The 72,089-nt window shown below is 37.2% G+C and overlaps 1 protein-coding gene across 3 annotated transcripts; it reads left to right on the forward strand.

Moving 5' to 3' along the window:
* The first annotated feature begins 10,100 nt into the window (after positions 1-10,100).
* EHF (ETS homologous factor) lies at positions 10,101-44,027 on the forward strand. Of its 3 annotated transcripts, none has more exons than XM_063289623.1 (9): positions 10,101-10,224; positions 28,173-28,272; positions 30,006-30,254; positions 31,687-31,746; positions 34,721-34,789; positions 34,884-34,952; positions 40,063-40,128; positions 42,055-42,250; positions 43,173-44,027. In XM_063289623.1, exons 2-9 carry the CDS (start codon positions 28,176-28,178, stop codon positions 43,270-43,272), a joined length of 906 nt encoding a protein of 301 aa, XP_063145693.1. In that variant the 5' UTR covers positions 10,101-10,224; positions 28,173-28,175; the 3' UTR covers positions 43,273-44,027. The 3 variants fall into 3 exon arrangements, with proteins under 3 accessions (XP_063145693.1, XP_063145694.1, XP_063145692.1); XM_063289624.1 differs by having other exon boundaries at positions 30,009-30,254; XM_063289622.1 differs by having other exon boundaries at positions 10,209-10,224; positions 30,140-30,254.
* Positions 44,028-72,089: the final 28,062 nt, after the last annotated feature.

Consider the following 72,089-nt stretch of genomic DNA (forward strand, 5'->3'; position numbering starts at 1 on the left):
TCCTCTCCCTCTGCGGGAAGGACAGCTTCATGCTCTGGATCTGTCTGCTGACCTTCATCAGTTGACATGGTGTCACTGTATAAGGCAGCTATGTTGAGACTGATCTTTCTGTAATGAACTGAGTCGCAGTTATTAATCCAAACACTTATAGCCACTCACCAACAGGTGAGGTAAATAAGCCCTTTATTAATACAGATATGCACTCTAATTCAATTCAAAGATCAGTCTGAGAAAAAGCATGTGCAAAAGCTAAATTATAATCTTCCTTTCAGTCCTCGCCCCTCCCAAAGCCTGCAAACATCTCCATACATGAAACAGCAGGAAAAAAAAAAAACCTTTCCTGCTTAACTAACAGTAAAATTCCATTCTATCTTCGGCTCGTTCTCCCCCTTTTTTTCACATTCCACACTGACAAGCACTGATAACTTCACACACCTGACTTTGCAGATGCTCAGGCCCTCTCCACCCCCCTGCAAATACCCAGCCCTATTTGTGATGAGTGGAACACTCAACTTCCCATTAAATTTGACTCATAAGCAATTACTTAGAATTCTCTTTAATGGTGTGTAGCATTCAGTACAAAGGAAAAAGTTGTGAATGGAAAAGCCCACATTTTTCCCCCATTAAACATCTTCAATGAATTCAAATTCCTCTCCCACTCCCCATCTCAGGTATGCACCCCTCCCTCTCATGCCAGTTAGTGTAAGCATCTGCAGCTGTCTTCAATGGCTCTTCACAAATGACCTTGGCATTACAAGATAGTCCAAACAACATGATTTCACACTCCAATGATGTTCCCCATCCTGTGCCTTTGACTTGCAAGAAGAATACACATGTTGACTGAAACATGCATGTGAATCCAATCAATTGTTCTGAGAACGTTTGATCTGGGAGCGTAACACCATTGCTACTAATACAATTACTACAAATCCCATTTCAAAATCTCTAACCCTTAAAATGTCACATCCTGACAGATATATTTGACTGAAGTCTAAAAATCTTTCATTCTATATTCCACAAAAGATATGAATGGAAATTGTGAATTCATAATATTTTATATGATTCCTTGATTTCTGCATTTGTTACCTACACAGTATTTGTTCATGGTATCTAAAATTTTAGAAATATTTCCAATGTACTTACCCACCTTTCTCTGTGGTCTGTATGATAGTAGCAGTATAGATTAGAGTTGATTACTGTTGAAATACTGATTTTCCTGAAATACTCATAGCACATAGTTATTTTGGCAACAGTACGGAAGTAGTTTGCCATTTTCTTCTTCCAATGGTTGTCCAGATTTTTGCAACCTACATAGTCCTTTTTTTCTGTAGATTTTTTTTCCTGGCTTTCCACTTTAGTCTACAGCCCTGGTATTCTTTGAATATTTCCATTCAAGTGCTAACCAGGGCCAATCATGCTTAGCCCAGAGAAGCCTTGCTTGATGCTGCTGTATAGTGGCTTCTCTTAGATCTGGAAATTATACCTCAAATTAACAACCAAAGATTCCTGCTCTGGTTGCTATATCAAAATGTGCTTCTAATCCTGCTGTACTTCATTTATCCTCCTAGCCTCTTGACTTGTCTGTGGTGGTGTTTCATAGCAATCAGAGAAAATATGCTTCATAGTCATCTTACTGGCCACTTGTTTGAAAGGAAGAACTTTGTGTCTAAAAGGGAAAACAAAAGAGATTTCTTTTGAAGAATGCTACCACTACCTTTGCTTACAGGAAAAAAGTATAAATGCTTTATAAATGCTTTATGTGTGTTCCCCTTCCTATATTACAGGCCCCCTTTATTTTGCCAGTATTGACTGGTGGATATGCAGAGCAGCAGAAATTTTTGTTGTTGTTTTCTGTTGTTACTATAGGAAATAACTACTATTGTAGCCAGCATGTGCTGACTGTGGTTTGTGTTCATCATGTTAATTCTGGCCACTGCCAGATGAAAAAAAATGGAGCTCCTGAGAGGAGTGCAATTATTAAGAAGCTGTAGCTACCAATGTGGATGATCATTAGGGATGATGATGATATTTTGCTATAAAATATAGCATGCAATTTTTGGATCTGTATTTCAGAAAAAGTCCCATGTTTAAAGGAGTGTATTGATTTTTTTTTCTTCCTGAGATTACAAACTGTGGTTCTGAAATGTAACCTGCCTAAAATTTAGATGAAACTGCTAGATTATGGTGTTATATTCTCATTTCAGAGCAGATCTGACATAACTGAACAGACATGGTCCTAGAAATAACTTTTTAGTTTATTTAAAACAAATCAAGAAGTAAGAATTGGGGAATCACAGAAACAGTTTTATTTTGTTAAGTCTGGAAGCAAATCTGAATAATGGTCTGGACTAGAAGATTTCAGCACAGTATTTGACAAAGTATCCTTTGACATTCTGATTAGCAAGCAAGTTAAGCATGGGCTATATAAAATGCAATTAATGAAAATGTAGCCAGCCTAAAAAAATTATACTAAAATGCTCAACAGTTGATCCTTGTCTGACTGAAGAGAGGTATCAAGTGGGATGCCACAAAGTTTAGCCCTGGACTCTCTACTTTCAGTATTTTTATTAATGACTTGACAGAAAAGATGGAGGGAATGCTTCAGATTTGAAGTTGACATAATATAAAATTGGACAGCTAATGTCCTAGACAAATGAAATAAAATTCAGAATGATCTTGATAGTTTAGAAAAATAAGCTGGAAATACAAATGTGAAATTCAACAAGGTAAAGGTAAAGGTTTCCCTTGACGTAAAGTCCAGTCGTGTCCGACTCTAGGGGCGGTGCTCATCTCCGTTTCTAAGCCTTAGAGCCGGCGTTGTCATAGACACTTCCGGGTCATGTGGCCAGCATGACGACTCGGAACGCCGTTACCTTCCCGCCGAAGCGGTACCTATTGATCTACTCACATTTGCATGTTTTCGAACTGCTAGGTGAGCAGGAGCTGGGACGAGCAACGGGAGCTCACCCCGCCGCGCGGTTTCGAACCGCCGACCTTCCGATCAACAGCTCAGCGGTTTAACCCGCAGCGCCACCGCGTCCCTCCAAAAAATTCAACAAAGACAAGTGAAAAAATTATTCACATAGGAAATAAAATTCAAATATGCAGGATACCTGGTGTGGTAATATATTTGAGCAAAAGATCTTGGAATAGTAGCTGATTGTAAACTGAATATGACTCAGAAATGTGAGGCAAACATATTTTTAGGCTGCATTCAACTGAAGCACGGTCTCCAAATCGCAGGAGATTTCACTTGTCTTGCTTTGGACAGACCCTATATCTAGTTGAAGGACCTATCTTTAAGAAAGAATAAGAATAAAAAAAACACACAAAAAGGTTCAGAAAAGGGCAACAAGGATGCTCAAGAGAAAGGAAATAAAATTTTATGAAGAGAGATTCAAGAAGCTGGGTATAATTAACCTTTAGAAGAGGAGATTAAGGAATGCTATCATATCAATCAAAATTCTGAAAGGATGTCACATATCATTACCTGTTCTGAGAATGGAGAACTTGGAATAATGGATTTAAGATACAGAACACAGATTCTGATTGAACGCTAGAAAAATATCCTGACAGTGAAAAAAAATTGACAGAAAAAGCAATTACCCAGAGTGATGGTAGTCTCATCTTCATTGGATATGTTCTAATAGAGACTAGAAACTATCTGTCAAGGATACTTTAATTTGAATCTCTGCATTATGCAGAACTGAACTCTCAGTTGAGATGTAAGACATTGTGTGTTTAGAAGAGAAGACTTAGAAGGAATATAATAGCACCTTATTCAAATACCTGAAGGGATGTCACTCAAATGAAGGTCAAGACCTCTTTCAGAGTACAGGACAATCTGGATTTAAGTTCCAGAAAGGCAGATTCCGACTCAATGTTAGAAAAATATTTTTAACTTTAAGAGCACTTTGACAACCAAATATCCAGAAAGGTGCTGGGCCTCCTTATCATATGTGTACCAGAGGAGATTAGACAATCATTTGTTGGGGATACTTTAATTTAGATTGCTGCATTGAGCCAGATCTGGACTCCTCAGCTTAAATGATCTTTTCCAAATCCATAATTTCTAATTTGTAGCCCAATTCATGCCAAGATGGGGTTCTGTTTCCAGCTTCATATGTAGATGGATGGTCAGTGATAGGAAGATTGTGCTCAGTCTTTGTGTAACAATTGGATTTCTTGTGCAACAAATCCCATGTTTCTAGATGTAGCAAGGAGAACATAGATGCAAGTCAGTGCCTAGCATCCGTATCTGAATGCAAGTGACCCCAAACCAAGGTCCATAGTTACATACTACAATCGCCTTTTTTCACACACTGTCAAGAGCAAAGGTCTTAAACTCAGGGCTGGTGGGCTGTAGGCAATCCTTCAAGTCATTCTCTGAAGTTCACATAAATTCAAACTTGCCTACAGGGGGCAAAGTCCAGTGAAGTGGTGCCAGACAAGGCCTATGGGCTCACCAGCTTCTGTCCCATCTGTTGGTATCTGGTGAGCAATGAGGATTGTTCTGCTGACATCAAGTTTGTTCAGTCCATTTCCCAACTCTGAATTCCATAAATGAAGTTGAACTGAAATCTTTCAAAGAGATTAAAGATAGCATTTGTAAATTACAGAATCAGTTTGTTATATAAAATAAATGAGTTTAAGATCCCTGAACAACAGTTTCAGCTTCTTTCTGCACCATTTAATACAGAACCTGACAGGTAGAAATACAGAAAATACAGGTGGAGTTAGGGCAGGTTCATTGTGACATCATTTTGAAGCAGAAAAGAAATAGTAAAAAAGGCTTTCTCATTTAATAAATGTATGTTCCTGGCATATTCTTCATTTTCTTTATTCTTGACTTAGTAGAGACTTTTGTATTAATGGATTAAAAAGCTTCAGTGTTGTGGCCCTCAACTTAACGAATTAGTCCTCATGAAGCACTAGGAACAATTTGGGTTTGAGACCCCAGCCAAAACCAAGTTAAACAGGTAAACAATTCAAAGGCCTGCCCTAATAATAACCAGCTCGGCTTGCCCATTTATATTTTATTTATTTATTTATCAAATTTTTTATTACCACCCATCTCCCCCCAAAAAGAGGGACTCTGGGCAGTTTACAAAAACAGAATTAAAATACAGTATCAATATAAATATCACAATAAATATGCAATAAGAATAAAATATAATAAAATATAGTAAAATCCCAATAATATAAACTGCTGTCCCTGCTGTTCAGGTAACAGTACTGTCATGTTCTTACTTTTGGTCCAGGAGGGTTTTCGACACAAGTAACAAGCTAAGGTGTTGTTGTTTATTCGTTTAGTCGCTTCTGACTCTTCGTGACTTCATGGACCAGCCCACACCAGAACTTCCTGTCGGTTGTCAACACCCCCAGCTCCCCCAGGGACAAGTCCGTCACCTCTAGAATATCATCCATCCATCTTGCCCTTGATCGGCCCCTCTTCCTTTTGCCCCAAACCTCCTTTAAAAAAATCTAAAGGGCTTCACAGCCCTTGTAGTGTATGTCCAGGAAGGCTAGTGTGAGTGATAGGGAGTGACCTCACCAGTCTGCCTATTAAAAATCAGATATTTTGCCATGCTGAAAACATGCTTCAGAATTCCAAATGCACCTAATGCCCCTCAAAGATGAAATACTATAGGTCTAAACAAAAGCAGCTTTTAATTACCTTGTTTTTCACTATGATGATTATGAGATAATTGACAACTGTCCACCTTTGCATTAACTGATTTGCTAAGTTACTGAATGATTCATATGATGTCTTTAAGTAGAGCATAATGGATGGACCTTTAGCCAGCCTTCAAAAACTAAAGCATAATATGACAATTGCTTCACCTTACTCACATCATTCTTTGTTGTTTATTCGTTTAGTCGCTTCCGACTCTTCGTGACTTCATGGACCAGCACACACCAGAGCTTCCTGTCGGTAGTCAACACCCCCAGCTCCTCCAGGGACGAGTCCATCACCTCTAGAATATTATCCATCCACCTTGCCCTTGGTCAGCCCCTCTTCCTTTTGCCCTCCACTCTCCCTAGCATCAGCATCTTCTCCAGGGTGTCCTGTCTTCTCATTGTGTGGCCAAAGTATTTCAGTTTTGCCTTGAATATCATTCCCTCAAGTGAGCAGTCTGGCTTTATTTCCTGGAGGATGGACTGGTTTGATCTTCTGGCAGTCCAAGACACTCTCAGAATTTTCCTCCAACACCACAGTTCAAAAGGATCTATCTTCCTTCTATCAGCCTTCCTTATGGTCCAGCTCTCGCAGCCATATGTTACTACAGGGAACACCATTGCTTTAACTATGCGGACCTTTGTTGTCAGTGTGATGTCTCTGCTCTTAACTGTTTTATCAAGATTTGTCATTGCTCTTCTCCCAAGGATTAAGCGTCTTCTGATTTCCTGACTGCAGTCAGCATCTGCAGTAATCTTCACACCTAGAAATACAAAGTCTTTCACTGCTTCTACATTTTCTCCCTCTATTTGCCAGTTATCAATCAAGCTGGTTGCCATAATCTTGGTTTTTTTGAGGTTTAGCTGCAAACCAGCTTTTGCACTTTCTTCTTTCACCTTCATCATAAGGCTCCTCAGTTCCCCTTCGCTTTCAGCCATCAAAGTGGTATCATCTGCATATCTGAGATTGTTAATGTTTCTTCCAGCCATTTTAACTCCAGCCTTGGATTCCTCAAGCCCAGCATGTTGCATGATGTGTTCTGTGTACAAGTTGAATAGGTAGGGTGAAAGTATACAGCCCTGCCGTACTCCTTTCCCAATTTTAAACCAGTCCGTTGTTCCATGGTCTGTTCTTACTGTTGCTACTTGGTCATTATACAGATTCTTCAGGAGGCAGACAAGATGACTTGGTATTCCCATACCGCTAAGAACTTGCCACAATTTGTTATGGTCCACACAGTCAAAGGCTTTAGAATAGTCAATACAACAGAAATAGATCTTTTTCTGAAACTCCCTGGCTTTTTCCATTATCCAGCGGATATTGGCAATTTGGTCCCTAGTTCCTCTGCCTTTTCTAAACCCAGCTTGTACATCTGGCAATTCTCGCTCCATGAACTGCTGAAGTCTACCTTGCAGGATCTTGAGCATTACCTTACTGGCATGTGAAATGAGTGCCACTGTTCGATAGTTTGAACATTCTTTAGTGTTTCCCTCTTTTGGTATGGGGATATAAGTTGATTTTTTCCAGTCTGATGGCCATTCTTGTGTTTTCCAAATTTGCTGGCATATAGCATGCATTACCTTGACAGCATCATCTCACAAGATTTTGAACAGTTCAGCTGGGATGCTGTCGTCTCCTGCTGCCTTGTTATTAGCAATGCTTCTTAAGGCCCATTCAACCTCACTCTTCAGGATGTCTGGCTCTAGCTCACTGACCACACCGTCAAAGCTATCCCCGATATTGTTATCCTTCCTATACAGATCTTCCGTATATTCTTGCCACCTTTTCTTGATCTCTTCTTCTTCTGTTAGGTCCTTGCCATCTTTGTTTTTGATCATGCCCATTTTTGCCTGGAATTTACCTCCGATGTTTCTAATTTTCTGGAAGAGGTCTCTTGTCCTTCCTTTTCTATTGTCTTCTTCCACTTCCACACATTGTTTGTTTAAAAATCATTCCTTATCTCTTCTGGCTAATCTCTGGAATTTTGCATGTAATTGGGCATATCTCCCCCTATCGCTGTTGCCTTTTGCTTTCGTTCTTTCTTGGGCTACTTCTAGTGTCTCAGCAGACAGCTATTTTGCCTTCTTGGTTTTCTCTTTCTTTGGGATGTATTTTGTTGCCACCTCCTGAACAATGTCGCAAACTTCTGTCCAGAGTTCTTCCGGGACCCTATCTACTAAGTCCAGTCCCGTAAATCTGTTCTTCACCTCCACTGCATATTCCTTAGGAATATTAGTGAGCTCATATCGAGCTGATCTGTGGGTCTTCCCTAATCTCTTTAGTCTGATCCTAAATTTGATCGGAACTACAGTCAGCTCCAGGTCTTGTTTTTACTGACTGTATAGATGTCCGCCACCTTTGTCTGCAAAGGATGTAGTCAATCTGATTTTGTTGTTGTCCATCTGGTGAATTCCATGTATAAAGCCATCTCTTAGGTTGTTGGAAGAGAGTGTTTGTTATGCAGAGTGAGTTGTCTTGGCAAAATTCTATCAGCCTATGTCCTGCTTCGTTTTGTTCTCCCAGGCCACGCTTACCTGTAGTTCCAGGTGTCATTTGACTGCCCACCTTAGCATTCCAGTCTCCTGTGATGAAAATAACATCTCTTTTAGGCGTGTTGTCTAGTAGGTGCTGCAGATCCTCATAGAACTGCTCTACTTCAGCTTCTTCAGCATCTGTGGTTGGGGCGTATATTTGGATCACTGTCATGTTAAATGGCTTGCCCTGAATTCGAATTGAGATCGTTCTATCGTTTTTTGGATTGTATCCAAGCACTGCTTTAGCCACTTTACTATTAATTATGAAGGCTACTCCATTTCTTCTGTGGTCCTCTTGTCCACAGTAGTAGATCTGGTGGTCATCTGATGTGCAGTGGCCCATTGCAGTCCATTTCAGTTCACTGATGCCCAGAATGTCTATCTTTAATCTTACATCTCACCAATAACCACATCCAATTTGCCCTGGCTCATAGATCTTACATTCCAGCTTCCAATGGTATGTTGATCCTTAGAACATCGGATTCGCCGTTCACCACCAGCACCGTCGGCCGCTAGCCATCCTTTCGTCTTTGAGCTAGGTGCGTCATCATGTCTGGGGCTAGTTGAACTCATCCTCTGTTCCTCCCCAGTAGCATTTTGACCATCTTCCGACCTGGGGGTCTCATCTTCCGATGGTATACCAACATATCTCTGGTTGTACTGATCCATTTAGTTTTCACGGCAAGAATACTGGGGTGGGTTGCCATTATCTTCCCCAGGGATCGCATTTAGTCTGACCTCTCTGTCATGACCTTCCCGTCTTGGGTGGCCCTTCACGGTTTAGCTCATGGCATCATTAAGATGCTCAAGCTCCAGCAGCACGACAAGGTAGCGATCCTTTGCTGAAGAACAAGCTAAGGTACAGTTGGTTTTCTCCACCTGTACTTAGTAAAACAAGAGTCAGCATTATTTATTTCCTCTTCTCTATGCTGCTAAAAGCAGTTGGGGTGTTAAACATAGATGAAGGGCACAATTCACGTGCAGTTCCTTCTGGACTGTATATTATGGCCATAATTCAACAAACCTCAAGTGTCTTCTTGTTATTCCCCTATCTGCACAAATTACCTTGTAAGTATCCTGGATAAATAGCACTTATTTATTCCTAGAATATGAAAGGCAACCTGGATATTGAACAGAACGAAGCACATACATTCTCGTTGTCCCCTTTGATACCGATTGCCACATCTATGGTCACACCTTATGCAGGTATGCTGCTTTCAGTTTGTGCCAAGTTTTCATATTGTTTTGTGTGTGTGTGCAGGAATAATATTTGGAAAGGATAGTTTTAGAGTCTCATTAGTCTCATATACTGACTTATTGTGGGTAAATGAATACTAGGGAGGAGCCAGACAATCTTCCAGGGCTGGAACATTTGCTTAAACTTGCTGCCAATGCAAATGTCCATATAGTTCACTTAGTGTTTTAACCTTTTTTCCCTGCCTGTGGATTTTAAATGATCTGAACTTACAAATACATTTCTGAAACGTAATTTCCTTCCTTCTAATTGCTTGCATTAACTCTCTGAAATAACCTGTCTTGTGGGGGTGGTGGGTGGTGGGGATAGATTGGTCTGTTAAAGAAAAGCACAGGCACGCACACACACTCACTCAATTACTCAGTCGCTCGGAAACCAATGTCTCATCCATTAAAAAGACTCTCTTTTGTTCTCAGGACCCAAATGTAACCTGGTTAGACTTGTTTTGTTTGTGCGTGAAGGTGTGAGTTGGCCGGCTGTATGCAAATATTTGCAAGCACTGTTTTTTTTAAAGTTTAATTTTAGAAGATCCAATCAGAATAACAGGAAGTGACCTAAAGGATTCCACAATTGGACAGCTAAGCATTCTAAAACATGTTTTAAAATTAATATCACATCCATTTATCTTCACTGCTACGAGGTTATGTGAAGTGATAGCCTGCCACCTATGTTTACTTAATACCTGGCATACCCTGACCATTCTTTTTACTGCTCTATCTAAAGGATTTCCCCAACAGAACCAGCAGCTAAATGAGGTAAGGGCTTTTTAACTGGGTCTCTCCTTCAGTTCTTTTTTTTAAAAAAAACAACAGCCACTAGGGTTAAATAGAAAATTGCTTAAGTACTTGCGCAGTTTAGGTACGATGATAAACCTTCTACTTCGAAAATGCAGGTGGAATCCTTTGATCAAAAGCTGTTGAACTGGTTAAAGAGTTTGGCTGCCATTCTGGTCTCTGGCAGCTTGAAACTCAGTGAAATCAGTGAATTTCAAGTGTCATAACTATGTGCAAGCTGCAGCGATTTACTCAGCCGCTAGAAAAGTAGAGCACATTTTGTGTAAAAATGCCAATAATAATAATAATAATAATAATATCATTTATTTATCATGATTTTTGTGCATTCAGCTCTGATATACTAACCAGCCTGAAGTAAGATAATCAGACAGAGGGGGGGGGAAATGATAATTTCTTGCACAACTTTGTTTCTGAGCCTTCTGAAATATATTACTTGCTAGTTCTAGTAACTTAAGAAGCTTAGATAACTATGAATCAGCACCAAACTGTAGGTCTGCTCCCGCAATGAAGTGTTTGGCAAGGTAGTTTACTACTAGCACCCTCAAACCAGGAATTACTAATAGCTGTGCATCATGAAATTGTACCAAAATGTTTCTTATGCTTGTCTGATCTCAGCCAGCGAAAAGGTTCCTGATAGTCTTGCCCAGACTCCAGCGAACTATCTCTGGCTGCTTTCCCCTCATCTCTTAATTATTTCTATAGCTTAATATACTTCAGGTTTAGGAACTTTAGCAGAATGAAATAAAAGCAGAGTAGAGACTAGGAGTCTTAATTTTGGTATAAAATGTGCCCATTTCCAATGGCTTTCACTGCTATTTTGCTCGAGTAACTCCAAAACATTAAAGATGGTTTAAATTAACTTGGCAGTGTGTTGTAATATTTTAATTTTAAGATCACACCATGCATATCCACTAGTCAATATAGTGGATATGCCATGGCATTTGTTTAATATCAGCTTGTATAAGTAATTTTATTTTTTACTTTTGTTCTTGGGTAATTTATGAAAGGTTGAATGTACATCCTGTCTGTGTGTCCAACCTGGATATATGGTATAACAGGCAATGTTTAACACTTTCATTTGAAGTTAGTATTAATAGTTAGTATTAACAGCTCATTTGAAGTTAGCATTAACAGTTCAAAGTCTGATCATTTTTATTTATAGTTAGGAAGTAATTTCTATCAAAGACATAGCAGACTGAATGTTGCTTTTAATGCTATATAAATTCAGGATAGATAAATGTCTTCGGCAGCAATATCAAACTGAGGGTGATATATTTATTTTCTGAATAAAAAAATTATACACCTTATTATGATAAAAAAGGAAAACTGAATCAGCAAACAGTTCTTTTTTTCTTGTGCTAAAAATTCTTATTTTGTCTTTCCCATCTACTTTGGCCCAGATCCTATGTGCACTGAGTTGGGAGTTAATCCACTCAGCACAATTAGATTCACTTCAGAGCCAAATTAAAAGAAAAACATTGGAATAAATTGCTATTTGCTTATTAAATTTTTAAATATAATGTATATATAAGTTGTTGCTATTTCTTCCTTCTATACTTTCTACAATTCCCTTTTTAAATTGTTCACTGAATTTTTAGGGAAAAAAAGGTAAACATTTCACATTATGAAATGCCTACATTAGATAAGTGCTCAACACAAATGCACATGATGTGCTTCTGTTATATTTTATATATTGCCAAAAGTAGTGTTTAAATATTAAAATACTCCACTTTGCTACCGTCATCACAAAGGATGGCTGGTACTACACTGAGATAAAAGTATAACATTGTTTACAAACATGAATTCCTGTCATGTAGAAATGTGGCTAAAAATACATACTCCTTAGAAGCATAATTTTCCTTGTGTGGCCAGTGATCTTGTACAGCTGGAGTATATGATTAAAAGTATATGCTTAAGAAAACTGGATTTTTCTAATAGGATATATGCAAATGGAAAATTATGGATAGCTAAAGCATATAGTTTTCCCCAACAAAAGAAACCCTATTATGATTTTTTTAGCTTTTTTCAACAACAGTAACTCTCTCTATATATATATATGTATATACATATACTGTATGTGTGTGTGTGTATGTATGTGTGTGTGTGTGTGTGTGTATGTATGTATGTATGTATGTATATATATGTATGTATGTGTGTGTGTGTATATATATATATATATTCTCTCTCTTTCTCTCTCTCTCTCTCTATATATATATATATCCCCCACAATATAAAAATATATGCTCCTTCAGGCAGAAGGATAAATATATTATTATTAAATTCTTACTATGTTGTCTTGTGTTCTCCATGATCAGTTTTACGGGTCACTAGATTTTGATTCTGGAGTTGTAATCCCATGCTGGGGAATTTTAGAACTACTGGAGCAGATATAGTTTTGCTTGTCTTTTCCAACATAATTACAAAAGCTGGATAAAGGGAGCTGAAAAGATGGTGATGGTCTACCTAATTTCTTTGCCCATGTGTTGCAATTTTCATACACAGAAAGTGGCAGTATAAGATCGTGACATGAGAAAGCCATTTCTATTCCATAAGATGCATAATGATGCAACTGAGGACATGTAGTGAGGTTTCCTATTTTGCAATTTACTTCATCCAAGGGATTATATAAATCTAAAAAAAGGCCACTAATATGTACCAGTAAATAGACAGACAGACAGACAGACAAACTGTAGTTCTTGCACAAATTCATTTTTCCTTCAAAGAGTTCTAGAGAGAGTCTGCGAATCACTTGACAGTACTCTAATTTGAGACCTTCTACGTGAACAAGAGTTTGAGTTTTCCATATACAAATGTAAACTTTTATCTATTAATCTATTAGAATTTATTCAACTGACTGAGCACAGGGTAAATGAAAAGAACTTGGGTTTCAACCAAAGAATTAAGCCCCACTGTAGGTTTTTCTTTTGAATAATCATTTCTAGGGTTGCTCTGAAAAACAATATTCTTAATTCTTATTGAAACAAATGTGACTAAACTGATTTGTAATGTTGAGTCTTAATGATATCTGTGGATCTCAACAGTCTTACAAATGCACAGAAACTTGGTAAAATTAGTTGCCTTATTCTTTATAATTGATGGTGAACACCACCTGAATTTTCTTTTCACAAAGAGTTGCCTTCTCTGTCTAAATTCAGGGAATCCACATAGGGCACTGGATCATAGAAGACATAATTATTGGAAGATGAATTATATCTCTACTTCCCAGCAAGCATAGCTTTTTCTAAGTAGTCAATTTGTGTAGTCAGCATTTAAAGGCACAAAGTAAACAACATTAAATTAGATGTAGAAGTTGACATCATACAACAACAGATGTTAACTATGCTAATAATAGCTTCATTGCTAAATAAAATTCTTTTAAGATGAAAGCACTTGCCTATATGAATACAACAAATTTATTAAAACTCCTTATTTTATCCTATTTTTTGTGTTGAATTCTGTCATCCTGGGATATAAAACAGTTTAGTAACAATTAATATGGATTGGGGGTTTTTTTCACCTCCAAACTTCCAGTCCAGCATAAAGTCGATGTATCTCACTCTTTAGGCAAAGCTCTCTCTTTTGATTTAATCTATGAAAAGAACACAATCACTATTCTGTAAGGGTATTATAAACATGTTTTCATGCCTGGGGATGTCTGTATTTTTGCTGTCTGGTGTTTCCTGATCAAGAGGATGGTAATATTTGAATACCTGAAGGCTGCAATAATGAGATATATCATAGCCACACCTCTGTCATGAGGGTGGGCGGAGGGGGATCCATCACAGCATGCCTTCATATACAGAAAAAGGATATATAATGTAACAACCTTTTGATCTGGACTGGATGCTTAGGACCTCATTTCTGAACCAGAGTATGCTGTTAAACTAGCAATCCTATGGATAGTTATGCCAACACAAAACTTCTTAAGTGAGATATATTGAAAAGAATATTCAATTACCCTATCTTTCTATGAACAGATTTTAATTTAAAAGGCACTTGCTTTTTAAAAAAAATTAAATTATTAAAATCATTTCAATAGGGATAGCCTTACTTAACAGTAGACTCTATTTTGCATACAAAGAATATCTGGTTCAGTCTAAGGGACTTCCAGCAGGGAGCATGGACATTTCTTAGACAGCTGCTGTTATAAACCTTTCCAGACTCTGGGCACTATAAAATAAAACTGATTAATAAATTAAAACATGGAAAACATCTTCCAAGTTCACTGAATCTTATGTTATAATCTTAGGAGATTTCATGGGAGAACACTGAAATTTCACAGGATTTTATGTGAATATCAAAAACCTGTGGGATTTTGCGATCCATGATTTATTGGCCATTCAATAACTTATAAATTTAATTCTTGGATTCTACTGATACTGTGGAAAAGCATCTGTCTGATGTAGAGTACAATGCACTACATGGGTGGTATCCTATAATAATATCCTATTATTAATTAATAATATCCTATAATTAATATCCTATAATGTCATAAAGACAGAGCCATTTTCATAGATAACTTCATAGCTATTTAATGTGTTATTTAGGGACTGTTTATGAGTTGCATCCCAAATTATGCAAGTACCAAGTTTCTAAATCATATGCAACAGGACTCCTCTTTGGCTCTGCACAGTATCTAGATCTGTCCTAGGGTACATGGGGTTGAAGGACAAAAGAAAAATCTGTTCCATTGGTGAATACCATTCTACTAAGGGAATGACACCACTGGTTATAGCCTTACTGTATACATTTTTAAAGGTGTTTTTAATATGAGCATAGATGTACTGCAAAAAATAATGTTTTTAATTTATGTGTGGTCCCTAGCTGCATGAAGGTTTCCTTCATCTGAATGATAAAATAAAAATGTTAGAAGCAAGAACTTTCAAGCCCATGTTATCAATAATTCTATGTGTCCCAATCTAATAGCAGAAGGTTATCATAACATACATGCAATTAAAGTTAGATCTCTCTGTTTAGGACAATTAAGTGCATGAAAGCTGCTGATAACATGAGAAAATGCACAGGCACAAACCCTGTTAACTAGAAAGAAACATTTAAATTGCAAGATGTTTGTAAGAGGTAAGACAATGATAATAGCAAAGTAAACAAAATATATGATACAGTTTAGGATTAATACTGTAGGCCTACAGTATTAATTATAAGGTAGAAAAACCAGGTTCTACAATCACCCTTCTACAATAAACAAGAAGACATTCACAAATTCTGTTCTAGCTGGAGAATAAGAGAGACAAAGTATAATACTGTCTCCGGGTCTAACATTTTGGTCCTGTTTAACATTTTAATGAGAAATTATTTTAGATACTAGGGAAACATCATTACTCATGATAGGATTCTATTATTGAATTAGCCTAGTTTGTAAACAAGCAAAGAGACCAGGGAGTTTGAGTAAATGATGATATATGAGATTTCTTCCCCAGCAGAGAAATCAAGTTGTAGATACTTATGTCGCCATCTATCAACTGGTTTTTGTTTTCTTATGTTTTTAGCAAATTCTCATCAGTTTAATCCAATCATTCTTTTCTGTTAGGCTTTCATTTAAATGGCCTTTGAGGGAGTAACTAATTTATAATACTGTATATTACTCTTTCGTGTAATGGAAAATTCAGCCAAGATGTTGTGGTTAGAAAAGCCTGTGCATAATTATCTCCAAATCTGTCTTAATGGTTTTGACCAAATATATTATTATTATTACACACCACCTGTGGTGCAATCAGAAAGCTTCATTAATAGAAGCAGGCAGCCAGATAGACATATAGTACTGCCTAATTGGTATTTTAATACTCTCTCTCTCAACTTTTCTTTGTAATGATAATCTTTTAATGATGTTAAAAATAACTGTTATTTGGCATAGCTGCAATTTAAAGTGTATAGCATATAAAAATATTTGAGGAACAGCATCTGGAGATAAATTTAGGTTCTGAGGTTCTCTCATCTTGACTTTGTGGTGTCCTGTTGTGCAATCTTTGAAAGATTTACTTATTCTTTGTCCCTCTGAGTGTATTTTCTGCTGCTGTTTAATCTCATGTATAATTATTATACTGGGAATGTGGTGGGTTTTGTTATAATTAGCATCATTCTGGATTATAGAATCTTATCATCAGTGCAAGGATGTAGCTGCAGTCATAGTCTGTTTCAGATACTGACTTCCTGTCAAATGAATTCTATGCAAGGGATGCTATAATGGGCAGGTCCCCTTTATATGCAGCAGTATCTGAAGCAAGAATGGATAGCTGAAAGGAAGACCACTCCTTGCCCAAGCATATTTATTCTGTGTATGGCAACTGCTTGTACAGAGTTCAAATCTTGTGCCTAAATTGTATTCCAACACTGATCAAGGTGAGGCATTTGCTGGATTTCCTATGGCAATGGCCTTGAATCCGTAATTGTTGCTGTTTCCTTTCTTGTGCTCATGCATGCTTTCTTATCTCTCACATAACAAAGGAATCTTTGGCTTGATCCATAGATTTACTGGATTTGGTTTGTTAATGGTATAGTTAGGGTTTGAACCTATACAACTAGTGATACCAGAATGTTGGTATTTAAGCTCACAGGTGTTGTTTGGTAGTAACAACTTTAGCCCTGGAAGTTTCTTCTTCATGCTGTGGTTGTGCAGCTGTCCTTTTGATTCCTTATTTATATAGTTTAGAGACAATAAGGACTAAGAGTTGCTTCCAGTTCCTTCTCTATGATATTTCCTATTGATGCATTTTCATGCAGAGATGTGTAAGATGAGAACATCAAGAAGGCTGATGTTTGAAAATATGTAAGTGAATGTGCTTAAGTGGAAATTTATTATTTATTCTAACTTAATATGAATTCATGAGAGCCTGTTAGACTGTTATGTATCAGCAGCCAGGAGGCAGGCTGATGTGTTGAAGGATAAATAACATGACTCCATGTCCCTATGGCCTATTACTAGTGGGAACTTAATAATTATTCTCACACTGAGTCATAAAGGAGACCAACAAATGCAAAACAGAAGTAAGTCCCACTAGTTTTAACCCAGCTTACTCCTGAGTCAGTGGGTATTTGGTTGTATTCCTAAGATCTGAATTCAGATCTTGGGATAGACCTTGTGAATTCTAACCTGAAAGTGAAACTCCTTTATTTCCTTCTGTTCTGTTGTATTCCTTTTTCAGTACCAATACTCACTGTTAAAGATCTATAGACACAACTATTTAAGTCGTTACTTGCAAACCATTCATGTAGCTTGACTTGAATCACAGTGAGTTTGGGAGGTTATTTACTGTGCCACAATTAACTTCCACTGTCATCACTTTCATCATGGTCCTTCCTAATAATTCTGGCATTCAAATGTTGTACAGCAAAGTTAAAATTGTAAACAAAATTTGCTTACACTTATTTCTCAGTACAATCTCTCTTTGTGGCGATTGAGTAATGCATTTGTGGCATCATAAGCTGCTGCTTCATTTTTGGCTGCATGGCAAAGTACATCAAAACTATTTCACAGAGCCCCTCATCTTCCAACACCAATGAGATTTTGCTACTTACATAAAAAACCACATTCCCACGAAAATTTATTGGAAAAACACTGTCAACAGAATGAGTACAGTTTTAGAGGTGCATCCTTTTCTTTGCTTTTTGACTTTCAAATAATCCAGCTAGTCAAAAGTGGGCCTAAGCTCAACTCTGATAAGACAAATATATCAAATTTAAACAGCAGGTGCAATAATTATGCTGATAATAATAATAATAATAAAGATAATGTTGCCAACTCAAACAAAATTACTTGGAAGATATTGACAAGGTAACAGAAAGTCATGCCAACAATCAAATTAACAGTTCTGTTTATGGTACGTTTTACCTTGACGACCTGTTTCCAGTCTTTTGATATACAAATGCTCTATTGTATTGCTGAATCCAGCCTACTTTGCTAAGTCTGCCAACAGCCTTACACAATAGGCAGGGGAGCTATTTTCTGCTGAAAAGCAATTTAGTTTGGGAAATGTTGCTTTCTACAGCTGATGAAGCAATCAATTTTTCCTTGGTTGTTAAGAGGAACATGCATTCACTTAAGTCCTACTGATTTCCTAACTTCCTTTGGATCAAACCTGTGGATTTGAGGCTCTTTTTCTTTAGGATGGCATTTCCCTGACCATTCAGATGAGAACAAGTGAATAAAGATTACTCCGTGCTGTTTTAACTATCACATACCTGAAAAGCACTGCATTTATTTTTCTCAGAAATTTTATTCCATTTACTCTTTTATGTTTGTTTGTTTAGCATATTTCCAATACACATTGTTCTTTAGCAGTAACTGAAGAACATCATGCACCAACACCATTCCATGATTAAAATGGGATGATAGGTTTTTCTTGTGCCTGCACTGTTTTGTATGAGTTAGGTCATCACATAACAAAAGAAAGCCATAAACAGCATATTGCAACTGCACTTTTCTTTTTTAAAATATTGGAATGCTATTTTAAAAAGCATTATATTTCTTCCTGAGTTCTATATAATATTTGTGGGAGGCAGGGAAAAACACTGCCACTGTCTTCAAGTCTCCTAACCCTCTGAAATAAACAATTCACAGTTTGGTTTCAGAGTTCTTTGGTGGATAACCAGTTAAGAAGGAAAGGACAGGAGCTGCATTTAATACCACAGAAATCAGCACCATTAATTTCTATGGCTCTTCTTCCTTGTTCAAATGGTTTCAGAATATATCAAGGCAGCACTGCAACATCCGTAATAAAGACGAACAAAATAGAGGTTGATTCTACCAAAATCATGAATTTAAATAAAATGCTATTTGAATTGGAAGGAAGCCTCCCCACGGGACAAAGGAAATTTTGATGCCAAGAGCAGGCAAGTGTATATCATTCTGTAGTTGTGATCTGGATCAGAGTCTCAATAGCTGAAGCTCCCCTACCACCTTGGCCCTAGTCCACATCAGGATTCCTATGACTTGTTTTTCCTTAGAAAATAATGCAGGTCTCAAGACTTCTCTCACTTGTGGCTTGCAACTCGCTCTCTCCCTTAAATTTCTCCAACTTGACTATCCAATCTTCATCCAGCATTTCAATAGAAATCCCAATCTCACTTTTAGAAGTGACATTTCTGTCAGTTAAATTCCTCAGTTTCATCCATGACATTCCCAACCAGATGACATATTTTAGACCTCATATTTTCCACAATGTCCTGAATGCCTTTCATAAAAACTTAATAGGAATCAGAAAGAATCTGTTTAAAATCTTGGTGGAAGTAAGAGAAAGTCTGTTTAAAATCCTCCATGTCTCACACAGTAGATTATGGCACCCCCTAGGAGCTTAACTAGCGAAAGTCGAAGATATGAAAGAATTCCTGAATGTATTTACATAAGTGAAAGTGAGATATGCAGACAATTCTCCAGGGAAAGTAGAAGCAGAAAACTGAAAGTTCAAAACAGCTGATTCAACATGTAGGAAAATGCTAATATCTTCAAATTAGGTACAAAAATAATAACAGGGAGACAATTATTTACTCTCAATCCTCCTTAATATTTGGATGGAAAACAAAGTCCAAAACTTAAAAATAATTTTTTAAAAAAAATTAATCCCCAAAATAACAGTAAGCACCAAGAAAGTCTGCTTCTCCTTGCTGTAGAAAGCTTATCTTAGGATACGCGTACTTAAAAGAAATATAAATTGGGTGATTTAGAAATGGGGTGGCCAGTCTTAGGGTCCCTTTAAGGCTACAGTGCAGCTTGGAAAGTGGTAACATCCCAGCCTCCCAGCTAGCTCTTACCAGTGAAACATGAACACCGTTTGTGATCTTCTGGCTACAAGCAGCTGTTCGGAGGACAGATGGGGTGATTCCAGGTGTTTTCCTTTTTCTGGAAAAACACTCCTGGGCTTCAGGAAAAACCTGCCTGAGCCTGAAAAAACTGTCACATTGTCAGGTCTGCCCGCTGAGCCTGCGGGCACAGCTGTTCAGTCCTCCATGTCCCCACCAGACAACTCCCAAAATTCTCCAGTCAGCATGGGGGAATTCTGGGAGCTGAAGTCCACACATCTTGAAGTTGCCAAGGTCGCGAAACACTGATTTAATGTGACAAAATCCTTCCACATGCTTTGTCTCTATTGGCTATCAGTTAAATAAAATGGATGATCACAAATAGGTTTTAACAGAAAGAGTAACTACTTTCCTTTTGCTATCCCCATCACTTCAAAATCTCCATACAGGTGCCTGAACCACCTTGTTTTTGAAACAAAAGTTGCTAAGAGATATAAGGTGGGAACTCCCTAAATTTATAAACAGGCATTATGAACTAAACTATGTAATGGTCTTTGTTTTCCTGACAATTATTAACAAAGGGCAAGGTCCTTTCCACTCATTCTTGGGGGATTCACTGGCTTTCACTAATTCCTACTTCCTGCTGCAGCTTCCCATCTATGCCACAGTGTCTGCCCTTCTGGAGTGACATAGGGATGGGTGGGGCAGCTCACAGAAATTAAGATCTGTCCCATCAAATGTTATAATTAAATTTATAGGATTTCAACATAATTAAAAATTAAAAGATGCAAATTACCACTGCTATAGAAGACAGCAATATTTTCAGGATGACAGGTTAGTTTAATTAGAATATTGACATTCTGGATATCTTTCCATGATGCTTTTATTAGCCAAAATAGATTCTTCTGACCCTATTTCTGCCTCTTTGGGCTCTTTCCAAACTAAAAAGAATACACTGATTCCTTTCCATTCTTTTGCCTGTTATTTGCTACCTGTGTTCTGGCTTTTTCCTATATATTGCATTTCATAATTCTTATTTCTTCCTTAATGTCCATGATGTTTCCTCTTATGCTGAGCCTGTCATAAGCCCTGACTGCAAGAGCTTGTGTTTCTGAATGAAAAGGAAAGAGAACCTGGAAATGAATCTCCCACTCATTGACCTTAATAGTCTAGAGCAAAATAGCCTGGGACTCTGTCATCATTCTTAAGCAGACGCTCTGCCCTGTGACCTATGTGCTTAATTTTTTTGCTTTATTAATAACACTTCCAGTCTGACCGATACCTGTTTAGGAATGGGTGGCCTCTGTAGTTTTCAGATTTTGTTTTGTTTTGGAACTGTGATTCTAATCACCACAGGGCATAACTAAATGAGTTGAATTAATTTATTTTCAGTTACGCATGTTCATATATTAAGCCTGTTATGCTGAAATCTGCCATCCACTTTCTCTGAGATGTTAACCTCTGGATAATAATGTTTTCTTGCCTTATCCTCTAGGTTTTTAAGAATTTGTTTCTAATTTATCTTAGTGTTTTTGAACGTACTTTACTACTGGAAATGGCAGAATGTTCCTCTGCAGGTATTTCTTTCTGTTATGTGTGTTTTTGTTATTCTAAAGCTTTCATGGTTGACCATACCTTCCAATTTGAGAAAGCCCAATGGGAAGAGTCTTGTATCTTCCCCCGAGATTTAATGGAAAACTGGGAAACCAGGGAGGAGCAGTCTTCTGAAGAGATGATTATGCTGTACTTTGAAAGACAGGACCTTCAGACACACTCCTCTTGTGAGAGTGCCACGCTCCACCCAGTTTGCTTTTTTTCCCTTGGCATGGTACTAGGGATATTTTTTTGCATGGTACTATTCAAATGTTTGCATTTGAATAGAATAGTTCCATAGTTCCATTAGATTTAAGTCTCCAGGACTGAAGTATTTAGTGTAAGCAGCAGTTGTTGAAGGAAGCCAAAAATAAATAGCCCTTATTTTAGAACTTACAGTGTCTTAGAATAGAATGCTGCTTTATTTATTTGCTGCATTTTTTGCTGCATTGCCTATCTACTAACCCAAGAAAAATAAATTTAAATGCTAAATTAGATGTTGTGTGCTAAATCAGGATATGTAATGTGACCACAGGCACACCTGCCTTCTCACCTGCCAAGCTCCTACCCCACCCTGCTGTATTTATATTTTAATTAAAATACTTATAAATTGAACTTACATTATTTAAAATTTAAATAAATTTAAAATTTATTAATTTAAATTAAATCAAATGGCAAGCCAACTTGAGCATGATCTTTATTTACAAGAATGTCTCTGGACCTTACTCATAAGCATCCATAGAAAAAAATAATGTTGGGCATCTGCAAGTATTCTGGTGGGAATTGTGCCCACATGCCCAGAGAAAAAGACAAAGATAAGCTGGGATAGTAGAGAGCTCCTAGAGGACTAGAGGGGAGGTAACAACTTCACCAGTTTGTGTTCCAGTAAACAAGTTTTCATGACTACCCTCCCCCCCATGGCAGCCATTTCTGTGTGTTTATTTGCAACCTAAAGGAATGTTGGAAAGAAATTACGTGAAGAGGCAGATGATTCTGTCTGCAGAATAATCCTCTGAAAGCTGAGTGGAACTGAACCAACTTAAGTATCAGGGAAGAAGCTAGCAAAAGAAAGATCACGTTTGAAAATGGGCCAGGTTAGGCTGGGGATTGTTGGATCCCCCCCTGCCCCCAGTTCCCCTAAGGCCTCTGTATGGGAGAGGCAGATAGAAAGCAGCCTGCTGTGTTGCTGGCTGCTCCTTTTTAAACTCATCCCTCTTCTCTCCTGGGCAAATGAGCCAGAGCAGAGCATGGGAAGCCCACCTCAATTCTTCTCAGTGCACACAGAGGGGAGAGTAGAAGTATGCCCATATGCGTATGCCACACATTACATCCAGATGCCCCCTGTGGTCACCGCTAGTAAAGGGCTCGGCATGTTTTCTGTACCTTGGTAGACTAGTCCAGTGTTTCTTAACCTTGGCAACTTGAAGATGTGTGGACTTCAACTCCCAGAATTCCCCAGCCAGCCTTGCCCAGAATTCTGGGAGTTGAAGTCCACACATCTTCAAGGTGCCAAGGTTGAGAAACACAGGACTAGACCATCCCTCTCTCTGAGAGAACCCACAGTATTGTCTAAGAATTCCAAATATGCAAAGATTGCCACAAATTCTTAATTAATAGCATGAATATTCAAGAATATTCCCTACAGATCCAAGAAAACTAGTCTGCCATGATAATTGGTTTTATCCTTACCTACATTTTTAATTCTACTTTTTTTTTCTTCTGTTGTTTTATTGTGTACAAGTATGCATTTTTGTTTAAGTTCCACACTTCTATTTACTCTAAACAACCCTAGGAATATTTATTTCAGAGAAAACAAACATCTGACCAAAGGCTAAATCACAGCCAGAAGGTTATGTTTTACTGCTTATATATAGTACTGCATCTGTAGAAAAGCAGCTAGCTTAGTCTGGCTTTAGCATTTATACAAAGAACAGACAATACTTCAGTGCAAGGTTATGAAACTCATGGCCTGCATGCTGCTTGTGGCGTGCATAATATGTTTGTCATACCAATGTGTTTGTGTATGCTGTGTATTTGTGTGTATGTATACAACCTTTTGAGTAGGTTAAAATAATACAGGAAGATGGCATTGCACATATATTATCATCTTGACTCAACATATAGCTCCTCAGTGTGCTAACAACTAGGGACAACTGGTGAAATGCTACACAAGGCGGAGAATAGGTCCTAGCCATTCTATCAGAAATTACTGGATTCTGATCTAATGAAAGGAAGAATTAGATTAGATGCTTGAAAGAGGACAAGGGAACATACCCCACTATCTCAGCCTTGCCCATTCCATACTGACTGAGATGCTTAGCTGATGGGATGTCACAATATCTTCCTTCCTTCAAGTAAGCATGAAGACAAATTATTAAATTGTGCCAGAGAGTAGTGGTTAAGGCCCTGGGCTAGAAACCAGGAGATCATGAGTTCTAGTCCTGCCTTAGGCAGAAAGCCACCTGGGTGACTTTGGGCCAGTCACTCTCTCTCAGCCCTAGGAAGGAGGCAACGGGGGACAAAGAGTAATTAATTCTCCAACAAGCTATGTCAGATGACGTGGAGGCGGCAGAAGTTATTTTAGCCCAATCCCATTGTGTTCTTTGGAGCTAAAATAAACCCTTTTGGATTTGGTTATCTCTCTAACTCTCCCTGCATGACCCAGTTATTTATTTATTATATTTTAATGCCCCCTGTGAGGTGGGTTGGGCTGAGAGAGAGTGACTGGCCTAAAGTCACCCAGTGGCTTCCATGCCTTGGGGAGGACTTGAATTCAACTTCTCCCAATTTCTAGGCCAGCACCTTACCCACTAAACCAAACTCTCTAAGCTCTCTAGTTAAATCTGTCATTTAAACAAGGGCCCTGTGTTCTCAACAGCACTGAACACTATCCCTTGTTGATTTATCTGACTCATACCCTGCATTTATACCTCCAAGGTATCTTCTTTTGCTATGGGAGCCAAAGACCTCCCTCCCGCAAAAAAGCAAAAGCAAAAACAAAAAACGGAGCTGAATAAGTCATTTCAAGCATTTTTTACTCAATTCCAATGTTTAAGTTTTGTATTGTGGGTTTTTCTAATTTGTTGATCTTTTGTTCGAAGGGAGAAGAAATATAAATGTTTCCTTTGCAAGCCCAAGTTTCAGAAACCCAGCCTTTAGAGAGTGTGTGCTAAGCAGCAAACACTATCATTCCTTCATAAGGTTGGATAGTTATCCTACACCTTTATAGAAGGATCCATAAAGTAAAATATATTTAGGGCTGATCCACATGTCCAGCACACCCCAGGGTGAGACCAGGTCACTGACTATTTCTCAAAGGCAGAAATGCACAGCCCTGGCCCCTACACACAATCAGCCTACTAGGAAGACAATCTTGGTGTGTCTTTTTCTTCTGTGCCTCAGAAGTCATGTTTTCTCACTTGTGTCAATTCAAGGACTGCTATCTGCTTTGTCTGCTCTCATTTCATTGCAGACAGATTCCCTCAGTAGCACAGTACTCCCTCATCCCTTCATTCTCCACAACCATTTTTTTTTTACAAGTTCATACCTGGAATGAGGAAAATCTGTTTTGGGTTTGTTTGTTTGTTTTTTAAGAAGTTCCCTGATAGAACAGTGAAACGATGGACCTGTCATGTTGTTCATTGAGGAAACAGGGAAAGGGTGAACTTCTTTTTTCCTGCCTTTTTTTACACTTTCATTGATGTAATAGTGGAACCATGAAATGATGTGCTGTTTTTTACTCATTTTAATCATGTGAAATTGACCGGCGTTCTGTCACTTTCCCCTTCTAGTCCAAGTGACAGGAAAAATGATAAAACTGGTATGTTTTCTGGATGGGTAAAGCAGAGTGGGAATCCACAATCAGGGAAAGTGTCAGCTCTTTGAGGTAGGCCAGGTCAAGAAACAGGCACACCAGGGATTCTAGGAAAGCGTTTTATTGCAATAAAGTAGAATAATAAAATCTTGAAAGCTGGTTCAACTTTCTTTCTGTCCCATCTTAGACTAAACAAAATCAAGGTGGGGTTATTTTGAGGTTCCTTCTCATGCTTTTCTCTTTCTTAAACTGGCCTCATTTCCAGCTGGTTTACGCACTGCAGTCTGGCAGCTTAAGGCTTAGTTAAGGACTAAGTGTTAAGCCTTAGTCCTTAGTTAAAACATACATTTCTTCTTTGGTGATGCAAAAGAATAAACTGAGACAGTTCAGCCATTCTTTTCAAACTGCTTGGAATGATTTCTGCCTTCTGAACAAAGTTTCGGTACAATAAAGTTAGGAGTCTCCTGATGTGGCAAACTGGGCTGAGTATCTTTTATCAAAATAAGGGCTCTGGTTTCAGATAAACAGGCTTTCCGATTAGTGTGCCAGTGTATTCAGGCTTTCTGACATTCTGTAACTTTCGTAGTGGGAGAGGAGTAATAGTTATCTGCTGGGAAGATTATCTTCAAGCCTCAGTGATAATTAGACATTTCTTAGTGTCAAATGTTATTATTAATAATAGGAATACAATTCCATACGAAGTGTTAAAGCCAGGGCTTGCCCAAGATACTTTGCTGCCTGAGATGCAGACTTAAACCAAGCTGCAGAATATGCCAAAGCAATCAAAGTAATGTCATCAACTTCATTTCTTTTTACACAACTGAATGAATGGTAGCTCTTTTTTAGGGGATGAAGTATGATAACTTTTGGACCATTAAGTTCAAAGCATTTTGTTACATGAATTTTTAAACTTTGATTAATGATGATGACTTCTTTATTTTTTGTCAGAATTAGATGAAATGCTTAATATTGCCCCGTTTAAGAGGATGAAGCTTATTAGATTTAAAATGAATGATGTTTTTTGTTCAAGACCAACCAAATGTGCAAAAATTTTGGTTTTTTAAATTGGTTTGGGAGGAAATTGTTGTAGGACACAGAGTTGGGGTTAAGTAGGAAACCGGCACCATTTGAGGAGAATAGCAGCAGTAGTTCTTATGTAAGAGAAATCAGTTTTGGGGGAGGGAAGGAAGTGATTTAGTTCCCTGTCCAATGTTCGTGTGTGTAAGTTGCAGGTTCTGAGCAACCTGAACATATTCAGAAGGGCTGCGCAAAAGTGGAAGGATATACAAATTCCCACAGTGGAATAATGGATGTGAAATTACTGGAATTGGCAGAGATGGCAAAATCGACAGCATGGATAAGAGAAAACACCATGAATAGATTTGTTTCTACGTGGAAACTGCGTAGAAGTTTTGGACTATTTGCTTGTGTCTGAAAAGAACGAAGTTTTGATTTTGGGTTTTGATGATTAAATGGTTATTACTTGTAGCACTAATGTTTATCAAGGTTTGGTTTAGAGTACGAGATTAATGTATCAAATATTTGTGTTTATATCTGTGTTGAAGAGGGTTGGAACTCTCTTTGTATTTCTTTCTAACGATTTCTGCAGTTTTTCAGTTTGCCTTTTTCCTTTTAGTTCTTTCCTCAGTCTTTCCTATACTTCGTATTTTATCTGTATTTTGAAATTCTAATAAAGTTATCACAAAAAAAGAAGAAAATATCCAGAAGTATTGATGTAGGAGGAATTGAATTAGTTGTGAGCAACAGTTGTGATAACTTAAAACAATTCAAAATGTCTCTTCTGTTGGCATGAGGAAGTAACCTGAGGTAGAATGCTCTGGAAAATTCAGCAGCAAAAGGACTGGGACATCCAGCATTTTTCTAGACCTGCATCTTCTCATGGACTCAATAAAATTTATCCTGGATAAGAAAACTTGGAAGCAGGATACAAAAACTTTTGGATTAAACCTCCACAAAACTGACAGTGATCAGAAGTAGACCTTGTCCTGGATATAGACTTCTTGTAAGTGGAACATAACTTGTGGGATGATCGACCCACCAAGAACAGAGCAAAGGGTGAAGCTACAAGGAGACAGGGTGAAACAGCAAATGTTACTTCCTTCTCCTTCTCCAGAGGGTGATTCAAATTTTATCCAAACATACTTTGTAAATTGCTTGTTTTTATATTATGACAATAGCTAGTATATATTCAAGAGGTCATAACCTGAACTAATGAATACAGTCTGGAGGCCAAATGCAACGTAGATTTTTTCACAATATTTCTTTCAGTCTCAGGTAGCATATAATTCCATGGAAGTATAGCTACCATTATGTAAACAGTATATTTGTTAAAAAATTAGTATCATTTGACTTAATGGAAAAGTCAAATAACATTAGTTGTGTTTTAACATCCAATTATATTTCACCATTATGCTTTATGGTTTTATGTTGTTTTTTACTTTCAGGAAGCAAACAAAAAATGAAGCAGATTTCCTCTCCTATTTGTTTTTGCTTCATCCCTTCATTCTTTATGGATAGGGGTTGTAAGAACTTACCTTGTATCTGTGAAAATCAAATGTAATCATGTTTTACTGCTCAACATTTTTTTTTCATCCAAAAAGGGATTGTAGTAACGTGTTTTTAATTGGTAGGTTTTGAAAGATACTTAGCATTACTTGTTTGGATGGGATATTCTTGGCAATTGTAGAAAAAAAGTCCAAGTTAAGTGAGCTGTTTGGTGCATTTACAGATCATGATTTTAGAAGGAACTGGCAGAATGAGTCTTAATTCCGTCACAAGTCTTCTCCACGAACAACCGACCTGGACAGAAGGATATCCCACCTGTAATGGTAGGAAGTATTCACCAGTGGTGGTCTATGAATAGGTCTGGGAGCTATATATCTTTCTCTTGTCCTTATGCTATTTGGAAAGCTCACTTTTTATTTTGATGGCATGAAAGTCATTATATTCCTTTCAGTTTTTAAAAATTACAATCTTATGTTATCAAGGTGGACTATGGTTCAATTATCATAAACTAGAATTAACTCTTTCATTTTTTCCCTTTAAAGTATAAAAGAAAAAAAGCAGTTGCTTTCTGCAAAGTAGGTACTGTCAGTAGCATCCAGCAGGCAACTCCACCCAAATAGACAACACGTCCTAATCTAAGCTTGAAATCTGGAAAGAGCATCATTTCAACTTGAAAGTCTCGATTCCAATTCTTGCTGTGCTGAGCTCATATTAACTGCTTCTCACTGACAATGAAACTAAGTTTGCCACTGATGGCCAGAAGTAATTTTGGGTGAGGTAGAAATATTTTCATTTGGCACTTGACTGAAATACCCATTATACTTGATTTCACATTCATGTTAGTGGCTCATTAAAGATGTCTTTTTCTCATTATTAAATTTAAAATAAGCACTTATTTCTAAACAAGGAAATAGAGCGATGTAAATGTTCTGAGTACATAAAGATGATGTAATTTATAAGCACTAAAATCTGGTCCCTTAATCATATAAAAAAGCCATTATGATTTAATTTGTAGTGACTACAATTTTAAAACTTAATATTTCTTTACGGGAATCCCAAAATGTGTACAAATTCTTCATGTCACGCACTTATTGCAATCCTTGCTGTTGCTGATATCAAGTCAACAAATATAAATTCAACTTCTATTGTAAAAATGTTTTCATGGATTGCCTACCAACCCACTAGGATTTTTGCTTTGTAAATTCCTCAAGATTCACTTAGAGTTGTTCATAGGGAATATGGTTTATCTTGGAGTAAATGGATAATCATAAATCCCAGGATTAGAATTCTGTATGCTGATGCTCATGCTGACTTCATTTTCCCCACCAACTGCCTTCTTTTTAAAATAGGAATGAACTTGTCACAGTCAGGGCTAATTCCCTTAATGATCTCTTAATGAGATTATTGTAATGTGATCTACATGAGGCTGCTTCTGAAGATCCTTACAAATTGTAATTGCTTGTGGAGGTCATCATCATAGTCAATATCATTACAATATTGACTAGGTTGGTGTTTAGGCTGCATGCAATTCTGATTTTGATATCATCTAATTGGTTTCCATTTGGATTCTGGAAGCTCAGATTGCAAATCTGGACATAAATAGTCTGGATAAAGACTATTTAATCATTCATACCTGATCTTTTTTCCTTGAAAGCCCTGCTATGGGTTCTCCAATGAGCATATTAAAGTAGCCTTGGCCTCTTCATCAGTGGCCCTGAGGTTTGTTCCAAAAGCTTATTTTGCTATTTTATTATAGAACTTTAGCTTCTGAGTAAGACTGTTCGAAAGGGTAGGGGCAGAGATTCTGGGTTTATTTTTTAATTCCTAAAGATGTTTGCTTTTATTGACTTTACTTTCTGTAGCTTAACTTATTATATCTCCTTTACATTAATGATTATTCTGATTATTTATTGCTCTCTGTATTATGGCTTTTTAAGTGTTGAGGATTTTTAAATAAGTTAATAAATGAATAAAAATGATGCATTCTTCACTTTGCCAATATTATTCAGGGATAGTGAAATGTTTTCTTTAGTGATTACTACATCTTTTCCTGCAGCAGCATCAAGCAGTTTTTTTGGAACTCAGTGGCATGAAATACATCCTCAGTATTGGACAAAGTATCAGGTCTGGGAATGGCTCCAACATCTCTTGGACACCAACCAGCTTGATGCCAACTGTATCCCATTCCAGGAATTTGACATCAGTGGGGATCATCTGTGCAGCATGACTTTGCAAGATTTCACCCGGGCAGCTGGCACTGCTGGACAACTTCTTTACAGCAACCTCCATCATCTTAAGTGGAATGGTAATACTCTGACTAAAATACATGTATTTTTTCCCAACTTTGGATCCTCAGATATTATAGTATTAATAAGCTACAATTCTGATCAACCTCAACCAATAGAGTCAGTAGTGAAAGATGATGGAAATTGATTCAGCAGTGTCTGGAGCCTTAAGGCTGGGAAAACTTGCTAAAAGAAGTTTTAGACGCTACATATAATTCTGTACAAAATGTATTCCTTGCATTCAGAAATCATTAAGAGGTGAAAGGAAAGAGAAACTTAATAATATAATATATCCTGCCCAACTCATTTGTCACTGATCCATTCTGAATCTACTATACAAAACCTTGTTCTTAAAATCTGAACAGCTTTATATATTATCTTCTAGGTCTGCTGAAATAGAAATTGTTTTTGTGGTGGCATCTCTTTCCTATTGTGATCTTAAAGATATCTACTCCTTAATATGACTGAAGATCAAAGCAGCTTGTTCCAAGGCTCAACATAACAAATTAAGCATTGCTATTCAGCAAATCCATGTCTCAGAGACCATACAGCCAAAGTCTCTGAAACATAATTTACTTCTAGTAATTTACACCAAAATGTCTCCATATCCCAATGGGAAGCTTTGAAAAATATTGTATAAGACATTCAGTCAGGCTTTCAGAATCCTTTATGCTAATAGTGTACAGAACGTCTTGGGATGGAACTTAAGTGCAAACCTATCTCTCTCAGTACATTTTCCTTAACTCAATTCCAGAGAGAGAGAGAGAGAGAGGGAGGGAGGGAGGGAGAGAGAGACTGCAAAGTTTTTTTTAAGTTAGATTTTGTTCCAATGGGAAAATTTGAAATGGCTGCAATGATTAATGTAGCCACAAACACTAAATAATTATTAAATAGGGCATTCAGGTGTCCTTAGCCTGTTCTATCCCAACTTGACTTTTTTTTCCTGGTTTATAGGGTATATATGGGGGTCTTGAGCATTCTCTTGTAAACAAATGTGAACTTCTTTACATTAAAAAAATACTTTAATTTTTTTTCCAGTTGAGACAAAGTGATAGGTAGACACTAAAGGCTGCATCTGTAGTGCATTAGTGACAGTAAACACCATGTTATCTTCAGCGTAACTGTTGATTAATACCAAGGTCTACTTTCCCTATATTAAAAATGTTTGGCTTTTTTGCCTCAAGTCAACCTGATTCCTTAAATAATATTTTAATAAGAAGCAACTCTGCTGGTGTTTGTGAAGTAGATATATCTACCCCATATAATGAGGAGCAGGGATAATATGAGAATATCTATTTTTCTTTTCTTTCATTATTCTGGTATATTATTTACATAGCTCTCAATGGCATTGTTTCCTATGGTTAATATAATTCAGCTGTTCTGGGGTTGTATGGTTGAAATTCTGCCTTTCTTGTAATTGCATTGCATACTGCATTCATTCATTTCTGTCAGGTCAGTGTGGAAGTGAAGTGTATCCATCACCCAATGTCATTGTTAAGACAGAACAAACAGGTGAGTGATGTCTGTATTCTTTCTGTTCCAAACTATTGCAAACTAGGAATGAACAAGGAGAATGGTTATTTAGGACCAAATAACTCATAAGCTAACTAATAAACCAGCATGCAAGCCTAGGAAGGGGATAGATAATCACATTTGCATGTTACAGGAATTATTTTGTGATAATTATAAAATCATTATAAGCCATTTGAAAGGTGGGAGGTGAAAGTCCCCCTGTGCAAGCACTAAGTCATGTCTGACCCTTTGGGGGGACGCCGCTTTTGCCATTTACACTCATTAATTTCAGAGGTGCTCATGTATCTGTTTAAAGTCAGTATAACCTCGATAGCCTTAACACTGGGTGAAATGTTATTTTATTTTCAATATTATACTGAAAAGGTATTTTTAAAAAATATGGTACACAGCTATTGGGCCATTTGGAAATTCCTAAACGCCAGCAAACCATAGGGTGCTTAACATCAATTTATTTCACAGTTTAATGTAAAGTATTTGTCCTCATTTCATAGTAATTCATGTTTTTCACAAGTGACTACAAGGGAGTCCCCTTCTTTCCTTCTGGATTTTTACAAACTAATATTATCGGTGAGCAAGCTGAAGGCTTGAGTTTGATCTCTGACATCAGCCTTCAAAGGATCAGTCAGTACCCGATGAAAGAGATTCTTCTCTGACTGAGACTCTGCAGAGCTGTTGCATCAAAATAGGCAATTCTGAGTCACTGGAAATCAGTCTGTCCTATCACAGTATAATATCAATGACATTAAGAATACATGCAGAAAGTTCTAGGACATTTCTGGGGATTCATGTTTATAAATGAAGATAATTAATGGCAACCTAGACAAGAATAGGATATAACAGAGCCAACCAAGGAAGATATCTATTTTTTAAGATGTGTTCAGGTAGACAAATCCTAGACCTAATAGTCAAGAAGCATTTCTTAATTATTTTATTCTTTTTTTAATGGGTTTGCTCTGGTAACAAGAAGAGAATTGGTGGAGAAATATAGGAGGGTTCCAAATAAAAGCTCACATTGTCTGGATCACCACAAATAATATAAATAAAATAGGACAATCACACAATAAAAGTCTTCTGAGAAGCACCCCAAAATGATTCCTAAATCATTGCAAATGCAGTCCATATCCCTTTTAAAAAATATTTTTTCCCAGTGATTTCAATGCAGTCTAAATGGTGCCTTTGTTTAGTATTTGTTGACTTCAGCTCAGTGAATAAATCTGAGATTATTTTATTCATTTATCCATTAGATTTATATTCCACCTTTTCTCCAGGAGCTCAAGGTGATCCTTCTTTATTTTTTCCCCCACTACAAAAATTCTGTGAGATAGATTGGGAATCTGTTGGAGCGATTATGACTGGCCCAAGGTCACCCACTTAGCTTCCATGGCTTGGAATCTCCCGTGTCTTGCCCACTGCATCACATTAGTTTTCTCAAATTTTTCTTTTGCATTATCGAATAAGACCCCAGGTAACAGTGTGAGTCCTTTGGGTTTTCTTACACTAAGCTGAATGCTATTGCAAATTTTTTGCACCATGCAGAATAGCAAAAAAACATTTTCCCCCATTCCCACTTGGGTGAGTCTTTTTTTTTAGAAAAAACAATGGGTAGTTCACGAACCTAAACTACAAGAGGGTGTGTTGCAAACACATAGGTTTGGGATGCAAACATGTAGCCGGTAAGTAGAAGATCGACTAAATTCCTATGTCATAACTTTTAAGCTGGCCAAGCACAGTGGTTTAGCATTCATCATGATTCATTTCCAGGTGTAATCACATATTCGTTACTGTAAAAGACAAGTAGATCCCCAAACTTGCATTTGGAAATGGAAACAAAAACAAAGTTAACAGCTCCTAAAAAGTGACAAATGTTTGTACAGAGGGACTAATCTCTGGTAACAATACCCAGATGAATTTTGTGCTCATGCGTGTGTTCTATGAGTCAAAAGATAAATTAGAATAGTTGTGAAACCTTTATTTTTCACCCCACTCCCTACAATAATATGTTTGCTTCTTGCCATCCTGCACGATTGTCAGGTCAAGATTTTAGAGAGAAAACAGCAAACTCATACCATGCGATTGCAATTGGAGAATGTGCCGTTGTAATTTGTATCCCTCCCCCACTTCCCAGTCACTATAAAAGTTAGATGTAGAACTGAGGAAACGTGAATAGATTTAAACAGAGACAACAAAAAAGGATGTTTGGGTGTATAGAGCTTTTCGTCCTGCCTTAGCAAGGCAGCTTTGTTTGTATCAGTACACAAAATCAGAATTCTTCAGAGACCCAGAGAGTCTTAGCTGTTTCCAACTTTTGAGGCTCATAGCCACAATAATAATAATAAAAAAAACAATGACACATGAAAAGAAAGTAACAGGCATCCAAAGAAGTAAAGAAGTAAAGACATCACGAGAATATTATTTAAATAGCAAATTAACAATTGTTGAAACTTGAGATACTATGGGAGCTTAAAGCATGGGGCATAGGCTTAAAATGGGGGTAGGTGGGTGCCATGTTTGGAGTAGCACTGAGGAGGAGTGAGCAAACAATGACTCATCAGCCTTTTGTTATCTCACTCACCCACAACAGAGGCAGTCTCAGCACACACCAACTGTACATGCAGCCCCCACCAAATTGCCCAAGAAGGCTTAAATGCATGGCACCATTCTGGAGCAGGTTGGAGTAAGCCCATGCTTTCCTTACTGTTAGTATGGCTGTTTCCTACATGTGTTACTGAACAAATCAAAACAATTTCATGTGTTGATTACATACCCTTGGAAGTGAGAATGTCTCATTTGGTCAATGAAGACCATTCAGTAGGCCTTCTTGTAATTAATAAGATATTCTGATGCTTTTCTTTGTGCTATCTCTGTTGAAAATTTGAATTTTCTGCTCTGAATATGGAACATATTATTATTTCACCGGATTTATTTATTTATTTATTTATTTATTGTATGTAAGATCCATCTTTAATGACATCCTGGAAAGAAGAGAATTATTTCTATGATAGTGGATATGGTGGCACAGTAGGTAACTACCTTAAGAACCTTAAACATTTGAAATAACTCTGGAAATTACTTTGAAAAAATGGTTTAAGTTAAATTCTTTCTTCCTAACTCCTCAGAATTAGTGGACAGCAAAGCCTACTGTCGAGCACAGATTTCTGTCAGTGCTACTAGTCACCAACCTATTGGTAAGTAGGTCTAACATTTCATAATTTAGGCCTCATGTCAGCATTAGGTAAAGTCAGATATCCGAACCATATTCTATACACTTTGGGTGTCTCATTACTATAGATGTGCAGAAACATACAGGTTTTGTTTGTATGAGTACATGTGATTGTGCATGCCTAGAATGTGCTTTGGTATTCATTGAAATGTACTGTATCTGTGCTACTAGTTAAAGTAAGCAATCGAGGCTGAAAAAAGGTGAGGTTGCTTTAATTAGTAGCACAGAGATGCTGCATTTGTGCAAATCCTGAAGTACACTTTTGAAGTGTACATGTATATATGTTTTGCTTTGATCTAAGGGATAGAATGAGCAAGTAACAAAATCAGAACTTCCAGATCAATTCATTTTAGGGACAGCTGTGAATCAGCAAGCACTGAAGAATTGAGAGATAAGAAGTAAAGTGTTGTATGTGAATAATATAATATATAGCAAAGCAAATGACATAAATATTCTTCTTTAGGATGATATGGGGCAATAATCACTAAAACATCTCTGTCTTTCCCTCTGATACAAAGAAACACAAATAATTTGCAACAAATCCATGACGCTGGCACATAGCATGATTTAGCTGTTGTATTCTCCTTGTGGCTGCTCTGCAGCATCGGTTGCTTGTTTTCAGTTTGTAAAGATATGGATCAACCATCACATGATTTGGCTGAGTCCTGTGGTGCTGAGCCGAGACACAATACAGCTGAGACAGGTGGTGAACTGACCTCCATTAATAACACCATGCTTCTCTTTACATAACACAGTGAACCACATGCCTGGCCATTACTGCTGTGTGAACTCAATGTCTTGGGCAAACCCTGAAAATTGTGTTTCTTAAATTATGTCATGCAAACACTATCCGTGTGGTAGGTAGAAAATTTAAGGAGCTTTCTTCCTGTTGTCTTCCATCCCATTCATGTAAAGCAGCTGCCAGCTTTTCAAACCCAATAGTAGCAAAATTTGATCAAAATCCCTGTTGTGATATATTTACCCTCCAACTGAGGATCCGACTGGATGGAGAGCGTGCCAAGGGCACAGCGTATTCTAAACTGAATTTGTATATTCTGCAAAAAGAGTGGGATGCTTCTGAATCATATGCAAATTCTGTGCATTTTCCTTTCATTGAGTTTTGCAAGACACCTTTGTTGAAACGTCTTTTCTTGTTCTCATTTGTCAAGTTACAGCCTTCAGAAACTCCTCATGCTTAAAACTTCTCTCCCTGTAAAATGATAGGCTATTGTTTTTGCAGGTGTGAAAGAATTAGTTATTAACTCTGCGGTATTCAAGAAGCCACACAATCCTCCATTTACATTGTGGGATGATGAGGGGAGGAAAACAAACATTACCAAAGAGACAGGAAAATGACAAGCAATGTCTTTCTTTGAAGAGGTGTTGAGCAGTCTCTGATTGTACCACACCATGCTGCATGCTATGCTTTACTGCTGTTGGGGCAGCCAACAGGGCAGGATCAGCTGCTTTGCCTTTGGTTTTCCATCCCTCTGAAAACAGCAGAAGAGAAATTTCCTGTACCAGCTCCCTCAGAGCAGCAAAAGAGGCTTGGCCATGGATTGCAGGAGAGGGGCAGATTGTGGCATAAATATGCTTTTTCTGGGTGCTGACAAGTCTTGCTCAATTTTGCTTTCTTTCAATTGTTTTGATGGCATTTCTTTGCTGATGAAATGCCCTGCTGTGACATCAGCGTAATGTTGGGTCTCTGGAAGAATAGTGAGGTTTTGGTAAAATTCTAAAATTCCCCACAGCGTATCTCCTTTACGTCTCTATGGTAGTTGCAGAAAACCACCAGACAGTGCAAAACCAGCAAGGATTTCTTCCCCTTATTCCTCAAAATAACATGTTATATCAGGCTATGTGATTTATTAACTTGTTATTCATTTATTTATCTGCTTGCTGGCTTGTATGCTGCCTCAGTCACAAAATAATTTAAATTTTTTAGGATTCTCACATTCAGAGCAAAATTCCCAAAGGTTTTTGATTTAATGGCGGGGCTGGCTTCTGAGAGGGTGGAAACAGCAAGCCTTAATTACGCTTTGTGTCTTTCCCACAAGCTCAGCAGTTTGCGTAAGAGGATGGTGCTCTCAGGTTGCCAGTGCAGAAAAGACATGAATGTAATTAGCTGAGGTTTTTTTGTTTTGGTTGGGTTTTTTTAAGCTCTGAGCAAAAGTACTTGCCACTTTCTTCTGTAGTGGTAGTTTATATCCATTTTCCTGGTATGCTTATCAGCATTGCAACAAAATAGTTCAGACAAGTTGGTACAGAAGCCGGGGCTGGTATTTACTGGAAGTCATTTGCACATGCAAATAGTTAATTTCCATTGAAACCTGTGGTGGCAGTTTATGGATGTATGTAGGTGAAAGAATGCATGTGGGCTCTAAGTTTTTATGACACTATAGAATAGCTGTGCTCTATCAAGCTGTGCAGGCACAACTTGAGTTCCTGGAAAAGCTCTCTGGCCAATATGTTTTTTTGAGGGTGTTGGGAGATCATCTTAAATGGATGATCATTTTGGCAAATACAATAAATAGAAACTATCTACTTCTGTCTGTATACATTCTATTATATATTTATAACATATAAATTATCAACATGATAAACTGATTATCATTTTGACAAATATGGTAAATAGAAACTGATTAGCAGCTTTGGATTAGTAGGTAAATGCCTTAGTGCATTCCCCAACCCACTGACTTTCAGATGTGTTGGGAGGGTGCCCTCAATCCATGCCACCCTCCTATCCCTTCCATCCCCCCTTATTTATTTAAGGAACTGTCAGTGTTCGGGAACTGTTCCTTCTTATCACATGAGAGAATATGCATCATAATGAGAGGAAACTTGCCTCTGTAAATTTGTTGGTTTGAAGAATTTTCAATATCACTGGCCTTTATTCCTCTGGATCTGGCTTTTTCATTACCTCAGAAACAGCTGTTTGCCAAGCCATTGTATGTGTTGATATTATACATTTCCTTGATATAAAAGAAATCAAAGATACAGGTAGTCCTCATTTAGCAACTACAATTGGGACCAGCAACTTGGTTGTTAAGCAAAGTGGTCACTAAGTGAAGCACCACAATTTTATTTTATTTGTTTTATTTATTTATTTTCTATCCCGCCTTTATTATTTTTATAAATAATTCAAGGCGGCAAACATACCCAATACTCCTTCCTCCTCCTATTTTCCCCACTACAACAACCCTGTGAGGTGAGTGGGGCTGAGAGAGAGTGACCTGCAAAGGTTGTAAATGCGAGGATTGGTCATAAAGTTACTTTTTCATCACCATCGTAACTACAAATGGTTGCTAAACTACTGTATATACTATTATAACAAATTTTGGAGAATAACAGGATAAAACAAGGGATTAGAACTTTTGCTGATTTTCATTTTAATCTTATCTGAGGGAACTTTTTTTCTCCATTTTTCATAATATTAGAACTTAAGTGAAGCTGACTGAATTCAAAACTGAGAAAATAAGGTATTGTTTCACACAGTGACTGATAAACATTACAGTGCTAAATATGTCTACTTAGAAATAAGCCCCAGGATTCAGATGGGAATAGGACTGCAACCTAATTTTATGGGTGAGCCCACAGCTCAATAATATAGCACATATTATTCAAGCAGGAAGTTTTTAATTATTTAAAAAGAATATATAAATAGGCGGCATATGACTATTAACAGTAGTAGGACTAAAAATGCCAGATGCAAAGAGTAAGCAATGAAAACCATTATTTTTGCTTGAATCTATTCAGTAGATTGTGAGAACACTTTGAATTATTTAGTAGATTATGGAAATGCTGTTAATGTAATGTATCTTAATTTCAACAAAGTCAAAATTACCCATGATATTCTGTTTAGCAATTTAGTTAAGTGTAGTCTAGATGGCATGACAATTACACAGATCAATAGCTGGTTCAAACATCTTACTCAAAGGATATTCATCAATGATTCTTCATCATACTTAACCACAGTGTTTGATGCTAAGCCCTAAACTCTTCAACTTTTTAACTAATTATTTAGATGCTTGTCAAATTTGCCAGTGACACAACACTGAATCACGATAGGTTAAAAATGTGCTGAAAATAGCAAAATTAAATTAAACACAGAAAAATGAAAAGGTATTCATTTAGGAAATAGGAATAAAATGCATAGTCACTAGATATCTGGCTACCTGGTATGAGAATAGTATTTGTGGAATAGTAATTGTCTACACATTATATGTGAGTCAGCATGTGATATGGCTGCAAAGAAAGGAAATGCAAATGTATATCAAGAGAAGTATAGTTTTCTGAATCATAGGAGATAATAGTTCTACTTTATTCTGTATTCATCAGATCCTTCCTAAAGTATTATGTCGAATTCCAGGCACCAACTTTAAGAAGGATTCAAATAAACTGGGATAGGTTAGAAAAAGGCAAAATATCTTCAGGTGACTAGAAACTAAATCTGTGAAGAGAGACTTGGGTATTTTTAGCTTTGAGAAGAGAAGACTAAGAGTGGTAACACTCTTCAAATACCTGAAAGGATATTACACAAAAGAAAACCAAGAATGCAGGACATGAAATAATGGATTTAAGTTACAGAAGGCACATTCTGATTGAATACAAGAACCATTCAATTACCCAGAGGGATGGTGGTCTTCCATTCGCTGAATACATTCAGGTGAATTTAGACAGCATCTGGCAGGGATGCTTTAATTTGAATTCCTGCACTAAGCAGGAAATTAAACTCAAAGGCCTAAATGGTCTCTTCCAATATGATTCTATGAAGTTTGGGTTGGGCTGTCATTGCAAAGAGGAGGAGAATGTTATCACTTTTTCCATGACTTATAGATATTTTCAATGTTGGATGCTCTGTGAAAGTTGCACTTTCTTGAGGTAGAGGCAACTGACTTACTCCTAAATGGTTTGGAAACCTGTTACTGAAATGACTAAATACCAATTTGTTTTTATGCTGCTTTTCCAATTATGGCCAGAAACCTTGAGGAACATATGGTTGAAGAATGGGACATATTTTTAAGTAGTTTAGGTGTATCTGTAGAGACAAGAACTGATTCCCCTTTCTGTTACAGATGATTCTTCAGAAGTGAAGAAAATTCCACAAGATCACCCTCCAAAATCACACAATAAGAAACACAGTAAGTCAGCTATTCTTGGATTTCTACCCTGTGAGGGGGACGTTAAACACTTAGGAATGTAATATACTATAGGAAAACAGAAGCAGTGTCTAACCTGTAGCTAGGCAGAATGCCTTCCTCATTCATTTTTCCCCTCTGGAATTAATGTCAAATAGAGAGAGAAAAGGACTACATATGTTTCTGCCATTGATTCTTCTTCTGGACTTGGTCCAAAGCTGTCTAGAAAAGACATCTTCTGCATGCCCGTAGCCCACATAATCAGGTTGTTCTTCTACAAATGTGACCCCAACACACTAATGGTATGATGTGGTTCTGCCATGAAATTTAATGGTGAGGTGGAATCAGTGTGTACCACTTGAATGAGTCTAGTGAAGTGGCCCCTAGAGGTGGTAATGTTGGAGATATAAAAGGACAGCAAAATGATGATTAAGACAACAGTGATTATGCTTTCTCCATGCAAGGCACTTGTAAGATTCAGATAACATGGTAAAGCTGGTCATTTGCTATCTGGTGGTCTATTTCAGGCAATAAAATGTTTTGGGCTAGCCCTGGTCAAGCATCAAATGTTCACTGTAAATACTGAAATATCTAAAAAGTAAAGAACTTTTTTTATTATACTTGGGCCTTTTCAGGCATTGTATTCTAAGGAGAACTTAGAATAAAACCCTTCTTCCTTACTACAAGACAAAAATAATTAATTTATTCTACTATATTTCTTTAAGTGTAATTTCTCCCTGATTCTCAGTCTGAATCTTCATCATTATAGCTGAGAATGGATTTATTTATTTATTTATTTATAATACTTCTCAGAATATACATGCAGGAATACAAATTTCATTTTTTTCTTGGCTCATATCAGATGAGAAAAAGAATGAATCCCTGAAGATTGCAGTTTTATATTTGTCAGTAATGTTGAGGTTCTCATAAAGCTCAGAGCAAATGAGTATTGAACTTTGTTTCTTGAATTCCCATCTGTTTTTCAGTCTATGCATCCTGTTGGGCAAAATGCACCCCACATTCTTTTTAACTCTGTTGGTGCCAACCAAGTTTTAAAAAAAACCAAAATGAGCTTCTCTTATTTATACATGTGGTGGGTCTCTTGCTGATCAGGTTTCACCCACTTTTTCTGGAGTAAAACAAAATGGAAGTTCAACTGCATGCTATATATAGGCTGAACTCACGCAATGTGCTTAGCCTGATTAGCGAATTATCCCATTTTCTAAATTTACATAATGCATTCAAACTAACCAAACAGCCTGAACTGATATAACAAGATAAGCCTGAAAAAAACTAACCAAGGCTAATACTAATTGCAGCTTACTATGTGGATACATCTTCCATAATGTACTATATTTGACCTTGTTAAGTATATGGCACGAAAACAGCCATTCTTTAATTTGCTTCTTAGGTTAACATTTAGAAGTCAAAATTTAGAAATATATCTGCAATATAGGATTCTGTGGCATTTTTTAAAAAAACCTTAAAACCTAAATTTTAATACAGAATAATACATAACATAAGAAAATTATTAGTCCAACAGGTTTTGAGATAAATGAATTAATATGAGTTAAGAATGTGAGGTCATTACATTAACTAAGGATTAAGTTCAGCTAATCTTCAGGGGGCAAAAAAAAGGGAACGGTGGGGATTGTCATGTTGAGATCCCAACTCTGCCACTTGTATGTGTGTTGCCATTACACGCATATACAAAGGGGTGGGGCTGCAATTGTGATGTCAATTTCCTGTTTTGACCCCCTCCCGCAAATGCCAATGATTAACTCTAGGGTTTAGAACTAGCCTAAGAATGTATAGGAAGGACTTTTTAAAAAGAAGTATTAGGAAACCCCGTCAGAGTCTAAAATGTATACCACTACCCTTTATTTTTTAACACAAGTAATGTTTCTTCTGAACATCATTTTATTATAGCTCCTCGAGGAACTCATCTGTGGGAGTTTATCAGAGACATTCTCCTGCATCCAGAGAAGAATCCTGGATTGATAAAATGGGAGGATCGGTCAGAAGGCATCTTCAGATTCTTAAAATCTGAGGCAGTGGCTCAGCTATGGGGAAAGAAGAAGAACAATAGTAGCATGACCTATGAGAAACTCAGCCGTGCCATGAGGTAACAAAGGGGAACATTTTGCTTAAAAAACAACTGTCTTTAGTCTCTGGCTGCAATGACAAGCAAACAGCCGGAGTATGCTGAAATCACAGGGACTTTTTAAAAATGTAAAATAGAGTGAAGCACAATCCTATGGCATAATTTCCTCCTGAACTTTTTTTCTGATCCAAGTGAAAGATACCAGTTGGATTGATGTGGCAAGATGAGAAATCTAAGATCCTAACTCTGAGGGCCTCTCCCCCACCTGAAAACCACATTACATTACTAGAAGGACTGCCAAAGTGTCTTCACATGAACACAGAGATTTTGTCAGTTATGAGAAACTGCAGACTCCCTGACTAAACAATGACTCATCATTTGTCTTGAAGTGCCACAACAGTGGCATGTACGGACTCTGCAAGTCCTTCTGAATCATCAGTCACAGTTGCCATTTCTGCTCAATATAATAATCTGTTTATCGTAGTTCATCTGTTAACAATCATACGAATTCCCCTTAACATAGGAACAGCATCAAGCTTGTTGGTCAGTTCCAGTTCCTGCCCAATTCTCACTAGATTAAGAGATTTTGGCTAACATTTTACATTCAGTGGATTTTATATTCAGTGAATGTAATTTTTAACTGTAGGTTTTAGATGCAGAGGTTTTAAGGTTTTCCTTCAATCAATGGGAATATTTTCAAGAAAATAGTAATACTATTAGAACATATCCATATGCTTTCTGTTGATTCTATCTTGAATGCAATGGGCATTATGCAAAGGCTGTGAGATAGTAGTAACTCAACGCCTGATGAGGTACTGGGTTTTTTCTGATTTGGTGAGAAAATAGCTTAATTGCTAAGTCCAATTCCAAAATGAAATCAAAAGGGGAAATGCTCAGTGAATGAGTTTTTTATATATCTGATTTCATGATCTCCTTTTAACAGATACTATTATAAAAGAGAAATTCTTGAGCGTGTAGATGGCCGGAGACTGGTATATAAATTTGGAAAGAATGCCCGTGGCTGGAGAGAAAATGAAAACTAAACACAACTTTAAAAACAACTGTAGAAACCTTCACTGGCAGGAAATCCTAGAGGATGTAAATATTCCAAAGACTATTTTCTTCTATTTATGTACAAAAATTGGGGCTGCAGAAATCTATGTCTAATGGGAAGAAGGAACACTATTGTTTGTTGACGTTATAACTATTTTATTTGAAATATGTCCTTCTATGGAGAACATGTACACAGTTTTCTGTGATCTATGACAATACTATATGTATGTGTATAGGGATGAGTTTGCCTTTCTTGTAAAGATTTTAGAGAAAATGAATTCCAAAAGAAATGTGATTTAACATAATGCTGTGAGAGGTGTATGTAATGGGAGCAAATCATAGGGCATTACTTTATACTTAGGCATATCACTGCATTTTAGAGAAACAGGGATTTATAGTATCTGTCTCAGAATAAGTTTTGTATGGGATAGGTCTTTCCATTAAAAATATACATCTTTTTTCAAAGGCTGTTGAGTAGTGAGACACCAATGGTTAATTAAATCGAAGGCTGTCGAGTTATGGTTTCAATTTTTTTCTTGTTTTTTGCCCTTCTTCCAGACAATATAGTATGGCCATTTTCAGTAGCATGGAGTTCTTTGTGGTCCTCCATTTAGAGTTGGATTTATCAGCTCATTCCTTCCCAAATAATTCTCAGTTGAAATAAATCCTAGAACATGAAGAATTGTGAATAAAAACAGTGAATGTTTTATTCGTAGACCTCAATAAATTTAGTTGAGCTTTGTAACCAACCTTGAATGCTTGGCTATGCTGAAATCAGACCTCAAAATGACGTGGCTTAGGTCATGAAATTTTGTGTGTCAGCGGCGTGTTAAAGCTTCCTTTCCTAACCTGGAATCCCCCAGGTTTTGGGACTACAGACAACTATGCAAACTGGAAGTTCTGGGAACTGTAATACCAGATCACCTGGAAATTGCCTTGTTGAGGAATGCTGTCTCAAGAGCATGGAGGGTAATCATTTGAAAAAAAACAAACCTTCCTAAAAAATCAACGGTGTGAATGTTTGTCCTTAGTGACTGGCAGCAAATATACATGTTTCTGACAGGAGTGATTTTTGGTCCTACCCGACCAGACTGAACTTGAGATTTTCTGCATCAAAAGCATGTGCTCAGTCATTGAGTTAGTATATATTTGGATATGAACATAGAGCTCAGTGTGATAATGAAATTGTACTTTGATTCTAAGGCTTTATATAACTGAATTTTATATCCAAAACCAAATCCCTCCACACAGAAAACTAATACTCTCAGATTCTATTTCAGTCTTTCTGTCCTTTCTCCCAGATACCTAGTTTTCTATTTGCCAGGATGGGGTGGCATAGAAGAACATTCAGTCATGTAAGTTCCCACATGTAAGTTAAAATGATTTACCGGCATATAAGAGCTGAAATTAAAAATGGCTTCTTTTTGCTCATTAAAATTCAACCGTGAGGCTTAAATCCAAACTTGCCTGAAACTTAAAGTTTCTGTGTTCTCTGAGATGCCAGATGCCATTTTTCATCACAACAATTGCTTGTGGAATAGAGACCAAGCATTTTGCTACAACAAGCAAATGGTAGCTGCCCCTCTGCTGAAAAATACACCTAAACAAGTCAGATAGGAAACACCTTTGCAGTCACAATGCCTGCCAAAGCTTATTATTCATTATAGCTATGTGACATTTTGGCCTTTGCTTAAGGTGGGTGGAGGCAGTTCATCTTATTTACTGTATAAGAGAAGTTGGTAACTGGGACAGCAGGTTTCAGAGTAACCCTTTCTGTTTTTTTATTGACTGAATATTTACTGACTCACTGAATGAGATTTTTCCTCAGTTTCTCTCTCCCCTTTATTTTTAAATCAGTGAGTCTCCACAATCGAATTAATGATCTTTTTCTGCAGAAATATCCGATCTAATGTGTTGGATTTGGTATTGTCTTGTGATATTGAGCCAAAGCAGCATTGTAACTGTATAGTAACTATAATCATATAACTACTTCTTTCACAGTGCAGTCTATATACTCATAAATAAGTTCTATTGTCTTATGTCTAAGAACCTAGGTGTAAAATTATAGTCTTAATATCATTTGGGGAAATTAAAGAAAGTTTTAATAGAGTTGTCCTTGAGCAATATGAGACTTAAAACTGCATCTCAGCTGCTTGCAAAATGAAGATTATAGACAGCAGTATTAGTACAGACTTCTCCAACTTGGTGGCCTTCAGTGCATTTGTGACAGGGTGGAGTCAAGATGATGGCCATGACCACATGCTCAAAACCCTACCCCTTTTTTATTTGAATTGTGATACACATAAAAAGTACAGGGCTTCAACTGCAACTCATAGCTACAATCTTGATTGTTTGACTCTCTTCTTGCAGGCACCCTTGGTGCCCTTCATGCATGTTGCGTTCTTCTGAGTTGTTGAAAGAACTCTGGAACTTGCAATTCCATCAGGTTGGGCTAGATACGTTAGTATTTCATGTACTCAAATCATGAAGTCTAATAGAAGCCTCAATCTTTTTATATTAATTTCTTGTCATTTTAAATTTCATTTATTTGCCCCACTTTTTCTTGCTTTTGAGATTTTGGAAATAATCCATATTGATGGATGCCGCTATTTCACTATCTCTCAGACCATGTGGTATCTGCTTATAAGCATTTGATCATCCAGAAGACTTTTCCTTCTTAGAATCTGTGGGCAATCACAGTAGTGCAACCACAATACATCTCTAACTCCTCCTTACTTTGGAGTGGAACACTACATTACGATGCTTGTGATATGTAGCCCATATTTATATTACTTTGGTAAACTGCTGGTTATTCTTTCTTCCCAGCCAGCCTTGAGAATTAGAGTAGATTTTAAAATCTACAATAAGAGCTTTTTGGAAATTGAAAACATTTTTGAAATAATGCTTTCCTGCAAAAAGTTTCCCGCTATCATGTCTGCTCTCTTTAATTTTGGTTCTGTGAATCATGATATAAATTAAAAAAGGTCTTTCAGCATTCTCACTATACTAATAAGATAAATTTGAAGCATAAATGTGTGGTTAAGCAAATAGTGGTACAGTATGTGTTAATTATATTTAGGGAACAATTTTCCAATGTTCACTGGTATATTTATTAATGCTTTGGTACTAACAGAGTTAGATGTTCCCCACCGTTGGCACTTTAAAGATGCAGTTTGTCATTTGATTTTGTAACTTAATTCATTTTGGAAAGAGACGTGGTGTAACACTGACTTGGCTAGAAAAAGGACCATAGATATATTACATGACAGCAGCCTGCCAAGCACATACAGTCTCAGCCAATAATGAACCTTTTACCAATTCTAATTAACAGGATATGGTGAAGATATGACTGTAGCAAATCGTTATTTAGACATAAAGGCATTGATAGGATTGCTTTTTTAATATGTTTGCAAAGAACAGTCTTTTTTAAAGTATATTTTACACGAATAAGATTTGTATATATTTTTATGATGGCATAATTTTTCAGATGTATAAATTCGTATACATTTTAACCCAGATGTGTAAAGCTTTTCAAATGCATTGCAGTATTTATATAGATGAACACCAATCACCTGGTCAAAGAATTTGCTGATGGACTGTGCAGCTTTGCTTAACAAATAGTTTATGCACAGTACTGCCTAGTTCTATGGCTTCATACTCATAATTAAAGCTTAATGTTTAGCTATACAATGTAAGTGTCCCTGAAACTGCAGCCACAATGTACTTGAGAACATCTAGTGGCAATAACATGCAGAAACACTTACATGCTTAACATTACAGCTTTCTTGTTGCTGGAAAATGACTCCTCCTATCTTCACCATTTATAAGTTTTCTAGAAGTGCATTTTTCCCTAAAGTGTATGTCAGATTTAATGACTGTCACAGAAATGCCATACTATTCTTAATACTGTTTCTATCCATAAAAATGCTAATGAAAACAATGTGTCTGTTTCTTAAAGTACTACTTTAGTAATCATTCAAACTTCCTTCCACAGCAGTTGCTTTAGAATGAAATTGTATAAAGTAATCAACATTATTAGGTTTCATGAAAAGTAGGAAATTTAGTGGTATCGTAGTTTTAAGGACAGTCTTTCACCAGAATTTTTTTTAATCCAGTGGCTTGGGTCTGTCAGTATTTTATATATGAGATAAAATATTTTCTGTTAATTTATGGGCTTGCAATTGCAATGAACCTTGTAATTTCTAATAATATGTGTGTCTAAATCATAAAATAAACAAAACACTGGGACAGCTGTGATCAGATGAGAAAGGAGGCAGTAATAGCACTTGAATTAAATTGGGCGAGGGATACGTAATAATTTCTCCCTCCATTATTTTCCTACTCTAAATTGCCTGGACAAAAGCAGCTATTTGCTATAACAAATAGTACTTGTACATTTTCCAGGGGTGGAAATAAAAGGGTCAAGGAAAGGATAATGGAGAAAATCACAAAGAAGAAAAAGACTGAATATTAAATATGTTTTTTTCTTGATCCAATGTCGAGTCCTTGGGATTGTATTGAACAGAAGTATGGGGGAAACTGAAGTAGATCTGTTTACAGATCTCACATCTTATAGTCTCCTTTATATTTTTAAATTTTATTTATTTTTAAATTTTCTGTGCTGCATTCAACAAGAACTGCCCAGAGATCCTTCATTTGTTTCTAAACCCACTTCAGTGATTGGACCAGAATATTGTTTTGCTTCAGATCACTTTGGACAAAATTGCATTGATTTTCTTCAACTGTAGGTACCTTTCCTATGCAAGAATGGGTAAATCTCTCTCTGATTACTCAAAATTGCCAGAAAATGAAGACTGCCTAATTTACTTTACTTTAAAATGGAAAGAAAAAAACCCAGAGTAAATTTTATTTCTTGGGAAAATAATGAATGAAATTTACAAGCAGAGTAGTCCTTTTTGAGTTATGAATTTTCTCAATATCCAGGTGGACAAGAATGTTATTTCTGCCTGTCTTTCCAGAAGCTGCTTTGAGAATAACTTGATCTTTGCTATAGTGCTTCAGGAATTATACAGGTGTCCATGTGGAGCTTAACAATTAAACATAATACAGATATACAAATACAGACACATGTCAGATTCTTAGGGAGAAATTACTTATGGATCTTTAACACTGAATTTAAATCAAATGCAGAGATGTGTGCAGTAATGTGACTTATTACATAGAAAACAGTCACAGTGCACACAAATTTTCTCAAGACTATGCAAGCATTAACATGCATGGAAGGATTTTATTATTTATTTATTAAACAAATTTATATGGCCACCCAACTCACATACAGTGACTCTATTTTACAAAAGGAAATAAAGGAACACACCACTATCCGAAACTCCACAAGTCTTTCAATATTTTATTTTTTCCATGAGTATTTCCGGCTCACTGTTCAGCAGAAGAGTTAACTTGCCAGAAAAATCTGAAAACACTAGAAGAACTTGAAACCTCTGTTCAAAACGTTCAGTGATTGGAGAGCTCTGATATTTTTATTTCCTTGTCAGAGGTCTCAGCTGTCAAATACAAAGTTATATCCCTTCTACCCTCTGGCGTTTTATGGTGAGCATGGGAAAGATTCAGAAATGTATCAGAGAGTTTAAACAAATCTAGATAAAATATGCAGATTAGTCCACTTAGTTTCAGTCTCCTTTAGACCAAAGACAAGACCTTCTTTGAACTACTAGGGTTCAGCATTAAGCGTCGTCTTAAGAGGATACACTCCCGGTATATAAATTGAAATGTTCATAGATTCCATCTTAGAAAGCTAGAAAGGAGTTATATTAAGAGCTTACAGTTAGCCCTTTCATTTCATGCTCTTTCCCCATGAAATTCCATCCAAATCTGCTTTTTCTTTGTGGCAGCAAAGAAGAGCGGGGGGTGGGGGTGGGGAGGAGAGGAACAGAAGCAAATCTCTCCTCCACTTTTCCTCAAGTGAGGAAAACAAACTTTCCCAGAACAATGTCAGCAGTGTCATGGAACTGCTAATTAGCAAAACAAACACTGGAGGCAATTTGGGATTTCTATCCTGAAGAAAATGTATCTGCACATAGGCAGTCCTTCAAATTGATACTGAACACATGATCTAAAAAGGGTTCCACTTTATATCAGAGCATTATATATGATACATAATAAATAGCTATGCATACTCTACAGCTGATAACCTGCTTAACACCTGCTTAACACCATCATGTAGAGAGGACTTCTACCTTTGAATATTTCTCCACATGAGGAGATACTATGTAAAAAAGGCTAGCTGTTGCTAGGCATAGGAGAAGAGTCCCAGTCAAAACTTTTGCCTGAAGTACTATTGTCATTACACACAGAGTTCTTTTTCCTCCCCATGATATAAAACTTAAATGAGAAACCTATACATTATCATTCATGTTAATATCTCTACATAATCTAACTTTGCATAGTTTGAGAACAGCATAGTCTTTAAGTGTCCATAAATAAAGCTTTTATCTACCAGAAGGAATAGTCAATTTTTTATTTACATTAATCAATTTTCTGCAAGTTCCCAGCACATAATAAATAATTTATTTTTTCATCACTGTAAGTGATTTTTTTCATCACCATACCTTTTTAACGATACTATCCTCTAGCACAAAGAAAGATAATAAAAATCAATATTTCATCAGATTAAACAGCCACATCTGACCAATTCACCTGTTATACATATCAGTTAATAGCTTTACAGTGAATATTTAATATATGATGGGGTTTCCACCTTGCCAGCTATTATAGGGTTTCCATGCTGAGTCACCCTCAGGACAGAAAGCATCTAAGATGACAAAGCCCTATTAACAATGTTATTTGTCTTTGCTTCTATAAAGAAAATGGCACCACCCATTGCAAAAGGGAGATATTAGCAGGATTGGGAATACCAAAGCAAGTAGTACAAACGATATTTGGTGAGAATAAAAAGGAAGTGAGGGAGGGATCTAAGAGTCTCCAATGGGGACTGAGCATGCTTAGTAGCCAAAGAAGGCTGGCTGACTGCTGAGGGACCTGGAATGAAGGAGCTGGATTGGTACTCCAAAGTGCAAAATCTAGTTACATGTCCTAGCAATCTAATCCAAAGATTTGTTTCCACATCTTGGGAAGGGCATAATTTGTAAAGGTGAGTTTTGAATCATTCCAAATTTATTTGCCCTGAAATTTGCAGAATTTCCAATTGGCTAGATAGTATTCTATTAAGGAGATGAAAATGATGGGGCAAATGGAATTTTTTTGTTCCCTCCTCTTGACAACTACAGTAAGGTGGATGCAGATAGCCATTTTATATTTCATATTTCATATTTGTATTTTTATGTATTTATATTGAACTGTTGTAGTGATTTGCTATTTTTATTATTTGTAAGCTGCCCAGAGTTGTCGTACGTGAGATGGGTGGCAAAGAAATTTAATAATAAATAATAAATAAATTTCCCAGCAGCAAGAAGCTGAACTGGGTTAGAACTATTTAGCAAGTCAGACGTAAGTAGTGTCTTGCAAACAATGAGGAAAGTTTTCTCACACTTCCATAGCTCATAAAAATGGTCATACCTCTCAATCACCTTAATTCCAGTTAATTCTTTTTATGACATAGGTTATACACATTGTGACAAAGAATAAAAAATGATTTTGATGAAGAAAGTACATTATGCTCTTACATATAAAAAGCAGATTCATAGCTGATTATTTATATCCTAGTGTGTTGATTTGGTATGGAATATCATTGGCCTTGACCTTCTATTTCCCAACTGCATAATTCTAGCCACCGTAAATAATGAGCAGAACTTTGCAATAAAAAAACTACCATTTTAAGTGTTCCTTATTTGTGATCCTTATATATGAAACATGAACGTAAGAAAAAACAGAAAAGAGAAGTAGTCTTAGTACAGAAAACAGTACAATAAAATACTGAAATCTTCCTTTTTAAAAAATGGCATACAACATAGCCTCTTAAATACAAAACTAGTCTAGTATAGGAACAGTTTGTATTCATTATTTTCTTTGTTCAATTATGGGTGATGGGTTGAGTTAACAATTCACTATTATAGCCCAAACAAGTTTTCTATCTTTACAAGATTATGAAGCATTTCTGAGTTTTTTGCAAACATCCCATCAAACTGAATCTTGGAGACACTGTATATATAACACACTTTCCTTCGCTGGCAGCTACCGTATGTGCTTTGTTTACAGTAGTAGTTTAACATGGATCCAGAGGACATGAAAGGAGAGACAAATAATTTGAAACCGTGACAAAAATGCCTGCTTATCATGAGATTCAGTAGGGTAATACTATTGTCAGAGAACAGAAGTAGATGGGTTTTTAAAATCCGGCCATACAAACCACATGAGGTTAGATTATAAGTTAACTTGTATTCAATTTTTTAAAATGTCTTTGATGGGTCTTGGGGCTTGTTATAACTTGGAATTCTCAAATTTCAACAGCATGGCTAGCTTTTACTAGCCTTTTCTCGCTGAAATGTAATACCAAAAGCATTGGTCACTTCTACACAAGGACTTTCAAGCAATGTGAAAGGATAGGTTTTTGCCATTAGTTGCACATGGAAATGTAACTGTGATTCTAATATACCCGAAATATAACAATTAATTCCAAACTTAAGTCTATAGTGCTCACCCTTAATGAAATTTCTTATCGACCATAACAAGGTTGAGATAGTTGTTCCTTAAATTATAGATTAAATTATTATTATGCTTGCATCTTGCTGGGGAGGATGTCTTTCTTATTCTGCTCTTTCTCCAAAATCTGCTATTCAATGACAGAGCAGTAAGGGAGGGCCATAGCAGGATGTTGATGAGAAGAACAATGTTAAGGAGCAAATTCTTCTTCCTTCATATGTTAGCATCCATGAGCAGCTGCATAGCAGAGCTTGGACTCGCTTGGAAAATGATATTTCAAATAGACTACTAGAATAAATTATTTCTAATGGGCTGTTTTCCTCTTGCATTGTGGTAGCCTTCCCTGATCTAGCACCCTTCAGATATATTAGAGCCACAACTTCTAGAAATCTCAGCCAACTTGTATTTGTGGGGTGCATCTTGGAAAAGTCTGCATTACAAGTTAATGTAAAGTACTGTTTCCAGGGTGAAAGAGCAGTTGCAGTTTTTCTGGACACATGAGAAAAAGTGGTAAGTGCAATTGTTTATTCATCTATTGATTTGATCCTCTGGTTTTTAAAATTGGAAGGGAACTGTGTTCACTCTGAGTAGTGTATTTCCCCACCAGTCACTCAAAGGGCTTAGTTAGCAATGAAAAGAAACCACAAAGAAAATGGATAATTATAAGACTTGCAACATCTTGGCTAGGATAGTTCAAAACAATGATTGTTTTGGCATTTATTCTCTACTGTAAAGATGAGCTAAAGTAGATGGAAAACATTAGATTTTTAAAATAGCCCATAACTGCTTTGGTAATTAAAGTTCGAAAGATTTTCTCAAAGTAGAAATAACAACTGACTTCAAATAACTTTACTGTTATGCTGAATTTTTGAAAGGAGCTACTTTCTTGTTCTGTTATTTGTCGCAAATCCGTAGCAGAACATGGTATCAAAATGGATCATTAAAGCATCTCAGAATGGTATCATCACCAAGGTGCAAACAAGAACTGTTTTGTAACCTAATTTGACAAATAGGGGCCAACAGTGGGGAGGGGGTTTATAATGCTCTCATCTGGACAGAGTCAATGGCATGGACTACCGATTCAGTGAGAAAGATAGGTATGATGGAACCAGTTTTTCGGAAAGTTGGGCTCCTCTTCATTGGATGAGTTGAAGCAGAAACTGGACAAAGCATCTCCTTTGCAGTTCGTGACTGTCTGAAGTACTTGATTAATTATATAATCTGAGATTAAATTATGTGTCAACTTTTTTAGGCTGAGGGCCACAGTTAGCATTGCTTTGGTACTATCTGGAATCACAGATGGCACATCTCTATGGTACCATAGTATTGGTAGAATGCTATGTTCTACCACTAGAGACAGTTAGTCAATATGGTTGAGTATTATATGCACTTCTAAAAGCAGCTTTCCCAGACATACATAGAATTACTATATGCTAAACCTGGTCATTTCTGCATGCTTGAACTCTACAGTGAGTGATGATCATTGAAAAAGTCAAGGTTTAAACTTGCATCTGCATTTTTTTTCAATTTGGGGGAGTTTAAAAAAGGTATTTAAACATATTTAAATATTTACATATTTAACCCTATTAGTTCTTTAAAATAAGTCAAAATAAATAAAATAAGTCAGAAATCATGATCTTTCCCTAGGTGGACAAACTGGAGGCCACAAGCTACATGCAGTCTCCAGTCCAATTATGGTACAAACCCTGGAATCTCCCCACTTCCCACCAGATCTTGGCAGTAAACCAGTTACATTCATCAACATGATTTTTGACTTATTTTATTTATTTTGACAAGAACTAATAGGGTTAAATATGTAAATATTTAAATATGTTTAAATACCTTTTTTAAACTCTCCCAAATTGAAAAAAATGCAGATGCAAGTTTAAACTTTGACTTTTTCAATGATCATCCCTCACTGTACCATCCCTTTAAAAATGGTAAAAATGTGCCACCTTCCCAGCCAGAAAACAGTTGCCTGATTGTGTCACCTTACACTATTTCACACAACCAGATGTGAATTATTTCTTTGTGGACCAAATTTGGAAAATACCTTGAGAAACCTTAGATAAAAAGTTGAAATGCAAATCAAATTATTATTTCCGTTAGGAAGGCTGCTGTTAAACAGAGCCTTGAAGCTTAGTTGATACTCAGTTCAGAATAAATGGTTACCTCTCTCTTTCCTGGGTTCCTCTTGTTCCTCTTATTAAAACTGCCTCAATTACCTGCTTTTTCGGTTCAACAATCGTGAATTTACCTGCCTGACTCCCTTGATGGTTTGTTGCCACTTTCAGTGAGGGTAAATTAAATGCACAATAACCTTAATGCTAAAATACAAATTTTTGGTATTCATCGTAGACTACAGGAAGCTCTTTATACCAGGACAGTCTATTTCTATTTACCTCCCTAAGAGAAAGCTTATATACAAATGCTTGGTTGGGAAAATATACAGTTCCTCAGAACAACTAGGAATAGTATCAGGATGCGTTCTAAACAGTTTGTCTTCTAATAAATTCTGCCTGTTCCCAAGATGACTGCCATGATAACAGCAGTCAGTCAAAAAATCCCATTCAATGGAGGGCCCCTCCCACCTTCCAGACTCTGAAGATGCTCCATGCAACCTCAAATAACATTTGTCTTTCTTTGGGGATGGTGACCAAAACACTGGGCTGCAGGAAACCATTATTTTTATTTTCTAAAAATGACTATGGTGCCTGGATAATCCCGCAAGTTGTTCTTTTAAAAAAAATCAGAATAATGCTTTAAGTACAGTATGACATTTTCCCATGTTTTAAATTAAAAAAAGTTAAAAAGGTCAAGTGAGGTGGGATAGGGAGATTAGTGGGCACCAGAAGAAGGTATCTCTGGGCCCACTGATGATTATAGGCATCATTTGTGCTGGTAATGATGAAGCTTAACTTCTTTGAAAGGATAAACGTAAACAAAAGATTAGATTGTTTAAGCTTAATTCTCTATTAAGCCATTCACTTAAGAGTCATATATTTTATCATGGAACCAACCAAAAAGCTTTGCATCTTAGAAAGATTAGAATCTTATTCCTGATACATTAAGCTTTCTGTCATATGCTGAAGTTGTATCACTCAAGACTTTATATTTCTGGAAGTGTTGTTCTGAATCAATAATATTGCACATGGCCATACTACGAATTCTGTAAAAATGATCAATAAAAATCATACATGTCTTCGAACTCCAAAGCTCAGTTACAATGGGATGGTCTAAAATTGGCACCCAGATTGGACTACTGAAAAGTTCTTTATTCTGGGGCTACCTTTGAAGAGTGTTTAGATTCTTCAGTGGTACTGAATGTTCAAGCTTAAATATACCTTGTCAGTATCCAAAGGTCTTAATTAATTGCTATTTGGGTTTAGGGCATAATTCAAAGGGTTGGCTCTGATATATCACTGTATTTTCCAAATTCAAAATTACATAGTTAGAAAAATAAATAATCCAGTGTTTAAATCCCTACTGTATGAGAAGGATCCAGAAACAACCCAACAAGGATTAGATTCTGAATGGCTGAGGTGCAAAGTAGATAACTATGTGAAAGTATAATAAACATTTTATTGACAGGATCAGTGATCAGGAAACTTCACAGTGAAACATTTTGTTGTATAAATGGCTTCGAATCTCCCATGTCTCTCATCCAAAAACATGCGAACTCATTCTAGGTTCCCTCACATCCAGTGGGGTAACAGCCAGGAAAGGGCCTTTTAAATATTGAGGGCTCCAGAAATTTCTCCTTAAAGCGATTTGTGAGTCACCTAAACATCAGCTTCAGTTTAATACTTAAAAAAAATTGTTTGAATTATCAGATCTGTTTGATTTATTTATTTCTGTTCTCTCAACTATTGCATGTTGATTATGAGTACGTATTTTATTTTTATAAAATGAATTTAATTCTGTGATTATGTGCTCTTTGCTTCCCATGGTGAATTTACACTGATAGACTATTCTTTAAGTGAAGGACAGAACAAATTTAGAAACTTTAATATATGTTGTTATGGCCTTGTATCCATGAATCTCAAATGACTTTGAAAAAAGGCATGTAAAGCAAAGTCTTCTTAACTGTTCCACCTAACCCATCTCACTAGTAAGATTAATGTATTCTGATTTATATACTTACGCATTTGTTGTTGTTGTTCAGTCATTAAGTTGTGTCCGACCCTTCGTGACCCCATGGAACACAGCACGCCAGGCTTTTCTGTCCTCCACTGTCTCCTGGAGTTTACTCAAATTCATGTTCATTGCATTGGTGATGCTATCTAACCATCTCATCCTCTGCCGTCCCCTTCTCCTTTTGCCTTCAGTCTTTCCCAGCATCAGGGTCTTTTCCAGTGAATCCTCTCTTCGCATTAGGTGGCCAAAGTATTTGAGCTTCAGCTTCAGTATCTGTCCTTTCAATGAACAGTCAGGGTTGATTTCCTGTAGGATTGACTGATTTGTCCTCCTTGCAGTCCAAGGGACTCTTAAGATTCTTCTCCAGCACCACAGTTCAAAAGCATCAATTCTTCAGCACTCAACCTTCCTTATGGTCCAACTCTCACAGCCATACATTACTACTGGGAAAACCATAGCTTTAATTATACAGACCTTTGTCGGCAAGGTGATGTCTCTGCTTTTGAATATGCTGTCTAGGTTTGCCATAGCTTTCCTCCCAAGGAGCAAGTGTCTTTTAATTTCATGGCTGCAGTCACCGTCTGTGGTGATCTTGGAGCCCAAGAAAATAAAATCTGTCACTGCTTCCATTTCTTCCCCTTCTATTTGCCAGGAAGTGATGGGACCAGATGCCATGATCTTAGTTTTTTTAATGTTGAATTTCAAGTCAGCTTTTGCACTCTCCTCTTTCACCCTCATCAAGAAGCTCTTTAGTTCGTTTTCACTTTCGACCATTAGGGTGGTATCGTCCACATATCTGAGGTTGTTGATATTTCTTCTGCAATTAGAGTAGGTCAAATCTTTCAAACAGAAGTTCTTGGAACTGTAAATAATTTCTGCACACCCAAAGAAGTGGAAGGAGTAGAACTGTCTTAGTTTATGAATTGTGTCCCTGTAAAATGTTTGTAGTTTGTGGAAATAGATTTCATGTTTTAAAAATTGATGTTTTGGGGGTAACAGAATCTGTTAGACAAAAATATTGGCACGTTATTGTCTGTTATCTGGTGAGCTTCATTCATTATTTGTGAGGGTTGCATCTAAACTTTAACCTTCCTTATTCAGGTTATTCCATCTCTCTTCTACCTTTCTTTAGTCTCCAGTATGCTCAAAGTTTGCAATTCATAATGAAAATCAATATATGCATTTTGAATATCCAGTTCCAACAACAGTATAAATAAATGAATAAATGAGAGCTGCACATTTTTCATTTAAATACCAAGCCCCTTTTCCCTTTAAGGGCTGAAGCATAATTACATTGATATGAAGGCTGATTTATGTGTTATTAGCTAACCCTCTTTAAAGTTCTTTGTAGAAGGACAAAGAATGAGAGATGGGAAAACAAGAACAAGAAACACCCTCCTTTTAAAAAAGCTGAAGTTGCAGTTTATGCACTAATAGGATTAGGTTATTCTCTGCCAAAATCTTCAACTGATCTGTAAATTGGGGCACAACTTTTCTGGGAAGAAAGAACCTGGGACTACCCCCTTCCCCGTTCCCTCCCTAAGTTCTTGTTTTCATTTCACTAAGTATTATGCTGAAATCCACAGTGAAAGACTCACAATAAATATTAGGCTGTCAACAGAGACGTTTCCAGCAAACAGTGAAGGTGGGACAAGCATTGTAGAGACAATGTGTGTGTGGAGGAAAAACAGTGGAAAGCCAAATAGGATTAAGAGGCAAATAAGAAAAGAAAATGAAAAAAAAAAAACCCTCTAGCCATTATTTTACCCTTTCAGAGTTATTTTGATTTTTTTTTTTCTGTGCCAATTTTATAGAAGTACCAAGCTGGAACACAAAACAAATGTGGGTGATACATACAAAAATCAACCCTGGAATTCACACAAAAGCATTCTGTTCAAGCAAGTTTCATTTAAAATATGAAAATTTGGCAAATTTAATTTAGGGCATAATTAGAGACCCAAGAATGTATTTCCATAAATCTTTATCATGTCTGTGGCATATTTACACATTTAGCTTTAAGAGTGAGAATTTCCTGGTAAGAAAATGACATTTATTTCTGAGTCATATTTTAGTTTTTCAGTGTCCATTTTAGAAATCACAGGGAATAGGAATTAAATGCATACTCACAACCATTGATGAGTACTGTAATGGCAAACACTTCTTTGAAAAGTACACATGGTATTAATGCTTTGGGAAAGACAAACTACTGTTCCTGTAGTTTGCTATTTTGGATCTGATATCACTGTTCATTATCACAGAGAAGAACAGTCTGACTTGTAAACTTGACATTCTCAAGTTTAAACCAGCCCTGCAATGACATTTGGGTATATAAATATTGTACTGGGGAAACCAGGAATAAAAGCAGCAAAGCTGGAAAAACAGGGACCTTCCACTAACAATAATTTAGGAATTTCAAGTGTGGCGATCAACAGTGCCTACATTCAATTACTACAGCTAGGAATAGTAAAGAATATCAACATTTTCTCCAACCGCACAAGTGTGTTCACCTCATCTAATGCTAATGCCATTTAAATTTCTGGTCTATGACCCCAACACCTGCCACAAAAGAACTAACAACATAAAAGGGTCAGTGATGCAAGCCACAGAACCACTGGCACTTTACTGTTAACTGTAACTTGGCTTCTACTGCATTGTCGCCTTGGTCTCCTGGGAATTAAAGCTACAGATACCTTATAGACTGGCATCACTGTGCCACACAAAATGATTCCTCAAAATATGGTGGATATTGCTATGGCATCCCCAAAGATCTCTTTTTAACTCTTTGCCAAAGGCTTTCTCTGCCATGGTGCAGTTTTTTATTTGCAGATGCCCAAGTGTTTTACTCTTCTGTGCTGAAAAATCAGCAGCCACTCCCAGCCTATTACAGCAAAAAGCATGAAGACATGAATGGACAATTTTTCCTTTCACACAGTAGTGCAGCTAGTTTCGATCATACTAGCAACTGTTTCAATCATGCCAAAAATGTGACTGATTCAAGGTTCTGGTGTGAAGAATGAAGGGGAAGATGTATAAGCAATACCAACTTTTGGAACCTACGGATCTTGCCATATTTATGTGAGATAATCCTCAAGTATAATCTCCCTTTGTTTTCTGTTTAATGCTGCCTTACAAGAAGGCCTATGGTCCCTTCACTTACTGACAGTACAGGTTCTCTTCCCGGATCTGGGGGTATCCATTTAATGATAAGCTTAATGGGGGAAAGTGTACAATTGTCTAGAATCTGAAATGATGGTGCAATTGAACTTTTCCTCCATACATGTGATCAGAGTTTGGGACTGATTAGCTAAGAATTAATAGGAAGGATAAGTATAATTGCTAGGTCTATTTATTAGGAAAAGACATATTATACCCTCGATTTCTGCTTTGCATTGGCCTTATCAGCTCAAAATCTGAAGAGTCTGATATATTTGCAAGGGTCCTGTGTGCATTGTTATGCTGCTTGGTTTTGATAAAATGTAGTATTGTACTTGGTGTTCTTTAGCTACGTCAAACCTTGCTTCACAGCTAATATGTGGCATCGGTCCATACCACAAGTTGTGCAACCTTCTCCGCAAAAATATTGCTGCTGCTGAGGGATTAAGATCACTATTTCAGTATGAACTTTATGGACAAAAAAGGCCACAGGTAAAGGCAATCTATTCCTGACACGCTAGAGATTTAGAGTAAAAATGAACACAACCATTACTCCAATTATTCAGATTTTTCATTCTGCTATTTGTATTTAAAATTAAACTTCCTTCCTAACCTTGATGTAAAAAGCAAAGAAATGTGAGTAAAATGGATATGGTTCACCTAAGCAAAACATATCCAGTGTGACGATTTTCAACAAAAACAGCAAAAACATTGAACAACAAAACACTTAATTACAGATAATTCAGGCTAACATACACCTGAGAAAGAAGAGCTGGAAGTGGAAGAATACTTCTGCTGGTTTGACAAAAAGGACCCAGTGAGGTGGCAACTCCTAGCCAACCTTGACCTCAAGGATGACCTCAAGGAATTAAATAGGATGTGGACCTGCTTATCTGGATGGGAGTTTACCAGGGAATTCTAGTGCATCTAAACAGGACAAGTTGAAAAACATTCCAGAAGGAACTACTTCCATAGTGCTGCCAAGAAAATTACCTGGACATGTCTGAAGTTATTAGAAGACAAACTCAGCTTGGAGGAGATTTTATCTTTATGCAAAATGTACAGTCAATTGATTGATACACCCATTTAATTGCATGATCTGCACTCATCTATATACATGTAACCTGCTTTACATTGCTGAGTTTTATTTTGTACTGGTCTTTGACCGCAATAAACAAGTTATTCTTCTGCCTTTACCATTATAACAAAAGGAACCAAACATCTTGGGGTGTATAGTAATGGCACATTCCAGGTATATATTAAAGCTGCCTCCTCCTCCTCCTCCTCCTCCTTCCCCCACCCCATGCCAAATAGTCCTAGTCTGGACTAAAGCCATAATAGGTTGGTGAAGAGATTAAAAACTTTCTCCCTGATCTGTGCTTCCAAGTGTTCCTCATCCCATAGGGTTAAAGGAAGAAATGGAATCAATGCAGGCTTTTTGTTTGTTTTGACACTCATGTGTTCATATGTATGGAGGAAATGATTTACTGTAGAGAGCCAACAATTAGGCAGGAGAGGGTTAAGTCTGTTTTCTGTGTCATGTTTTAGACAAGGGCAGTTACTTTGCAGAAGGAGAAGTAAGTGCCATATACGCACACAATTAATCTATTTTAAACTTTACTTTGAGATCATCTATCTCCATCCGTCTATCCACTGACCCACTCAGCCACCCATCATCTGTCTATGCAGCTAATCTCAACATAACATTATACACAGGACCTTTGCCAATATATCAGACACTTCAGATTTCAAGCAGATAAGACCAACACAAAGCAGAAATCTAGCAGTCTTGTAACTCTCTGCTATCATCTGGATAGAAAATGACTGGCACTACCCTTTGACACCAGAAACAGCCTCCAAAATGTATTTTGAAATGTATGGTGGGATGTGGGCCTGTGATGTAGAACCTGTGGTCTAGAACCTAATAAGTTGAAGCATTAGATATAATTAATGGGCCCACAGGATAAGGACTCTGCACCAAGATCCCACGGCAGCTGAAAATTATATTGTACTGGCATAACAGCGAGATGAATTTCATTTAAGCCAACACAGGGATGTCTACACATGGGGCGCACATGAAAAACAGGCAGAACTTTGTTTGGACTGTCATAGCTGCCATTATTTTTAACCATACTTTATGGATACCCCTGAGCTAAAATCTCTATTCTTGGCAGTATTCAGAATTATTGCAATAAAATCAGTTCCCCAATATCTTAAAATAGCAGAACAATATATTATTAGCATATAAGAACTAAATAATTATTTCCTCCTCAAGATACAGTAATGACTCCAGATGATATTCTACTACTAGTAGGAAGGGTGGATAAAGTATTAAATGTATATCTACTGCTCCAATATCTAGAGCAGCTTTCCCTTACTTGGTTGCCCTCCAGATACCATATCTTGGGATTATAACTTATAGAATTCTAGAGTCATAGTCCCAGCACATCTGGAGGCACTAGGTTAGGGATGGATGATGTAGAAAATGGCATTTCTACCATTCTTACTTGAAGGTAACTCCACTGAAGTTACTGAGATGTACATCAGAGTAAATATAGATAACCTTTCACTTTAAGTCTTGATTTGAAAAAGGGCATGTCCACAGAAGTTGGTCAAAAAAGTCAAGATGTTGATCACAACCATGTGACCAAAGCCCAGCCCCTTTATATATGTATTGTGATATATATATAAAAAAAGGTGCAAACCTGAGTATGGTTGCTTTACTGCTGCAAGCCACTTATTCAGAAGAAACCAAACTTTACTCGTACCAGCTTAATGTCAAGCCCACAAACTCTATATAAAAAGTTTTGGTTAGCAAAATTCTAGACATCTATTCTTTGGGGGGTGCCAGTTTTTCTTTTAGAGAATCTTTATAAAGCAAAAGATTTTGGGGGAAAGCTTTTTTTTTTCCAGAAAAAGCAGTGCAGGATGGCAGAAGTAAGAGAAAGGAATTTTGATAGACGTCACTAAATATATATATATATTTTAAAAAAATACTTCTCCCTGTCCCCCAGTGACACAAAAGTATGCACGTGCATACACATTCTGCCCATTAAATCACTATTTATAATTTATTTATTTATAGTACATTTGGCCCATCTTAAGTTAGTGGCTCTGGGCAGCTAACATTGTTAAAGAATATAAAAGATAGACAGAAAAAATAAAAACAATACACATAAAACAGCAGCCAGGGTAAAAACAGATGTCAAATTTCTTTGTTAGAGATTTGAAAAAAAACTTTTTTTAAAACATCTGCTCAGGCTTCTTGCAGTAAGCATATTTCTATTCTATAAATGAAATGTTTACATATCACTTTAAAAAGAAATATTAGCTTAATTATTTTAATATCTCTTTCATTGGGGTTAGGTAAAGGTAAAGGTTTCCCTTGACGTAAAGTCCAGTCGTGTCCGACTCTAGGGGGCGGTGCTCATCTCCGTTTCAAAGCCTTGGAGCCGGCGTTGTCCATAGGACACTTCCGGGTCATGTGGCCAGCACGACTCACGGAACGCCGTTACCTTCCCGCCGAAGCGGTACCAATTAATCTACTCACATTTGCATGTTTTCGAACTGCTTGGTGTGCAGAAGCTGGGACGAGCAACGGGAGCTCACCCCGCTGCGCGGTTTCGAACCGCCGACCTTCCGATCGACAGCTCAGCGGTTTAACTCGCAGCGCCACCGCGTCCCTCCCTTCATTGGGGTTATGATCCAATAAATTCAAGATCACATTAATTACATAGGTTACAGCTGATCTCTGTCTTTCACTCTCTTTTTAACCAGAGAAAAGCAAATGTGGTTATAAGTCTGCCTTGAGTTAACTATTTTATTTGTCTGGGAGTATTTTTTAGAACAAAACACTTAGTGCAACTGAACATTAAAACCAGTAAATGATCATTAATCTTGTTATAAAACAGGATTGTAATGATCACTGTCATCATTTTTTTTAAAAATCTGCTTTGTATTCAGTTTCCTCTTGCTTGACTTTTAACAACCTGTGAAGCCTCTGAATATTTATCAGGCCTTTGCTGATCTATGTCATGCAGTCATGCATATTCATAATCCAACAAAGGTAAAAACAAGAAGTGACTATCCTGAAAAGCCCCGGAAGATTTTTCACAACATAACCTTGCTCCGGAGAAAAAGTTCACATCTTCAGAGCTGATTCGCAGAGTGATGAGGAATGATTTGTCTGCATGTGGGAACCAATTCCTAGCAACTCAGGTTGAAGAAGCAATCTGACACCATCACTGCCTTTCCTGCTGTATCCTCAGGCACTTTGGGTTTATTCCATTTTCTCATCATGAAAATCTATGTGACAAAAAAGCTATTGTCAAAAGTTTCATTTAGGAAGATCTGACAAGTCCAACACTTGAGTGTTTATTTTACCAGTATGAATAGGGTTAGTTGTCAGAGCAGAAATGTAGAAAAATTATCACTTTGTCTTAGAGGAAAAAAAAACAGCAAGGAAATTCTTTGGGGTTTGCATGTATTCCTTCTCCAGTTTCTTTTCTATTTATTTTCAGCCTGAAGATTCCCAAAGCAGTGCTGAAAAGTGAAAATTAATTAACATTTTCATTTAATTCAAATGAAAACAGACCAATGAGACCTGTGCAATTGAAAGTGCAGGCTTAAATTCCAACAACTCAAAAATAACAACAGATAAAAAAGAAATATGAACTGGAAGTGACAGATGACCACCTGAATGCATGGATGAACTTAAGAGAACAGGAATCTGGTTAATGTAAACTATATCACAATGTCTGCTACATATATTTATTCCCAGGCAAGCTTGGTGACCTTCTGTGGCTACCCTTTCACTTATTTTATTATTCATCTCACTCCAAAATCAAAGTGATTGAAGCAAGACCTACTGTTCTATGTATTTCATCAGTACCAAATGTACCAATGGGTGTTACCCCAAAACAATCAGTACTTTTCTTAAATGTCATTTTCCTGGCATTTTGAGAAGATTGCTTAATGCCCCTTGTTTGGGCTAGAATTGTTTCCTGCATTAATTAATCAGCTGGTTGGTTACATTGAATTATATGTGTGTGCATATTGATATTGAGGTTGTATACTTACACATGGGTGTATTAAGGCTTTACACACACACACACAAACACACACAGAATGAAAACCTCAATACAATGGCCTTTTCAGGTATGGTACAGTGAGATAACCCATAATTTCATAGCTGCCCCTGATTAGTGAATGACTGGAACATTACTGTGCCAAAGATCCCTTGTTACCTGCCAGACTCCATGCCCTACCAGAATTTATTTCATTATTTTTACATGATGAGGAGGAAGAGGAGGAGGAAGAGGAGGAGGAAGCACCTAACATGGAACAAAGCAAACTGCCAGCCTCTAGCATAATTTGTATTCTCAAAATATCTCCCCACATTGGTAACTTCCTTAATGCTGGATGGAATGGAGAGAGGCACAAATCCCTGTTTGTACTGTTGCATGCTTGTCACAAGTACAAGTGTTCAGCACAAGGTCTGGAAATATGACTGCTACTCACCGCACCTCAGCCATGCTGGGGGGCGGGGAGACTATATGTGATGGCAGATTCTCCCTCTTCCAACCTTTTCCTAACCCAAGGACAATGAAAAGAGAGGATGTGGCACTTCTACATTTCTTTAAAGTCTTATTTAAAATGTAAAAATCCAGTGCTTAGTTCTGTTTTAAAGTTCATAAGGCTGAATATAAATTTAGGTAAAGGTAAAGGTTTCCCTTGACGTAAAGTCCAGTTGTGTCCGACTCCAGGGGGCGGTGCTCATCTCCGTTTCTAAGCCTTAGAGCCGGCGTTGTCCGTAGACATTTTCCGGGTCATGACGACACGGAACGCCGTTACCTTCCCGCCGAAGCGGTACCTATTGATCTACTCACATTTGCATGTTTTTGAACTGCTAGGTGAGCAGGAGCTGGGACTAGCAACGGGAGCTCACCCCGCCGCGCGGTTTCGAACCGCCGACCTTCCGATCGGCAGCTCAGCAGTTTAACCCGCAGCGCCACCGCGTCCCTGAATATAAATTTACTCACATTTTAAAACATTTCTCTCACAGATACTCTTAGAAAATAAAAATGGATGTAAATTGTAGCAATGGTAGGATGTAGCATTCAGTGACCCTTTGGAGTGCATGAGGGTATGCATGTACTGTATACCTCTGTGTGTGTGTGCATCTTCAAATCAAAGTTGACTCCTGGCGACTGCCTAGACAAGTCCCTGCAGGTTTCTTGGCAAGGTTCTTCAGAAGTGGTTTGCCCTTGCCTCCTTCCTAGGGCTGAGAGAGAATGACTGGCCCAAGGTCACCCAGCTGGCTTCATGCCTAAGGTGGAACTAGAACTCACGGTCTCTTGGTTTCTAGTCTGACGCCTTGGCCACTACAACAGCCTGGCTCTCATGCCTGTCTGAAGCTCCTTAAATCAAATGTACCTTTCCCCAGGATCATGTTGCAGCTACAGAGGGCAGCCATGCAACAGTGGGAAAATATGCAGTTGCTTTAAGGGACTGTAGGTGTTATGTGAGTGTTCATGTATGCCCCAAAGCTCCTTTAAAAAAATCTAAAGGGCTTCACAGCCCTTGTAGTGTATGTCCAGGAAGGCTAGTGTGAGTGATAGGGAGTGACCTCACCAGTCTGCCTATTGAAAATCAGATATTTTGCCATACTGAAAACATGCTTCAGAATTCCAAATGCACCTAATGCCCCTCAAAGATGAAATACTATAGGTCTAAACAAAAGCAGCTTTTAATTACCTTGTTTTTCACTATGATGATAATGAGATAATTGACAACTGTCCACCTTTGCATTAACTGATTTGCTAAGTTACTGAATGATTCATATGATGTCTTTAAGTAGAGCATAATGGATGGACCTTTAGCCAGCCTCCAAAAACTAAAGCATAATATGACAATTGCTTCACCTTACTCACATCATTCTAAGACTTGGCAAATGAGATAGTAATTTGCCATTAATTCATCTTTTGGTCTTCAGAGAGGCAGTGGGTTTTGCTTTCCCATCATCACCCAAATGAAAGAGACAAACAAGCGATGTTGGTGCCTTTTCTTTGATGCTTACAGCATTTGAGATAAGCAAGGGAGCAGCCGTGGCAGGAAAGAAGAATTTTATCTACTAAAGTATGGGTTTTGGTAAGGGTTTGAGAAAGCTGATTACCAAAGTTAATTACGTGTGTCATTCTTAATTGTGATGTTAGCCAACTAGGCTTGCATTTCCAATTTATACCAACAACCATATAAATAAAATAGGTAATAAATAAATAAGTTGGTTGGTTAATGGTTTGGCATGGTGTTGGAACTCAGTCATTGTATTAGGTTATTGTGTGAATTAAGGTTTTGTGGTAAGCTATAACATGGTTTATTTACAGGGGGACATCATATTATGTAAATGCTGAAATTACATCTTATTAGCCTGCGTGTAGTGTGTTGTGTAAACAGCTTGTGTACCGGCTTACTGTCTGCTGTTCAGAAACTTTAGCTGGTCTAGAATGCAACAGATTCCTGCAGGGATATGTTGCAAGGGAGTTACTAAGCTGTGATTGCAATGGAGCTGCTTACAGATACTTAGGAAACTGTAAGAGTTTCACTTTGGTCTTGGATTCACTTCTAATTTGTCATATGGCTAGTCCTTCTCTGACCGAGGTCTTTGAGGAGCATAGATTCCCAGCATAATTAATATGGATCCTACCACTATGGCCAAATCTGCTAATCCTGTTTTGTTTATTGCAACCTGTCAGTCACAGAGGTTTCATATTCACTGATATCATTAAGAGACACAGCAACTTGTTTTGAACCAAGAAGAATACTGTTGGATGTACTGATGATTACACACCTATGTCCCTGCCCAAATTCTTACTTTCAAAGAAGATTTTGTGGCTTGTTGCTATGTATCATCAGAATGACTGGGAGGATTAGTTATCATAATTCATAAAATATTTTAAGACCTATAGATAGGTAGGTAGAATGGAAATCTCTGCTTAATACCTAGCATAATAGTTTCTAAACTGACTATGGATAAATCAACCTGAACCATCATTTTGATCACTAACATCAGAACTAATGGTGGAAAGGTGATGTGAAAGATGCAAAATCACCTCTGACATCCAACTCTAATCTGCTTAGGTCCCATTGTCCTGTTTATTGCAGAAAGTCTGAAGACATTTTATGTTTGCTTAAGCATGATGCTGAGGAAAGGTAAGATGGTTTCCCAAAGCACCATTTTGTCCCTGGATATCTCTTACTGTTCCAACAAAGTATTCTGTTGATGCTGGTCATTTTTTAAAAAATATAATTTTAGTTAATTTAGAGAGTTCTAAGGAGGCAGCTAGGATTGGGCTGAAGGCTGGGGAAAGCAACCAGATGGGTTGGAGGAGGCATGAGGATGAGAAAGCAGGACAGATCTCCTGGTGTAGTATTTGTGGGAGGATAGGAGTGCTATGGATGTTTCTGGGGAAAACAGTATGGTTGGAGAACTGAATCTGGTCATTGGGAGTTTTGATGAGAATGAGAAAGTTTGAAAGTTATTCCTGATTGAGGGAAAAAAATTATACTGTTTTCATATTCAAGACCCAGACCCATTCATCTCTCCTTTTCATTCAGGTTCTTGGTCCAATTACTTGTTTAGCTTCACCAGTGTTTTCCCTTGTAACCCACACCATACTTACATATGACCATTGTTCACACTTGAAACTATCATTTAGAGATTCAAAAAAGATTGTACTTAAGTTGATGCATAGATGGGAAGGTCCATAATTAACACGCTTGGTGTGCAAAAAGTCAATCCTGGCATCTCCTGGTAGACCCAGAAAGAGCTACTCAGATCACTGTTAGTAGTATATGGGTCAGTAATCTGACACTGCTAAAGAAGCTTCCTATGATACCAAAGACACAGAGCTAGGAAGCATTTTGGTGAAGAAACAGATTTTGTATGGGGCAGGATATGAAGCGGTAATAAAGGGGATAAAGAAAACTGACAACAAGTCAGTGGCCAAGTAAGCAGATGTTAGCACTCATAGAAGTATTGTTCAATCAACGAAAACATTGTAGTGAGGAAGCCCACAGCAATTATCATCGAAAAGTTTGGCGCTTTGGGGCACATTATTATTTCCATCTTTTGAAAAGGATTGTACCAGATGGGTGGGGGATTTTAATATACTTGTCAATTACATCTGACAGGCAATTATTTATTTCAAGGAACATCATTTGCAAACAGGTTTGGTAGTTGGGAGTAAGGCTTGACTGATAAGCATGGTGGGAAAGGAAGCAAGGAAGCAAGGAAGCAAGGAAGCAAGGAAGGAAGGACCAACTTCAATATCACAAATAAAAAGGCAATAGAACCAGCATTTGTGCTCTTAAATTATTTTGCATCTCTGTTGAAGTAGCATCCAGGAACCAAAATCAGAAATAAGGTTTCTTGCACAAAGCACCCTTTATTAAACTTCAAGCTTCCACAAATAGACACACAGCTACATTCTGGCTCTTTTCCCTCTATTGACTGGGAAGATCTGTAGGGTGGAAAGTTCTAAATGCTGGTCTAAGAGGCCTTTGCATGTAGGACAAGAAGAAAGAAACCCTAGAAATATAACTGGGAGTGGGGAAACATGATGACACTACAAATAATATCAGTCAAATGAGAAGAGTGTGGAAGACACCACTGAAAAGCCATGATTCATGGTTATGAAAGGAATGTCCTGTTTAGGATGAAGATCAGAAGGGTAAGCTAAACATTTAAAACTGTATCACTCTCCAAACAAGACCTTCACTATTTCAAGATGCAATTTACTAAATATATTGAGAATATCATGATGATGTCTTCAGCTGATTTTGCTTCCCATTAATTTAGAAACCAAAACAAGCATGCCAGATTAATTAACTAACACTGCTTGGAATGAAAAGAGGCACAGGTCCACAAATTCCTATTTGCGCTGTTGCATGCTTGTCAGATATACAAGTGTTTGGGGCAACGTGTGAAAAGTTGAATCTGTTATTTCCTCCACCTTAAACATGCTGGGGGGCAGGGAAACTACGTATGACAATCAGATTCCCCCTGTTTCAACATATGACCAATGAAAACAGAGGATATGGCATGCTTTTGATTGTTTGTTTAACATCTGACTTAAAATGTAAAAATCCAACATTTAGTTCTATTTTAAAATTCATAGGGCTGATCATAAATTTAATAATATCTGGAGTAAACATTGAAATTAATGGCACGTCATTTTAAGACCCCTAGATAGTAATGGGAGAGCCAGTTGGTATAGTGGTTAAAGACACTGGAGTAGAAGCTGGAAGACTATGAATTCTAGTCCTGCTTTAGGCCTAGAAACCAGTTGAATGACTTTGGGCCAGTCACTCTTTTCAGCCTTATCTAAGAAGAAAGCAGCGGCAAATGACTTCTGAAAATGTTGCCAAGAAAAGTATATGGACTTGTCCATATAGTTGTCAGAAGTAAATATTGACTTGAAAATGCACACACCCACACTCACACACACACAAATAGTAATGAGCTGTCAGTTCTTCAGTCCAGACAAGAAACCCATACCATGAGTACTAACACTACTGTTATTGTAAGGTTACAGTAACAGAATCTTGCAAGTCTGAATACACATCTCTCCCCTCCTTTACTTTTACTTTCCAGACAACTAAGGAGGGTCCCTTCTGAGATGCTTTCCATGCCCCCATTCCTTCTGTGGGCTGAGATGTCTCTTATCTGACCCTTGTCTAGTCTGTGGCTCTTCCTTCTCCTGTCTCCCAAGGTAATTGCCACAGACCATTACATGAGCTTACTAAGCCATTCATCTATACTTGCCCCTCTAACCATTGATTGCATGCTTCGGTTCCTAGTAGAAATCACTAGAATTTCACCCTTGCCATTGTACTTTGTTCAAGGAAGAGTCTCTTTCCTGGGAAGCTATCCATGTGCCTGAGGTTTGGAGTAAATGGAGCCTCCCAGGTAATGTTCAGGTAGAGCGGGCATATGCCCCATTTTCAACTCGGTGAAAGCTGCCCTAAATAATTATCAGAAGGACATTACCAGGGTAAAAATTCCTAGGTAGTAGTTTGTAACCTTTTATGTATACAAAAATAATATTTTGTCATGAGTAAGTGGCTTTTAGACTAACAAGTATCTGCAATGTGACATGCTTTTTGTAGCTTTATTATGCTAGTGTTTTTTGACTAGTCCTCCCCCCTCCACAGCATCCAGGATAAAATAGCTTTGCTGTTTGATTCATGAGTCTAAACAATCAAGCAATTAGAAATTAATGAACTGTACAGCTTTGATACCCAGTTATTTTTTGGAAAGTTCTAATCACAGCTCAAAAATTAGTACAGGATAATAGTGAAGGTCAAACTGACTTCCTGAAATTTACATAGAATGATATGAGTCACTTTTCCTACAGTTGTGATTTCAAAGTAAGACTGGTTTAATATAGCATTAAACATTCAGAAAAGGTTTACTATTGTATCTTATTTCCATTTCTGTTTAAATGCTTGAATCCTAGCTAAAGAAGCCTCCTCATTCACACGTTTTTTTCTATTAGGAAAAAACACCCCTCAGGTATGTGGTATCAGTTCTATAAAGGTACTAAATTATCTAAAATAAGTTTCTAAGAAGAACTTTCCTAGATCAGACTAAGATGTATCTTCTGAAGTGGCCGACTGGATAATGAGGAGGAGGATATATATCCTGCCTTAATTATCTTTCATTTTATTTCATAGTCTTGGTTGTAGGGTCCCTTGAGGTGAGTAGTAGCAATAGTAATAAGTAATGATACTGAAAAATGACATGGAACATGTCACAAATGTTCCAGGGTTGAAGCCCAACTGGTCTTTCCAGAGTTAGGAAACAATAAGAAACCACCAAAAGAGACTGTAGAAAGTGAATAGGGACAGCATTGACACTGCACAGTGGAAACAGGGTGCCATTCTTTGCAGGCTGTCCTCATCTGGTTCGTTTTTCCGTAGAATTTGATATATAGTCTGTAGAATTTGATATATAGTCTGTAGAGTAGAAGGTACAGACTTTTTGGGATTTGAAAATGCAAGTGGGGAATTACATCTTAATTGATTTTGATTGCATCTAGAGTACATTCTACATTGAAGAATGCTGAAATCTGATCATCCTTTTCAGCAGGAGCACAATCTAAATTTTAATATATAATGCCTATTTATTTTAAAATGAATCCAATGAACTTTCTACATAGAAAATTGGCAAGTCAGAGAAATAGGTGCTGTCCTTATTGCTGATTTGCTTGTTTTTTATGTTCAAGATTTTCCCATGTAGCGGGAAAGCAACGATTTACTGTATTTCATCAGTTCAACACGATGGATAGATTCACAGGCTATTTTAATGACTGGATATTAGACAAACAATTTATTCTTCAAATTTCTCACTGTGTCAATCACATCCTACAATAGAACTTTTGAGCAATCTGGGATATAACATGGCACTTTTTAAATCTTTTCATTTTAACTTGAAACTCATGATTTCAACCTTGGATAAGATCAGATAGTAAAGAAGAGTTCCGCCACAGCTTCTATGATATATTCTTTTAAAAAAACGTCTTTGCCAAAATTAGATATAGTAAACAAAGACAAACAGGATGATGAGAACAGCCTGCCTTTGGGGAGCTATGTGCAATTCACCAACTGGTTGTGCCAGTTTTGAACTGAGTACATTCTGTTAGAAGCACAGCAAGAGACAGGCCACGCTCCACTATCTCGTCATAATAAATGACACTTGGAGTTAATTATTACTTTGTAATTCTTTATTTAAACTTTGTACCAAAATTCATTTGCAATCTATCCTTTCATGCAGAACATGAAAAGGTTTTATTGTGTGCAGTCTGGGTGTGGCAGGATC

This window comes from Candoia aspera, chromosome 1 (assembly GCF_035149785.1).
Source record: "Candoia aspera isolate rCanAsp1 chromosome 1, rCanAsp1.hap2, whole genome shotgun sequence".
NCBI lineage: Eukaryota > Metazoa > Chordata > Lepidosauria > Squamata > Boidae > Candoia > Candoia aspera.

Bases quoted from the DNA above. Each gene is read 5' to 3' on its own strand.
- EHF (XM_063289623.1), top strand. From the start codon at position 28,176: ATGATTTTAGAAGGAACTGGCAGAATGAGTCTTAATTCCGTCACAAGT. The intron at 30,255-31,686 runs GTAATACTCTGA...CATTTCTGTCAG, and splicing joins CCATCATCTTAAGTGGAATG to GTCAGTGTGGAAGTGAAGTG. The intron at 34,790-34,883 runs GTAACTACCTTA...CTAACTCCTCAG, and splicing joins TGGATATGGTGGCACAGTAG to AATTAGTGGACAGCAAAGCC.